The sequence below is a fragment of the Cyprinodon tularosa genome, unplaced genomic scaffold (assembly GCF_016077235.1).
Source record: "Cyprinodon tularosa strain WSP-4 unplaced genomic scaffold, ASM1607723v1 ctg1299, whole genome shotgun sequence".
Taxonomy (NCBI): domain Eukaryota; kingdom Metazoa; phylum Chordata; class Actinopteri; order Cyprinodontiformes; family Cyprinodontidae; genus Cyprinodon; species Cyprinodon tularosa.
Window position 1 is genome coordinate 2,558 of NW_024038113.1, and position 72,089 is coordinate 74,646.

At 37.3% G+C, this 72,089-nt stretch overlaps 2 protein-coding genes and 1 long non-coding RNA gene across 3 annotated transcripts; 2 read left to right on the forward strand and 1 right to left on the reverse strand.

Moving 5' to 3' along the window:
• The first annotated feature begins 7,582 nt into the window (after positions 1 to 7,582).
• On the forward strand, positions 7,583 to 14,337 carry LOC119777988. Its single transcript, XR_005280011.1, has 3 exons — positions 7,583 to 8,031; positions 13,927 to 14,171; positions 14,253 to 14,337. It is a non-coding gene; the product is annotated as an uncharacterized LOC119777988 (long non-coding RNA).
• Positions 14,338 to 15,542: 1,205 nt separating this feature from the next.
• Positions 15,543 to 16,436, forward strand: LOC119777990 (cystatin-B-like). The gene is made up of 3 exons (XM_038276995.1): positions 15,543 to 15,704; positions 15,795 to 15,896; positions 16,165 to 16,436. Exons 1-3 carry the CDS (start codon positions 15,570 to 15,572, stop codon positions 16,294 to 16,296), a joined length of 369 nt encoding a protein of 122 aa, XP_038132923.1. The 5' UTR covers positions 15,543 to 15,569; the 3' UTR covers positions 16,297 to 16,436.
• A 1,978-nt stretch (positions 16,437 to 18,414) lies between these two features.
• On the reverse strand, positions 18,415 to 54,020 carry cpa6 (carboxypeptidase A6). Its single transcript, XM_038276994.1, has 11 exons — positions 53,740 to 54,020; positions 48,980 to 49,055; positions 30,168 to 30,292; positions 26,388 to 26,502; positions 26,218 to 26,319; positions 26,032 to 26,136; positions 23,494 to 23,604; positions 22,513 to 22,603; positions 20,536 to 20,738; positions 19,028 to 19,112; positions 18,415 to 18,859 (listed from the first exon to the last, which is right to left on the reverse strand). Exons 1-11 carry the CDS (start codon positions 53,853 to 53,855, stop codon positions 18,645 to 18,647), a joined length of 1,344 nt encoding a protein of 447 aa, XP_038132922.1. The 5' UTR covers positions 53,856 to 54,020; the 3' UTR covers positions 18,415 to 18,644.
• Between the last annotated feature and the right edge of the window lie 18,069 nt (positions 54,021 to 72,089).

Genomic DNA, 72,089 nt, shown 5'->3' on the forward strand with positions numbered 1-72,089 from the left:
CATTTTTACTGCATTTTTGAACATTCAGACTCCACTCAAACTTCACTTGTAGATTAACTGTGAAGGTAAACAGTGACCTCTAGTGGTGGATCAGTGTTAAAACAGCTCTTTCTTAGATATAAAGAAAGAAAACTACTCAATATGTCCTAAAATGGGATGTACAGTGGAATAGTGGGTAGCACTGCTGCATTGCAGAGAAGGTTCCAGGTTCAAATCTGTCTACATGGTCCTTCCGCAACCTAACATCCCTGTGCATGCGTGGTTTCTCTCCGGGTACTCCGGCTTCCTCCCACAGTCCAAAAACATGACTGTTAATTGGCTTCTCTAAATTTTCCTTAGGTGTGAGTGTGCGCATGAATGGTTGTTTTTCTCTGTGTTGCCCTGCGATGAACTGGCGACCTGTCCAGGGTGTACCCCGCCTCTCGCCCATTGACAGCTGGAGATAGGCACCAGCACCCCTCGCGAACCCAGCAGGTGTTGGAAAAAGGATGGATGGATGTCCTAAAACCTACTGTTCAGGAACCATACTAAATAAATAAAAATGTTTTTATTGCAGCCTTATTTTTACTCCAAATGAGTGGCCACATAGGTGACTAATAGATTTTATGGGATTCAGAGATGTTGTGGAGAAGAAGGTCAAAAACAGAAGTTTTTCATATCTTATGTGTGACTGAGTAAAATTTAGCTGTTCTTTCAAAATGCTCCGTAAATCCTGCAATAATGTGTTTAAATTGGCCAAAAAAGCTGAAGTAAAACAAAATCTGAGTTGTCTAAGTTAAAGATGAACAGAAATAATAATCACTATCCGAATCAGCTTTCATCATCAAGTGAGTGCTTGAACAAGAAATTTGATTTTGCTCCCAGTGAACTCATGTGAACACATTTATGCAGGGAAAATAAGAAATATACAAACATAAAAAAGAAAAATCTTGACCTGTAGGAACAGGCATGTTAGTTCCAGCCTAGGTCTGTTGTTTTAACAGGCACTAATGATGGTGTAATGGTGTTGCAGATTTTAAGAGATACTGCTTTATTTGAATATTTTTGTGCAATAGTTGCAAAACCGCACTAATTTTGTAATACAGTATGTCTGTGGGTGCTTAAATTGGGTCAGAAAGTCAAATGAATAAGCGCTCAGAAGTTTCCCAATACTAAACAGTGGTGTTTATATTTCAAGATATTCTCTAACCAGTAAATGAGATAAACAAAAGGCCTCCTTTAGTTGCCAATGCATTCTGAAACCCTTCCTATATTCTGTTTAAGGTTTCTACCCTTTCTTTACGACTTTCTTTTCCTGTAAGTCACCCCTCTCACTCATATGGCTCAGTCCAAGAAGTGGCTGCTTTCTCATAGGCAGCTGATTTGGTTTTAAGGTGAAGTTCTCTGTGTAGAAGAGTTACTGGTAACAGTAAAACGGGGAGTGAATGGATATTTGGAACAAACATGAGTCATGGAGTAAAAACAAATCCCTCCTTCACTTCTCCATCCTGTTTATCCACCATTAGAAATTTGAAGACCTTTTCTGCACCATCCTTGTTTTTATTTTGTACAACATTTTCAGTTAAATTTGGTCTTAACACTGATTGTGCTATTATATGAGATAACAATGCTTTACAATGCTGTCTACCTCAGCTCAACTCTTTAATTGGTATCCTTTAGGTCTTGTATGTTTTCCTTCTCTGACACAGATGTTTAAAATTGTTCAGTTTTATCCTAAGCATGTCTTGAATTTCTGCAGTGGCCTGCTAATGACTCATGTTTCGTTCAGGAATGTTAAACCGGGATAACATTGCAAAAATCCAGGAATCCAGGCTTTGAGAACTTGCTTCAAACACTGCTTATCTAAACAATGTTATTGTAGCATTGGCCGTATATTCATTTTATACAATACAAAAAAAAATTAAATATGGAAGGGTTTCAAATGCAACCCATCTTCTCATCATGAGCTTCTGCTTCAGTCTGTTGCTAAAGCTTCACACCTATGTATAAACCAATCCCTGTTCAGGGCATCTTAACTTCCTGCTCAACAGCATCCCTCTTCCTCCCATTTTCCACTTTCATCTAATTCTCCAGCCTCCATTTCATCACCAGTGTAAAACTCCAGGGGGATAGTCGTCTCTAACCTGGACCTACCTGCTTACATAGAACCACATTTAGCATCGACATCTTCTGCCGGGGGCTGAGCACCAAAAACATATTTCTTCTTTTCAGTAAAACTGTCTAATTGTTGCTTATTCTCCATGTGAGTCTCTCCAGGTTCAAATAAACCTGGCATAAATACACTCACCAGCCACTTTATTAGGTACCCCATGCTAGTAACGGATTGGACCCCCTTTTGCCTTCAGAACTGCCTCAATTCTTCGTGGCATAGATTCAACAAGGTGCTGGAAGCATTCCTCAGGGAGTTTGGTCCATATTGACATGATGGCATCACACAGTTGCCGCAGATTTGTCGGCTGCACATCCATGATGCGAATCTCCCGTTCCACCACATCCCAAAGATGCTCTATTGGATTGAGATCTGGTGACTGTGGAGGCCATTTGAGGACAGTGAACTCATTGTCATGTTCAAGAAACGAGTCTGAGATGATTCCAGCTTTATGACATGGCGCATTATCCTGCTGAAAGTAGCCATTAGAAGTTGCGTACATTGTGGTCATAAAGGGATGGACATGGTCAGCAACAATACTCAGGTAGGCTGTGGCGTTGCAACGATGCTCAATTGGTACCAAGGGGCCCAAAGAGTGCCAAGAAAATATTCCCCACACCATGACACCACCACCACCAGCCTGAACCGTTGATACAAGGCAGAATGGATCCATGCTTTCATGTTGTAGACGCCAAATTCTGACCCTACCATCCGAATGTCGCAGCAGAAATCGAGACTCATCAGACCAGGCAACGTTTTTCCAATCTTCTATTGTCCAATTTCGATGAGCTTGTGCAAATTGTAGCCTCAGTTTCCTGTTCTTAGCTGAGAGGAGTGGCACCCGGTGTGGTCTTCTGCTGCTGTAGCCCATCTGCCTCAAAGTTCAACGTACTGTGCGTTCAGAGATGCTCTTCTGCCCACCTTGGTTGTAACGGCTGGTTATTTGAGTCACTGTTGCCCTTCTATCAGCTCGAACCAGTCTGGCCATTCTCCTCTGACCTCTGTCATCAACAAGGCATTTTGGCATTTCAATACATTTATACATGTAGTTTGAAGGCTTAACAGGCTTTGGTTTGTTTTGTGTGTTATGTTTGAAGATAAGATAACATATAAGGAGTTTTCACCTCTGGTTTTATGTTTGAACATTTTTAGTCGACACTAGACTGGTTTTGTGCAAAGCATTAAAAGGTCTGATTCAAAATCTCTGAGAAAGATATTTGTAGGTCATTTCAGGAAGTTTCTTTCATTTTTTAAAAATGAGTTTATTTTTAAGTCACTGCAACACATTTGCTGCACAAAGACCATTCTGATACAGTAATGAGAAAAAGTTATCAAGATTACCAACAGCTCTTGACTTTAAACAACCTCACTCAGATGTTTTCTGACATCCTGTTTAGTGCAGTCGTCATATGAACTTGTGTATTAATGTTGTTAACGATGGTATTGCTACATAATAGATAAAATAATAAGTAATGATATTTATTAGTGGTATTTTAACAAAGGCTGACAAAAAAAGACTGAAAAAAGCACATAATAAAGTAAAATTACTAAATGTGATTGATTGCGCAATTTACAGATAAGGCACGAAGCCGTGTCAATTAAGCAAAAAAAAAAAAAACTCAACTTATTTTGTTATTGCTTTTGTGAAACTAAATCGAGGCATAATTAGGCCAGGGTGGCAATTCAAGCCCCAAGCACAGTAAATTGTAGAAATAAGAAAAATCTGGATGCACTGTGAGTAAAAAGGTAAACGTACAGTAGTTCTCAAAACACCATCATTTCATGATTTGTACGTATTCACAGCAGGCCAGATCTTTACTGGTTAACCAGACTGACCGTAAGTCAATCTGGTTGGCCAGGACTAATGCATCATGTCGCAAAAATCAGAAAACTCACATTCACATAGAGGTTAGTAACATACAATAAAAGTAAAATTACTTTATCAAACATAAAATAAAAAAAGAAAGATGTTTATCATGAAAAAAATAGTATGTGCATAGCATTTTGTCCTCTAGCACGGCCGTAGAACCTCATCAACTTCACAGGCCACATTCTCCCAGGCCAAATAGAGAAGGAAAAAGCCCCAATGGTTGCTTTACAAAACACAACTTTTGTTTAACTGTACACAACAAAATCTCTTGTAATTAAACCGTTCTGACGAGGCTGATTCGTCAGCCTCCCTCTAGGGCCTTTTGTAAGGTACTGTAATATACATCAGCTTTACAGTATGTAATAAATGGCTTTTTGGGAACATAATTGATAGAAAAATTTTTGTTTTTTTTCCTTGCACTGAAGAACTTCAGCAAATTACAGCATGCAATATATCCTTGACTATGAAATGTATGAAGATATTTTATTTAACTTTTCTGATATAGTCATTTCAAGTCCACATTAGGGTAGATTATTATATTCACCTTAGTATTTGGAGGGGGAAAATCCTGTTATGGAGAGGAACTTGAGCTGATGACTGTGTATATTTTAAAAGCACACAGTACAGGCACATTTCCAGTAGGTGGCAGTAAAGACATCATAAGCAAAATACAGCCATCCCCTTTTCAGTAAATTGTTTACTCCTTTTAGCTATTAAATGTAACAGAGGAAATCTTTGACTTAACTCCTATACATAAATTATGGTTTTAGATTGTTTTTTCTCTATTTAATGATAAAAATATGAGTTTGTAAGCTGTTTGTCAGTCCTTCACTTCTACCATGTGACACATCTAAAGTAATACCCCCTTTCCTACTGGCTTTAAAAATGACCAGACATTTCAGAAGCCCTGGAGTTTTGTAAGCTAGAAATAAATTAGAAATAAAATTTCAATTCAACTGTCCTGAAGCCCTGCTTTTTCAAATACACTATATTGCCAAAAGTATTTGCTCACCTGCCTTGACTCACATATGAGCTTAAGTGACATCCCGTTCCTAATCCATAGGGTTCAATATGACGTCGGTCCACCCTTTGCAGCTAGAACAGCTTCAACTCTTCTGGGAAGGCTGTCCACAAGGTTTAGGAGTGTGTTTATGGGAATTTTTGACCATTCTTCCAGAAGCGCATTTGTGAGGTCGCACACTGATGTTGGACGAGAAGGCCTGGCTCTCAGTCTCCGCTCTAATTCATCCCAAAGGTGTTCTATCGGGTTGAGGTCAGGACTCTGTGCAGGCCAGTCAAGTTCATCCACACCAGACTCTGTCATCCATGTCTTTATGGACCTTGCTTTGTGCACTGGTGCACAGTCATGTTGGAAGAGGAAGGGGCCAGCTCCAAACTGTTCCCACAAAGTTGGGAGCATGGAATTGTCCAAAATGTCTTGGTATGCTGAAGCATTCAGAGTTCCTTTCACTGGAACTAAGGGGCCAAGCCCAGCTCCTGAAAAACAACCTCACACCATAATCCCCCCTCCACCAAACTTTACACTTGGCACAATGCAGTCAGACAAGTACCGTTCTCCTGGCAACCGCCAAACCCAGACCCGTCCATCAGATTGCCAGATGGAGAAGCGCGATTCGTCACTCCAGAGAACGCGTCTCCACTGCTCTAGAGTCCGGTGGCGGCGTGCTTTACACCACCGCATCCGACGCTTTGCATTGCACTTGGTGATGTATGGCTTGGATGCAGCTGCTCGACCATGGAAACCCATTCCATGAAGCTCTCTGCGCACTGTTCTTGAGCTAATCTGAAGGCCACATGAAGTTTGGAGGTCTGTAGTGATTGACTCTGCAGAAAGTTGGCGACCTCTTCGCACTATGCGCGTCAGCATCCGCTGACCCCGCTCCGTCAGTTTACGTGGCCTACCACTTCGTGGCTGAGTTGCTGTCGTTCCCAAACACTTCCATTTTCTTATAATACAGCTGACAGTTGACTGTGGAATATTTAGGAGCGAGGAAATTTCACGACTGGATTTGTTGCACAGGTGGCATCCTATCACAGTTCCACGCTGGAATTCACTGAGCTCCTGAGAGCGACCCATTCTTTCACAAATGTTTGTAAAAACAGTCTGCATGCCTAGGTGCTTGAATTTATACACCTGTGGCCATGGAAGTGATTGGAACACCTGATTCCAATAATTTGGATGGGTGAGCAAATACTTTTGGCAATATAGTGTACTTGGTGTTGGTATTGGGATGTTTTTTTGTTGTTGTTTTTTTTTAAGGTTAATCCTGCGATTGTTGAAGGGGAGTTGAGTGCAGCAAGATATATCCTGAAATGCATTGTGCTCCCAGCAGCAGTAAAGTGGATGTACAAATATAAGCTTTTTATCCCCTCCAATGAGTAATGTTCAATTCAATTCAGTTTATTTATATAGTGCCAATTTAAAACACATGTCATCTCAAGGCACTTTACAGTTCAACCAGATAATACAGTCAAATTGATTCAACGTTTTCTATCCAAGGAAAACCAGTTGATTGCATCGACTCCTTGACTTGAGGGCAATCCTTCACACTAAGTCAAACCTCAAGCAGAACCAGACTCAGTGTGAGCAGCCATCTGCTGAGGTGGACTTGGGTTCAAGGAGACAGAAGCAGACATACAGAAAGAAGCAGAGATACAAAAGGCAATTGTAAACCAGCTTCACAGGTGTCCGCATCTAGGAAACACACAGCCAGGGAGACCAGCTCTGAGCCAGCTCCCATGTCAGAGGATAAAGAGAGCAAATCCAGCCATTCACAGTCAGAGAAACAGGACCACACTGAAAAACAGGCCTGAGCCACTCTAATAATAAGCTTTATTGAAAATGAAAGTTTTAAACCTACCCTTAAAAGTAGACAGGGTGTCTGCCTCACGGACTGAAACTGGTAGTTGGTTGGAGCGAAGAGAAGCCTGATAACTATCCATCCATCCATTTTCCATCACACTTATCCCAAGCGGGATCGCGAGGGGTGCTGGTGCTTATCTCCAGCTGCCTGATAACTAAAATATCTTACATTAATTCTTATATTAATTGATTCAAATTTTTTATTGGACTTCAATGATGTGGAGAGCCTCATTCATAGCTTTAACAGCCACTGTGAGCTCATTTTGGAACAGGTTGCACTATTAGATCAGATTAGATTAGATTCAACTTTATTGTCATTACACAGGTACAGGTACAAGGCAATGAAATGCAGTTTAGGTCTAACCAGAAGTGCAATTGCAGCAAGTGCAGGATAATATTGGTTCCATAAATACAGGACATGGGTTTCTACTGAATGAGTATAGAGATGAATACTATTATAATTAATGAATATAATATATAGATAACTAGTGTTATGAACTAAATTTATAGCTGGATATGTACCGAATATAATATACAGGTGGATATTACTATAAAAAAAAGGTTTTTACAGTTATGTACAATAGCATATATACAGATGGATTTTACTATAAAATGAATAAATAAAGTTTGGACAGAAGCTATCTGAATTAAAGTGCAGTGGAAGGTAATTGCATATTACAGTTAAAGTACGTTATTGCAAATGTATATGTAAACAATTGGTACTGTGAATAAGCAGTCGGCAGTGCAAATCAATAATCAGTCAAGGTGAGTAGTGCAAGATGCATGTAAACAGTTGTTACAATAGTAACAGTCAGGAGCGAAGGTGAACATTACAGTCTTGTAATAAACAGAATAGCAAAATGGTGGTAGGTGTGAGGAAGGAGAGTAGAGTCTATCAGTGAGGGTCAGAGTTCAGTAAAGAGACAGCTCTGGGGAAAAAGCTGTTCTTTTATCTGCTGGTTCTGGTCCGGAGGCACCTGAAACGCCTGCCGGAGGGCAGGAGAGAAACAGTCTGTGGTCTGGGTGGGATGAGTCCTTAAGAATGCTGCAGGCTCGATGTAGGCAGCGTCTCTCTTGGATGTGCTTCTGTTTCTCACCAGATTAGACTCACCATTTACAACTGATCTGGTGAGTTGTAAAACAATGTGTCATTGATTTAATGATGGTGTTCGTGGTATGAAGAGACTTTGTCGAAGAACCGAGCGTCTGTGGAAATTGACCAAACTTGAGGTCTTTAGGTTGCACCTAAGGGAACTTACAGTATGTCTTCTCTAAATGAAATTATAAAAAACAAAAGCTAGATCTGACTACTTCTGCAAGCTGATAACCACGAATAGGAAAAAAACCTCAAGTATTATTTGATACCATCAACCCTCTTGTATGTCCTGCGGCTCCCCTTAAAGCTGTTTTTTGTAAAGGTGACAGCAATGATTTTCTAAAGTTTTTTATTGATAAAATCCAGGAAATTAAAGATCAACTTCCAATTTTCTCGTTGTGCGCTCCTGGTGCTGTTGAGAATGTACCCCACGAATGGTCCTCTTTTAATCCTGTAACACAGGCCGATGTCTTAGCTCTGTTAACCAGGATGAAGGCTCCTTTCTGCGCATCTGATGTTCTGCCCTGTAAGCTTTTTATAAAAAATATTTGATGTCAGTGGTCCCTCGGTTATCAATCTGATCAACCTTTCACTTTCCACTGGTGTTTTTCCCAGTTCTCTTAAACACGCCATTGTGGAACGAAGTCTAAAAAAAAAAACTAATCTGGACCCTACTGATTTAAAAAAATTCAGCCCTGATTGAAAACTTCCATTTTTATCTAAACATGTGGAGAAGGTGGTATCTGATCAGTTAGTACCCTTCCTGGAAAAATACAACATTTTTGACAGTTATCAGTTTGGCTTCTTCAAGCATCACTCCACAGAAACGCCCTGCTTAAAGTGTCCAGTGATAATATGATGTCTGCAGACTCTGGAAAAGGCACTGTTCTTGTGTTATTAGATCTCTCATCAGCATTTGACAAGGTCAACCATTACATTTTGTTGACAAGATTATGCAACTTGGTCGTAATGTCGGGACTGATCTTAGTGTGTCTGCAAACCAGATCCTGTCTGACTCTTCCAAATTCTTGTGTGGGCTTCCTCAGGTCTCCGTTTTGGGCCCAATTTGGTTTTTACTGTATGTCCTTCCATTAGGAAAAATCATTCAGAGATTTGATGATGTTTCCTGTCATCTGTTTGCTGATGATATCCAGCTTTACTGCTCTTTTAAGTCCCCTTTAAACTCTCTGATGAATTGTCTTGCGTACGTTAAACAATGGGTCGGTGCAAATTCCCCGCAACTAAACTCAGATAAAACAGAGGTGCTGGTGATTGCCTCTGATGACGCTATTCCAGGTATCCACCAGAATCTGGGCGATTTGAGTAAACCAAGCCTTAGAAACCTAGGTGTTATTTTTGACAAAGCATTGTCCTTAGAGCAGCACTCAAAACTGCTGACAAGGAACTGTTTTTACTAACTGATCTCTCTTAAACTGTACATAAAAAACAAAAACTGATTATTTTATTATATTTTGTAATATTTTAACCACCGTTGGTATTTCATATTATGCTATAAGGCAGACCAAAATCTAAATTTGTGTGCAAATTTGGGCAAGTTAAACACTATAATAAAATAATTTAAACAAATAATTAGTAACTGATAATAATTCATAGCAAAGCCAGGCAAACAAACTCTTTTTCAAATCAAATTTTTTTTTCCACATAAAACTTATTAAACTAGTCCCTGTAGTAGGTGATGTATACATCTTAGAATAGCATAAAAATAGCCCCAGTGACAGTATCTATTCCATATTGTATATCAACCTGACTTCCAGGTATTAAGTAAGCTTGGATTAAAAAGTGCACTCATTAAAACAACAACAACAACAACAACATTGTATGTGTCTTTGTCTGAAACCCTTTCGTTTAACAAGCTAGTTCATTATTCAGTGAAGTTACCCACAGTGGGTAGTCAAACATTTTATCCAAGTAAGATTGGTAATAACATTTGAGATATTTTATCAAGATATAACGCCAATTGATTCAAATTCTGGGCAAAAGCTACAATGTATTAGATCAATGCTGTCTAAGGCCAATTTTACACCTGGAATAAATGAATGTATCATTAACAGGCTTGTACAGAACAACTAACTAAGAGTTGACTTGAGTTCACACTACCTTTATTATATAAGAAAAGTGGAAAGTTTTCATCGGAATTCAAAGTTTGGGGCCTTTACTGAAAAAGGCAAGTACTCCACTGTAAGGGCAACCAGTTAGTCTAAAGATAAATTATTGCTTAGTTTGCTGTTGAGCTGACAAAGAAGATATTTTGTCACATTTGCAGCAACAATTACTTTAATAAGAATATATCAATTGTTTAAAAATGTGAAGTTTAAAAATCAAACACACTTACCTCCCTTGATGGGAGAATAATTCTGAGATTTCATTATAAGTAATCTTTGTGACCAATGACCCTGAGTATACCATGATAGGAGTGGAAGGTTTTTTATTCATTTTGATTTATACTCCAATTATGGAATAGAGAAACAAACAGACATTGCTTTATTAATACTTTTTTAAACAATAATAATAATATTCAGTTTATTTATGCTTTCAAACCTTTTTTAAAGTGACAGAATTTCTACCTGTCAGGTTTTACCTCTGTCACTCATGCAGGTAAGTTTAAGTATTAGTTGCTTTACTAACAGACAGCTAATTGGCTCTTAGGGCACAGTTCCTCTGCTCAGAAATCTTCCTGTTAACAGTGGAATGGAAAGTTTAGGAAACAAATATGAGCTATGGATAAGCGAAAGACCAGTAAAATTCTAGAAAAAAAAGTACTAGCATATGAAAATAGCAACGTTTTATGATCAACATAGAAGCCTGTTCAAAGTACAGTTTAGAAAAGTAAACGTTAAGGTCATCAGGAAAGAATATTTGCTCTGTTCAGTTTGTCCTGGCCAAGCAGACGAGTGTATGTGACCTCGTGGTATCCATCTAAACAAAAATTTTTTGGGAAGTATGAGGTTTGAGCCAAGAGATTACCACAAATCACAAGATGAGTGTGGAGTTGTATCGATACACACATAGCAAATCAATGATATGACTTTTTATGTATATGCGTCCTCTTTAGGATTTAAACTTTAGAAAATTTGGGATTTTTATGTTGCTTTAACTGTGCACAGGGTTGTATAAATAGTGTTTTGCAAGTTTACCAGAAGATTGTGAATATACAGGTGCTGGTCATAAAATTAGAATATCATGAAAAAGTAGATTGATTTCAGTAATTCCATTTAAAAAGTGAAACTTGTATATTATATTCATACATTACATACAAACTCATATATTTCAGATGTTTATTTGGTTTAATTTTGATGATTACAAATGACAACAAATGAAAATCTCAAATTCATCATATCAGAAAATTAGAATATTACTGAAGACCAATAAAAACAAAGGATTTATAGAAATGTTGGCCAACTGAAAAGTATGAACATGAAAAGTATGAGCATGTACAGCACTCAGTATTTAGTTGGGCCTCCTTTGGCCTGTATTACTGCAGCAATGCGGCGTGGCATGGAGTCGATCAGTCTGTGGCACTGCTCAGGTGTTATGATAGCCCAGGTTGCTCTAATAGTGGCTTTTAGCTCTTCTGAATTGTTGGGTCTGGTGTATTGCATCTTCTTCTTCACAATACCCCATAGATTTTCTATGGGGTTAAGGTCAGGAGAGTTTGCTGGCCAATTAAGAACAGGGATACCATGGTCCTTCAACCAGGTACTGGTAGCTTTGGCACTGTGTGCAGGTGCCAAGTCCTGTTGGAAAATGAAATCTGCATCTCCAAAAAGTTGGTCAGCTGCAGGAAGCATGAAGTGCTCTAAAACTTCCTGGTATGTGGCTGCGTTGACCCTTGACCTCAGAAAACACAATGGACCAACACCAGCAGATGACATGGCACCCCAAACCATCACTGACTGTGGAAACTTTACACTGGACTTCAAGCAACGTGGATGAAGTGCCTCTCTTCTTTTCCTCCAGACTCTGGGACCTTGATTTCCAAAGGAAATGCAAAATTTACTTTCATCAGAGAACATGACTTTGGACCACTCACCAGCAGTCCAGTCCTGTTTCTCTTTAGCCCAGGCAAGACGCTTCTGACGCTGTCTGTGGTTCAAGAGTGGCTTGACACAAGGAATGCGACAGCAGAAACCCATGTCTTTCATACGTCTGTGTGTGGTGGTTCTTGAAGCACTCACTCCAGCTGCAGTCCACTCTTTGTGAATCTCCCCCACATTTTTGAATGGGTTTTGTTTCACAATCCTCTCCAGGGTGCGGTTATCTCTCTTGCTTGTACACTTTTTTCGACCACATCTTTTCCTTCCCTTCGCCTCTCTATTAATGTGCTTGGACACTGAGCTCTGTGAACAGCCAGCCTCTTTAGCGATGACCTTTTGTGTCTTGCCCTCCTTGTGCAAGGTGTCGATGGTCGTCTTTTGGACAACTGTCAAGTCAGCAGTCTTCCCCATGATTGTGTAGCCTATAGAACTAGACTGAAAGACCATTTAAAGGCTTTTGCAGGTGGTTTGAGTTAATTAGCTGATTAGAGTGTGGCACCAGGGGCCATCAATTTTGAACCTTTTCACAATATTCTAATTTTCTGATATGATGAATTTGAGATTTTCATTTGTTGTCATTTGTAATCATCAAAATTAAACAAAATAAACATCTGAAATATATGAGTTTGTATGTAATGTATGAATATAATATACAAGTTTCACTTTTTAAATGGAATTACTGAAATCAATCTACTTTTTCATGATATTCTAATTTTATGACCAGCACCTGTATAAAATAACTAGAACGGCAAATTTTAGTTAATTAACATGTCATTCAAATCAAGGGTAAACCTAATTAATCATTATCAGTTGAATGATTATAACCGTCATTTGCTTACTGTTATAAGCAAATTCAGTTTAAATTCAGTTGTCTTTCACCAGTTTAGTAATTTAGACTATGGCTATCAGCAAAATTAAAAATCACCAACCAAATATATCTGACTCTGTTCATTCAAATTCTTCTGAAAGAAGAGTGAATCCAGCCTGAGCGATAAACTATTCATGGCGTAAAATAAACACAAGACCACGGGTTAAAATACAATGGTGCCTTTATTTACTAATAATCATAAACTATCATTATAGCTAATAACTACTCATGCAGTAAACACTACTGAAAAAAAGCACAAATAAATAAATGAAAGGGGAAGAGGGGTTTAAGAGTCTGTGCAAAAGTCCCTGAGGAATGTTTACATTGCAAGATTCCTTTAAAATAGCACCATATAAGTGTGAAGAAACTCTGAGGCAGAGATGTTAAAAGCAGTCAAAACAGTGCAGTTTCATTTGGTTTCATGGTGAAAAATTAATAATGACTCAGGAATGCATTAAACTGTGATGAGGCTGAAAGATAAATGGGTTAGCTTAGCTGGTTCCAACAATGGCATGATGAATAAATGTCCCCATGAATGGCTCCGAAGAGAAAACTGTGTCTGCTTTTGGCTTTATTTGAACCTATTTATATAGTTCACATCCTGTATAAAAAATATACCTCCTTCTCTCATGCTTTCATGCTATTTTTTTTTACCCTATTATCTGAAGAACACTACTGATAGGCAATTCTAAAAGCCTTGACACAGCAACAGTGTCAGGAATCCAGTTTGTGTGGTATGTTTTGTATCTGTCTCTCCCTCCACCACCAGGTGGGGCCCTGTCCTTGTTGGTCCTCCTTGCACACCTGCAGCTCTTTGGATCATTATCTGGAGGAGTACTTAAGCAGTGGACTGTCACTACCTCGACACCAGAGTGTTTGCCAGTTTTGGGTACTCTAGCCATGCATAGAATAGCAGAGTCTAACCTGAGTCTTTGTTTCACTGAGTCAAACTGGGTCTTTGTCTCTCTGAGTCTAACCTTGTTTTTTGTTTTGGCCTGTGGTAGGAAGTCCTCCTGCATACTGGATGTTTGGCCTTCTTCCCCTGGAAGGATTGTTTGCTGAGTTCACACTGAGCAGGGGAGAAATCTCCACATGTGCCGTTCAAGTCCCTAACGTAAATCCAAGTGACAGTCTGCTCCAGTGCTCCTCCGGGTCGAGAGAATGTCTACCTGTCCACTCTTCAACATGTTCCCTCCTCTCTGATCAACCCACACAGGCTGGATGCTTGTGAGAGAAGAACCCCCCTAATGTGAGTCCCTCACTAGCATTTTCCCTACTGCATTCAAGATTCCCACGGTTCCTGAACTAACCGTTGTGATATCCCCTCCAGACATCCAAGTTCCTGTTCACCAGCTACCTGAGTTCCAGATCACACTTCCCCTCTACCCTCATCCCAATAAACCTGTTAAACCTTTTTCCTGGTTCTCTGAGTGGTTCTCTGCATCTTTGGGTCAGACCTTTAAAACACATCATGACAAACAGATTACGTTTCAGTGTATTTTGAATCTACGAATACAATTTGGACACTAGTTAAACACCAATTGGTTTCAAAATATGGAAAGAAACCAGACATAAGCAAGACATTTTGATGAAAACTTGCAAATTTTATTAATTAGTGAAGTTCAAGTCTTAACTTTGACTGGTTTATTCTAAAAAGTGAATATGCTTGATCCAATCCAGGAGTGTAGAACTAAGGTCAGCTCTTTTGGAGGTGTTGGATGTTTTTTTTTTTTTTGCTTTACACAGATGCTTAAAAAGTTCAATTAACTTTTCAACATGTCATCAACCTTTGAACCACCCTGTGATTGATCCATTTGTTTAAGTCAGATATGTTCCAGCATATGAGATTTAGCTTCAAGCAACAACTTTATAGCAGCTCTATTGAATTAAGCTTATGTTGAAGATTGTTGACCAGAATTTTGATCAGCTTTCGTGTCCCTAGTCAAGTTAAGAACTACAACAGAATATCACTGCCTTCTCATGTGTATAACAATGAGGTAATAATATGAAAATATGTTGATAATACATGTAGTATTCTTGTAAATACAAATACATTTTAGTATTTGAGGTTCTCGCAGGATCTTCTTTTTATTTACAGTCACTTGCCTTCAGCTCAGGTCCTGCAGCAGTTGCAATGCAGAAAACAGCCATAGTGGTCATATTATTTTGGCACAAGGTGGAAGTTTGATGCAGGGAATAGTTTCAACATGTTTTTTACCTATTGATAGTTTAATAAGGGCCTCTTTGCACATCAATGAGTTCCGAAAAAACCCTTTTCTGTTAATTGTGCAATGCTTAAATATTGATACCTTTTCCAGTGATATCTGCTGGACGCTAACCTTTACAATGGTAAACAGTTAAAAAAAAAACCTGGTGTAGATCAGTCATTTGAACTCCGCACATGTAAAGCACACGTGATTAAAAAGGGAAAATAGTGACTTTTGGATAAATAAAGTTATTGACATCATGTGCATGAAAATGTAAAGATAAATTATTATTTTTTTGTTATTTAAATAGAGTTGTTTTATTAAGAAAGCTTAAAAAAATAACATGACTCTCCACCCCTTTCTGTTGAAGTAAATGGTACAGTCCATAAAAAGGGAATAAAAGTCAGTGGTCCAGCTGAATTCCTCTCCAGATCACAAACATGAAGTGGTTTACTGCACATCTGTTGCTTTTTTTCTGCCTCTACGCCACGAGGGCTGTCCACGGAGAATGCTGTGGTCGAACATCAGAGGAGACATATCCTGCTGATGAAAAGGTTCAGCAGATTGTTGACAAAGTAAGTATTTATATATGATTAGTGCCACACCAATTTGGGCATGAGAACCTGAAATGTCTTACATTTATGTGGTTCTCCATTATTCCTCAGCTGAAGCCTAGTGTTGAATTGAAAACAGGGGCGAACTATGAGGTTTTTAACGCCACAAGTTACAAGACTCAGCTGGTTGCTGGGACAAACTACTTCATTAAGGTAATATTATCTTTATAAGGGGTTAAAAAAGTTTAACCTCTATATCTGAATTGAATAACTTTGCTTCCTATTAACACCTTCCCTTTCTTTGATTTTTATTTTATGATTAAGGAGTTGATGATGAAGTAGTCGGACCCTGAAAAATACTTTTCACCATTTTTATGTTTAAAGCTTATTCTATTTTGGTGTTGTTTTTAACATTTTAAAGCACAGCAAAGTAGCACAAATGAAAATATGCTATTTATCCTGGCCTTTGGTGTCCTTTCAGGTCCATGTTGGTGGAGATGATTATATTCATCTTCGTGTTTATAAAAAACTCCCAGCTTATGGAGGAGACATTGAGCTGAGCTCCCTGCAGCTCTCCAAGTCCCACAACGACACCATTGAGTACTTCTATTAAGTACTTCTTAAAGCCTAACAGAAAAAGCAAGGATCCAGCAACTGATAGAAGTCAAGACATCAAATGCCAGCATCTACTGATTACAGTTTAAAGTGCACCTCATGTATAAGTATCAATAAAGACATGTGCTTGTGTCAAAACTGTTTGCTCTTGTGTATCTATTAAATACGCCAAATTAAATATTTTAATTAAATCCTGCAAATAATTTTTCACATAAAAAAATAAATAATATTAAGTAATATAACATGCAGTTTATAGTTTACTGCTCATACTGCACCCTACCTTAAAGTGCCTCAAACATTGGAGGGGCTGTGGCCAGAAAGGAGACTACAAACATATATTCTGGGATTGTCCCAAAATTAAAGAATATTGGAACGATGTAAGGAAAAAGACTGAAACTATTTGCAAAGAAAAATTTTACCTGGATTTACAAACATTCCTGCTGAGCATTTTAGCCAATAAATTGTTAAATAGAAAAAGAAAATTATTCAAATACTGATTATGATAGCAAAGAAAATAACAATCTACTGGCTAAAGCCACAACCCCCGAGCACCGACCTTTGGTGGGAAAGAGTTAAGGAAGTGATGGGAATGGAAAAAAATAACAGCAAAATTACAGTTTCGAGATAAATTGTTTCAAGAGACATGGGCACCTGTAGTTATGGAGATAGAAAAACCTTAACTGCTCTGGAACTTTTTCATCTTTGGAATGGATAGGAATACAGAACGTGTATTGATTGACATATTCAAGTGTTCTCTCCAAACTTTTGAATTTTTTTTTTTCTTAATTATGTACTTGTATTTGTTTTGCTTGTATTTATAAATCAACACCTTTGGGAAAGGAAAATATAAACAATTTATGAAATTCTGTAAAGAAATGGTGTATGCCTTTACCAAATAAAAATAAATAATAAAAAAATAAAAAAAGTGCCTCAAACAAAAATAAATAAAGCTAAACTTAAATCTAAGAGATGAAATGTAAAACATGGGAAAATCTTTCTCGTTGTCTTGCATTGCACCAATGGGTTAATCTGAATGTTTTATGCACAAATTTCAGGCTTATGAAAAGTATGTCAATTTTGACACATTCAATCCTTGGTTGGGCCTCCTCTTGCATGAATGAGCTGTGGATTAGAGGTGATCAGACTGTGGTATTAGGTCAATGTATTTGCAATATTGGGTCTGGTGTCTCTTATCTTGCTTTTAATAAAAGGCCAATACATTTACTATGGGTTTCAGGTCAGAGGAAGTGTGCTGATCAGCCAAGATCAGGAACACCAATGGTCACTGAACTAGATCTTGGTACTTTTGGCAGTTTGTACAGGTGTCAAGTATTGCTGGAAAATCAGCATCTTCTCCATAAAGGTAATCAACAGAGAGAAGAATGAAGTATATAGCATTTCCTGGTAGGTGGCTGCTTTTCAAACTCACCTAAAACCTTCACTGGTTTAAGGTGAAATGCATATTATGTTTTCATAAAAATCTAAATAAAAGCAAAGGCTTAGAACATATTACTCTGTGTAACGATTCTGCATATGACTTTCACCTTATGGTAAGAAGTATGGCACTTTTATGCAATATTCCAATGTTTTTGGCTGTACCTTTTTTATCTAATAACCTTGTGAAGGCTGACAGGTCTAACGAAGGCTAAAGTCCACCCTAAATGTGGTGGATCGTCATTTTTTAAGAAGTGATAAGCATTAACTAATTATTTCAGAAAGATAGAACCAAAGAAACACTAAAGTTGTCTTTTTAGTTGGAGTATGTTATGGCATCACACGCCATCTCTCTGCATCGTTATCTAGTCTCTTGTTTATAAGCTGGGCCAGCCATGCAGTCTAATGAAACACTTTGTTAACAGCATAATTAATCAGTTATTGACAAACAATTTAGAAAAGTTGCAAAAATGCTTTTGCAAAAGCTAAGCTTTATAAGATTTAGCTTATAGTACATTTATGGTTAATGGTTAGGTTTAGAGGCATGAATTACATGGAAGTTAAAGTCAGGGTTAGGAATATGCTAGTAATGGCTTAAATAAATGGCAGTCACATCAAAGTCCTCATATGGTTTCAAAAAGTGGTATATTACATGCATAGTCAAATATAATTATCAGACTGGTTAATTGCTTGAATATAAAATTGTTGTCTTTATTTTATGTTTAAAGTGCTAACATAGCCCATCAAGTGCTTCCATCCTTACTGTTTGCAGAAAATAATTTTATGCTGGCAAAAGGAGGCTGCTCCTTCAAAGAAAAATCAAATTCTAATCATTGATATTATTTGGTTGAATGTCATTTTGAGTTCTTCACCTAAAAACTGGTAGGAAGGATCTAAAATTCAAAAAAGTCTTCATATATCTGGAAATCTGGTCTTCTCTGTCTTGCAATTCTTAAGCAGACCCGACGCAATGGTTTTCACGGCTCTTAAGGTCTCAGTGCAGGTGGGCTTGATCAATGATTCGGGCAGGAGGAAACCGAAATGTCCTGTATCCCTTAGTTCAAATGCAAAGGCATAGGGAATCCCGTTTTTGTAGGCCCAGTCAATAGAGCTGCCAGAGCTAACATCTGCAAGTCAGGAAAATGAAGCCAATTACTAAAACAACAATAACTGCGTGGTTGTAAAAATGATGAATAGAATCAGACATTTCTTTTATTGTTGTAATCCACTGATACTACTTCTTAAAGAGAAAAAACATTAAATTAATGGTGGGAAAAAAAGGGGGGGGGACTCACACAAAGTTGTGGAGGCAGGTCCATATCTGTACCTAACCCCATAAGCAGAATATAATGCTGTCACTGCATTCTGAGCTGCTGACTCCTGGAAAAAAGAAAAAGTCATGAAGTGATGTCACCTCTGGTCTGTATTTATAGATTCAGAAACATGTAGTTTCTTGTAAATGTGAGGTGGAAGAACGATTATTGATGGTTTTCCAGGTTTCTTATCAAATATTGAGTAAAGATTTTTTGGACATAAATAGTAAGGTGCAAAATACTGCCTTTAGAAGTCATATAATCAGTAAACACAGTCTACTTACATGAAATTAATTTGGGTTGAGCTTTTTTTTTTTTAGCCTTATGCTACTTTCCCACCGCAAGCTGCAAGAGCAGCAAAAACGACTTGCTGCTTCATTTTTGATGCTTGTACAAGTTTATTTCTGACGCGCAGCTGAAGCATCTTTGCTGCTCCAGCTGTGCGGTGAAAAAGTGGGTCTGATGCGCGTTGGACGGAGCTACTCTATCCTTTCTTTGTCTGTAACAATGGCAGCTATATTTGCTATGATCAGTGGGTAAAAAGAAGTTTTAATATTATTTAATTTTAGTTTTTCAAGTGAGAAAGTCCACCTGAAAACTTAATCTGTGCAGTCAGTTCATCAGGATTACCATCCTGCCTTCCAATATTATTTCTGTTGGAGCCGCTCAGACCCCCACATACTGTCGGTGCGCTGTCACTGGGAATCCCATTCAACAGCAGCCTCTGGCCAGGTCGCCTCTTTGTGGTTTGCAGCGGTGGCTGGAAGGCGGTTTTCATGTACATAATCCAAACTGCAGGCACCAGGATATTAAAAGCGAACATGCTTTGCCAGCAGATTTCAGCATTTTAACTTAATTTAGACTTTAATAAACTGCTTCAGTTGAGTGATCATAGTGGTCTGTATCATCAGCAGTTCCGTGTCTCTCTCCCTGCCAGCTCTAGATCACCTTCTCTGATTGGTTGATGTGGCGCGTCGAGCAGCAAATGCTAAATTTTTCCAACTCCAGCAGCAGCTGTGTTTGCAGCGCGTCAGACAAAGCACTGCTTCCGCTGCGCAAAACGCGCTGCAGGATCATTTGATGTGTCTCAACCATTGACTTTGCATGCAAAATAGCTGCTCTTGCTGCCTTTTTTTTGCTTGCGGTCTGAACGTAGCATGAGATATTTTTTAGAGATCGTTAGAGAGAAACCACCATGAATGTCAGAGAAAACAGCAAACAGCTTATGGGGAAACTTCTACAGACACACCAAGTGACAGCTGCCTCTACAATAAATTCTGTTTGCAGTTTTCTCTAAGTCATGCAGGGAATACGGTAAGGGTGTGGAAGAAACTGCTCAGGTCAGCTAAGACCAATCATTAACTGGTTTTGCCCTCAATTTGAATGACTTATCAATTAGCTATAACTTAAGGTTCCATTTATTTAATATATTAATAATCCTCTGCTAAAACTTCACAACATGTTGTAAGATGGGGGGTAGGGGTTCTTACCACACAGTTAAAGTTGGGGATCCTAGCATACTTGTAGGAGTACGGGTAAAGCAGCATCTGTGCATAGGCATGGATGGATATGTACACCTTCATGTGCTTCTTGTGTTTGCGCAGAAACTTGGCGACAGCTTTGACTTCAGGTTCCGATTCAGGAAAGGGCCCGCAGTAGGTGTCGTCACAGGGATGAAAGGAAGCTCCCTCCTCTGAAAGAAGAAGATAAAAAGTTTTACTTTTATGAATTTCATGTGGATCACATGTCCTGTAAACAATCAGACAACCCCCACCAAAGACAACAGAAACCCCCTTTCTATTGCCACTTCAATGCATATGCTTACCTGAGCTGAAGCCGCTAGGCTTCTGGGTTCTCGTAAAACAAAGAATGCAGTTCTCGTAAAAGAAAGAATGTTCTTCCTAATTAGCTTTAAGAAAAAGAATGACTGAAAACTACTCCTATTATAGTTCTGGTTCTGTTATGTTTTCTTTTGTGTATTCTGTTTTACTTTGTTCCATGTTTTCTAGTTTTAGTTGTTTTATTCTTATTTTATTGTGTTTTCTGGTTGTTTTCAGGTTTTTAATGTTGCCCTCTGCTGCCCTCTTGTGTTCCTTTTTTCCCTACCTCCTTTCCTGTTCTCTTCACACCTGCTCCCTATCTGCTCGTTAGCCCTCTCTTTGTTTCAGTCTCCCATAAATACTCACTCTGTGTAGTTCTTCAGTGCTGGTTCCTCGTCAAACTTCCTCCATTTCTCTGAGCTTTCCTCCTTGTGATTGTGATCCCCCTGATGTCTCCACTGTTTCTGGTTCGTTTGACTTGTTTTCATGTTTTGATTATTGGATTTTTGGACTCCTGGTTTCCTGTCTGTTTGGACTTTGTTTTCGTATTTGGATTTTGGATTACCTGCCTCTGTTTTCAGTAAACTCATCATTAAATCCACAAGAAATTCAACTCTGCCTCCCTGCATCTGCTTCTGAGTCAATTAACCATAACCAAATTGTGACAGTTCTAAAGCTCACAGACCTACATGTGAGCTTGAAAGACCCTGCGGAAGGAGGCTCTGAGTCTCAGATTTATCCACCACCTGAGGGAGAGATGGGCAAAGAACAGCTTGCACAGGTGGATGCTTTGCTCTATGAAGGGGAGCAGCAGGCAGGAGGATAGGGAGCAAAAGGAAATGCAAAGTTTGACCCTCTTAATAATGTCTAGGGTTTGCGGGGAAATACTTTTGACAGATTCATGCTTATTGGGCATAATATTTAGTGAAAAATGAACTTAGTGACCTCATTAAGAAATAAGTCTTTCATGATTTATATTTTAAGGAAATCGTCATGGCTTTTTATGTAGAAGAAAAGAAAACTCTTCTAAAAGATAAGAGTGAAATATTTATTGATTTCCTATTCCATCTTCAGGTTTTTAGAAGATTAGTTGTGCAATAATGTTAAATAAGTGTGAATTTACTTAGACTTTTAATTAGAGCAGGGGTGTTAAACTGATGAACAAATGGAGAACACCATCTAATGGTGGAGATTGTAGAAGAGAGGTTATTTCTGTTCAAAGTGAAATAACCTCTAAAAATATAACCTCTATAATAACTATATAAATGGTTTTCCCTATAAACCTAAGTCACCTCATTTATCAATGTCATAAGGAACATGTTGGCTTAATGTTAATGTCAGAGATAACTTTGATAGAAAAAAGTGTATTAAACAATACGGTAGGTTTTCACACATTCCTCCCTGTGGTATCTAGGAGGCACAACGACAGATAAAAAAATTCTAAACTATAAAATTAGGCTAATCTTACAAAAATGTTGGTAAATATTGTTACTTGAACCCATAGCCCCAGGTCCTACTAACAGTTTAAGTAGGCCCTGCCCATTTCCACTTGAGATGCTCACACACACTATGCACTGAGTGTTTGAGTCAACTTATTTAACTATATCTTGAAAAAAATATATATAAGCATACAAAAAAACAACTCACCGCACCATTTAACCTTCCAGTTTCTGTTTGGGTCCACTCCTCTGCAGTGGAACTTACGGTTTTTGGAGCGTGTTTTCCTCCAAAAACGATCCTGCAGAAAAAAGTTAAAGTTTAACCTCACCAATACATCCAGTGAGGAGTCTGTCTATTCATTCAGTTGACCTATAACCAGAGCTGCAGTAGAGCTAGGTGTTGTTTTCATTTTGTGAATCCATAATGATGTATATCAATGTTGATAAACTGTCTTTAAAACCATAATAAAAGTTCTAAAATATCTTTTTGCCCCCACTTTTTTCATAGAGCATGGTTTCGCTCCACGTTGGGTCATTTTTTTTTTTTATTTGTTTAAAGTTTTATACCCTCATTTTGCAACAGAAGGCTATGAATGAACTATAATGCATGTACTTTCAAGCCTTGGCAGTCAAAGAGGCTATGAAATTTCCCCAAGGTAGCTATGAATCGATGCATGCTCAGAATGAAACATCTGTAGTAGACGGCTTTTTAAGGCATGAAAGACCCCAAACTGAATAAAAGTAAGAGATGACAGCACCCAAGAAATCACAACTAAAGTCAAATCAGGCCAACTAAGCAAATAAAACATGTTTTAACTAATAAAGCATGTATGGATTATATCTGAAAACATAATAAGCAGATTGCACTCCACTCCATGGATAAATAAAGGTTACATTCAAACAGGACATTCCCATCAAACTGTTGCATCAGATAGATCTGGGGTCTGTCTTGGTTGGAAACTTACCAACAGATCTGAACATTAACTTCAACAAGAATTAAGTGTTAAAACTTCAAAAATCTGTTTTTCCATAATACCAGACATGAAATTTGGTACAGTATGTCTCAGCCTTTAGAATGCAATTGACCAAACAGTTAGTACAAACTACTCTCATTTAACAGGTAATAAAAAAAAACAGAAAAATGAAGCTCTGGAAAAATAGGACAAGCCAATTGTAGAACACTCTGTACCGTGTTCCAGCTGAAGCGATATCCATCCACATTGAAGACGGGCATGACAAAGAAGTCAAGATGGTTCAGTAGTCGTGTCATTACGGAGTCATGCTTGTATGAGCTGAGTGCCTGCAACCATGCAAATAAATCAAAATTAGAGTAATCTGTGAGTTAGGAAAGCAGAGAAACAATACTAACAAAATCCTTCAAAAACAAAGATTATCCTTATCAGATATTACATTTTTGCTTCTTGTACCAGTATTGCCATTCTGTTATAAATGGTCTATAAAAAAAAAAAGACAACAAAAAAGGAACTATAAAAACAAATCCATTTCTTGTCTGTGATTTTAAGCCAACAAGTAGGGCCCAAGCAGTCAAAGGGTTCTAGCCAAGGCTTAAGTCTTTAGCCCTGTAATGCCAAATGTATCATATTTGATACATACGGTTTCTGAAATGTTTTGCGTCTGACACCTTTTGCATAATTTAATGGTAAAAACTTTGCTCAAAATCCTATTGGGCACAATCAGATATACCTGATAACAGAGGGCAGAAGATTACACAAAAAATAATTTTGAATTATCGCATAGTAATAAATTATTAATATAAAAAATTTATTTCTGTTTTTTCTTTTTACATATTTTGTTAAAAGGCCAAATAAGGACTTCAAACCAAAAAAAAAAAAATTTTCTGTTTTGTTTTATTCTTGGATCGGGCTTTAAAGAGTTAAGATAAAAATAAAAAAAAAGAAGTCACACTGACCTCCAGTGGTTTATCCTCGTCACTACACCATGCCTTAACATGTAATCTTGACCATGTTTTACCCTCATGTCTGGACTCCAAGTTTGTTTAGGTTTCCTTTGCTTGATTTTCTAAATTAATTTCATCTCCTATTGTCTTTTCATTTTGCTGTCACTCTATAATGCAACTCCCAAGGTTAATATTAGTTTATGGTTTAGTTTCATACAGTTGGTCATGTGTTTATGCCTCTTGAGTTGGTTTCTTGTTTTGCTCCTTTGTATTAAAAGTGATGTAGCTGTTTTGTGTATTTTTCTGTGCTAGATTCACAAATCTAGTTACTTATTCTATAACCTGTAATATGTCAGTCAATGAGAACATTGTTTATTCATTAAAGCAAATTTTTGGGTTTAGCGAATCAGTGATAAAAAAGATGCAGGTGGATCTAATACCCTTTGAAGTAAACATCAATCATAGCTCCCCTTACCAAGGTTTCCTCATTTATGTCTCTTTTGGGATTGGACCAAGACATTTGGTGTTAAGAGAGATTGCTGTCTTTTAAGTATCAAATTAAACCAAAAACTTTAATGTAGTTCAATGCCTAAAAGTTATTCTGATATCAAGTGGAACGATGTCTTACAAACATTCTTCCCACCTGTTTTTTTTTTTTTTTTTGGCTTTTACAGTGTTTCTAATCCTATTCATCTGGGGTAAAAATGGTCTATAAAAAAAAAAAAAAAAAACAGTGATAAAAAACATGCATGCAGTGTCTGGTGAGGGTCTGGCTTTCATTTCAGAGACTAATGGTCTGTTTTTACTTTAGTTTTAACTTTTTCAGGCAAACAGAATCATGATCAAACTTCTCTGTTTTTATTTACTACAGCAATATGAGATAGAATAATAAATATATATTATCTCTTTACTACTTTCCTAATGATACATTTTTTGATCAGATTTGCAAAGAATAATAATAACTGAACTTTATTGCTCTCACACAGGAGAAATTCACCTCTGCATTTGACCCATCCCCATGGGAAGCAGAGGGCTGCCATGGTATGGCGCCCGGTGAGCAGTTTGGGGTTAAATGGTCTTGCTTAGGGACCCAGAGTGCAGGGTGTGGCAATAGAATCGGGTACTTGCAACCTTCTCAGAGCACAAGCGCAAAGCTCTAAATCAGGCATCCCCAAAGTCGGTCCTCGAGGGCCGCTGTCCTGCAGGTTTTAGAGGTTTCTCTGCTTTAGCACAGCTGATTCTGATGATTGCAGTTCAGCAAAAGCTTGTTACTTAACTATCAATGTAAATCAGCTGTGCTGGAGCAGGGAAACCTCTAAAACCTGCAGGACAGCGGCCCTCGAGGACCGACTTTGGGGATGCCTGCTCTAAATAATCGGCCAACCCTCCCATTCCCCAGGACAAAAGAATGCAGCAGCAGTGGGGTTACTTTGTTGGGCTAACATATAGACTAAAGAATAAAGTGACATTGCATCTGTGTATTTGCCCTGAGTTGGTGATTTACCTGCATGCCAGAAACTAAAACTATAGAATAATTTACTGCACACATCAGGTCAGTTTGTTCACTTTGAGTTAAGTTTTTTTTTAAACTGCTTTAGTCCCAATTAAGAGATACAAGTTATCAGCCCTACCCTCCAACAAGGAGGCTTAGTTTTCAAAGGTAATTAAATGTGATTCAAATAAAAACATATTAGGACAGCTTTGCATGAGAAGAACGTTTTAAAGAACGTTTATATCACAGAGGACTTGACAGTATATAAAAAGAAAAGGCTTAAAAAATACTCCAAGTCTGCAGACAGATAGAAGTACCTCTCTGACAAACCACTGGCAAAAAGCAGGTCCAATCCACTCCCTGGCATGAACGCCGCAGTCAATCCACACGGATTTCTTTTGAGGACGGCTTCTCTTTCCTAGCTGACAGAAGAGAAATCATTGTGAAAAACCTATAGTGTTTGAATGATCTTTTTTCCTTAACATTAATGTGATTGTTGTTACCTGAAGCACATAAAGTGGTCTTCCTTCGTATGACTTTCCAACAGAAAACATAGTAACCAGCTCAGGGTGACTCCTGTTCATCTCAAACATCCAGTCTTGAATCTGTAATGAATAGTCATTTGTAGATTTGGAAACTGCTAAAGAAATGAGCACAGGACTGTAACACTTACCTCTTCCAGTGAGTGGTAAACCTCGTAGTCATACTGAAACTCTGACCTTCGCTTGCGAGTGAACCGATGTGCCATCTGCTTTTCAATTTCTCTCTGCAGATTGGAAATAACCACTCTGTGGAAGGTGCAAACGGAGACAAATATAATTTATGTGACAGAAAGCCATTGTAATGTTTTAACTAGTGAGGCCTTCATCAGTACATGCAGCTATTGGTTTACGATTTATATACAAACATCAGCTGTAGGATGGCAATAATTGGTCAGACTTCAGTTTTCATTTAAACTTTACTTTCTCCATGGTGGAACATAGACCTTACAAATTCCAAAAACAATTCAGCTTCTTTTGTTGCACCTTAAGCACACTTGTAGCTTCCTCATTCTCGTTCTGCAGAACCTCATTCTGGTTCTGCTTGACTAAATAGATAGAGCTCATGTTTTGCTGTTAAAGTTGAGAGTCATTTGGAAAGATCCCCCAGTAACTCTGCCAAGAGCAGTTTTGAAGTGTGTTTATGATGTTAGAAAAACTTCTACAAAATTTCTGACCAAAACAGTTATCCTCAGATGAAAAAATACCCAGGAAACGTGTTTAAGTGTGCAAAGAGCCGGGAATGACTGGAGCAGCAAAAAAACAAAACCAAGAACTTTTATTTTATTGATTACAGCTCTTCCAAAGAGTGTGAATCCAAGGCCCAACCTCTTTTTTAACCCTCTTCACACCCACATTCAGCCATAAATTCCGTGCAAAGCATCAAATAATTGCCATTGTGTATTTAAGTGAGCCATCAGATCATGTCGTTTAATGATTACCATGGCAACTGCAGCCAAGAGGGCACTAGAAAATGCAGTTCAATCAAGAAATATTTTGTTCCTAAATGTGGCTTTAAGCAGAAACTCAATAAGTTGTTGATAATATTCGACACCTGTCAGTTAATTTTCTATGGTAAATGCCAACAGGAATAGTAGACTGGTTAACAGCTAAATTAATTTATAAAACAAAAACAAACTAAAAAAAATATTAGAGGGAAGCAGCACATCTATCTATAAAATTTCTATATATGGACAAAATAATATTGTTTAGGCAACATAATCTTATTATATTTACAGGTTTCCTAACCTTTTATGGAGTATTTTGGATATTTACTAATAATAATAATAATAGTGATGATACATTTTATTTCAAAGGTGCCTTTCTGGACAGACATACTGTACTTTCTGGACACTCAAGGTCACCGTACAAAAGATAAAAACAATAAAAACAAGAGCTAAACAGACTGTTTGCCCATTCAATTAAATTATATTCAGTTTATTTATATAGCGCCAATTCACGACACATGTCAAGTCAAATTGATTCAAAGTTTGAACATATTGAACATTATTTAAATCTGCAATACCTGAATATATTTTTATTTCTATATTTACTATGAATTGTTTTTTTCATGTTTAATTCCATTTGTCTAATCCATGTAACTTTATGTGCACTGACCTTCTCCTTTTTAACACCTATGATGAATGGGGATCACATAATTTTATTGTGATAAAGATAAAAGTTGAAATAAAAAGCAATTGAAACTTCTCAGACATTTTTAGGCAACTGCATGGCTTTAATTGTACCTCATGGTCATCAAACCCCCATACAAATACTTGTTTTTAAAAATACCACGTTTGGAAAAGGCTTTCTCTAACCATTAGCGACATCTGATACATCTCAGATACACACATACATACTCATTACACACAAACTGCACATAATCATTTATTAATTGATTTATTGATATTTATTGATGTCCTATTGGAAACAGGAGAAAGGAAATAGGAAGGTCAGCACTCCTGAAAACTCAGTCAGTGTTTGGACCGAGATCTCTAACACAAGTCAGTTCTCAAATTATGCAGCTAGGGCATCAAAGGCTGGAATCTCTGTAGAGGGAAAACTCTGGTTTGTGACCACGTAAATCTGACAGAGGATGATAACAAGCGTGTGAGTCACTAACCTGGTCTATGCCAAGAAGAAAGGAGTGGAATCCAGCCGGATGGCTACCAACAGCACGCTGCAGAGAGTTCCAGAAGCCGAAGCCTTGAAGAAGGCTGAACCAGCTGACGCGAAAATAAAGGAAGTCAGGATTTTCCAGAAGACAAAGCCAAAGCCAGTGTAGAAGAGGTTCACATGAGTCCAGTCCAGAAGTGCAAAGATCCAAAGATGTACCAGGGGGAAATCCAAGTTGTAGTTAAAAGACAGATCCAGGTTCAGCACACAAGCAGAAACCAACAAGAGTCCAAAGAAAGGTCAGGCAAACATATCCAAAACGGGAACAGACGGGCTCAAAGATCCAAAGACTACACGGGTCAGGATAAGGCAATCAAAAACACAAACATGTATGCCAAAGAACTCTTACCGAAGGCTTGAATAATCTGGCACTGATGAATGGGAGTAAGCAGTTTAAATAAGAGACCAGAGCAGGTGACACAGATGAACAGTGATGAGAAATTGGGCAGAGCTAGACAGGTGAATGGAATAAACCATTAAGCCAGTCTTCCGTGCCAAGCTCATGACAGTTTGAGGTTTTTAGAAATCCTTAACTGTAATTTACTGCTGTCATGATCAATCAATACTTTGTATTCAGAAAATAGATTATCTACAATAACAATAAACAATACCAACAATGTCCATATAATGACTGTAAATGAAATTGTACCCTTTACTGTGAATGTTGGCTCAGTGTTTCTTCTTCACCTTTTTTAGTGTGGCTGTGTTGACAAGAAGGAAGGAGGTCTTTTTAGAAAAAGGGTGAACTTTTGCTTTGCTTTGGTCCCTTTACATTGTGTCTCTCTGCCATTGTTTTGTGGTCATTGAAATACTTGTACAAGCTTGATATATTCTGAGAAATATATATATATATTTATCCTCTTCCCCACCCTTCTTTTCTCAAAGAGTTCTGTTTGTTTTAAGTATGTCTCTGCTTTAACACATATAATGAAGTCATTAAAAGTGTTTACTGTAGGCTGTGGTGGCCATTCAACTAACCACTCTGATGATCTTGCTGAGGAAACTGTTTCGCACCCTGGTTTAGCATTTATCTAAAATTACATTCAATCTTTGTAATTGTTTTAGAGCTCTAACTAGTGCAATTGTTTTTTATTGATATAATACCTTAGATTTCCCTATTTACAGGGATTAGATGGTATCAGTGTGAAGTGGTGGATTAGGTAGGTTTATGTGTGGGTTCTTTCATAACACTAATTATACATCATAAGTCAAAGTGTCTGACAGCCTAATTAGGCCATACTCTATTATCACCATCTGTTAAAGGATTCTTACAGTTTGAAGTTTTTCTTCACTTGCCCCCCAAACAGGCATAGATAAAGTGATCTTTTATCGTCACATCCCTGATGGGAATCTCCATTGAAGTATAAAACATCATCAAAGCCGAGTAACTACAGCACAAACCTTGTTGGAAAGATTCCCAGTACAAAGAACAGATCTCATGCTCAGAGCGGAAATGTCTCCCAAAGGACTGCGATGACAATCAAAGCCTTTTAGCAGCGGTTACTTTTAACCGGTTTCAGGCCATGTAAAAGATTTTTGATGCAAGTCATGGCCATATGCAAATCATATGAAACTCATATTTCATGTCTGCAGGAAAGCCGGGTAATTCCAAAAACTTCTGGACAACAGATGTGTGTCTATCAGGATGTGAAGGAATTAGTTTTTTTGTCATTGAGAAACAGAGCATCAAGTTTTAGGGGGGTCTTATAAAACTAAAAGAATCCGTGCAGTGAGCTCACCGATATTTGATCCTTTCCAGCTTTAATTGAGTACGCAGGTCTAGTGTGTCATTTTGTTTCACATGAACATCCACCGTGGCATTTTGATGGATTAGAGAAGCACTGTTGGGCTGCCAGAAGTCCACCTAAAGCAAGAAATTAAGCATAAGACCATTTTAGTTATTGAATGATGGAAATAATAAAAATGAAAAATACTGATGCAGGAAGATGCTTGTAAAAAAAAACCTTCAGAGACATTTATCACATTTAGAGTTTAAGTAATCCATGTTTTACTGTTCTGTAATGACTACAATGTTTTGTATCTAATCACACTTATCCTTGAAAAAAATCAGTTATACCCCTTCACATTTTCAGTCATAACCATCCATTAATTTTATTCCATCAGTATCACGGTGGGCCAGTGCCTTTCTCCGGCAGTCTATGGGCAAGAAGCGGTGTACAACCTGGATAGGTCACCAGCCTCTTGCAGGGCAAAGCAGACTCACACAATGACATACAATCATGCACACTTACTCACACAATTTTAAAGTTGCCGATTAACCCAACAGTCATGCTGGAGTACCCAGAGAGAACCCACACATGCATAGGTAGAACATGCAAACACCATGCAAAAAGACAGCAAGCTGGGAATCTAACCCGGAACCTTTTTGCAACAAGGCAACAGCGCTACCTACTGCCCCACCAGCATACCCATTTCATAACTCATGACTCATTTGTCCTTGCAAATACAAATACTTCTTCAATTGCTTGCTCAGTAACATCAAGAAATGTGTTTTTATTAATAAACTGCACACATTAACAATATTTAGTTATGCTTCTCATATGTACTGATATCCATTGACGGAAGAGGAGAAAATAGCATAAGTAGTAATCCCAATAATACAGCCATCACTAAGTGGAATGTATTTTGCTGTCTCAAATAATCAATGCAGAAATTCCATGGAAGCAATCCTAAATCAATAATGTGTAGAAATTAACTAAACCTGAGTCCTATACATAATTTATTCAGCCTACCTGCATTTAGTTGCATGCACCATCCTATTAACTCTGATCACCTTTACTGTCTCCTCTTAGGAAAAGCACTTCCACATCATGATGTTGCTACTGTTAAGTTTCTGGCCTGTCAACTAGTGTTTGTGATTTTATTCCCCTCTCCCTTCTGCTCTGACTGTTCATTTGGCCCTCCTGTGCTGCTTCTGCTCAGCCTATTTATCACTGATTCCTCTCACCTGTTTGCCAGCCTTCTTAAGCAGGCCTCTGACTAGTTGACAGTGCCAGATTGCCTGAAAGCCTTGGTTAGTAAGCATCCAGCATTTTTCTCTGTCTCTTTACCTGGTCCTGACCTGTTTCTGCCTCCCGATTTTTGAGCCTGACTAGACCCTGTTGGACCTGTTTTTATGTGCCACTTGGATCCCAGACCTGTTTCTGTGCCCTGACTTTGTTCCTGGATTCTGTCTTGGATTCTCTGAATTTCTGATCACCCGGCTTTGACTCTGGATCCTCAGTCTGAATCTTAACAGCTACCACCCAAGAACTTTAATTTTGGGTCTAATTTTGCCATACCCCATTATTTTATGCTTGGTGCTTCCTAACACACACTGCTTATTAAGCTAACAGCCAACTGCACTGAACGTTACCCTTGGTCAAAAGGAGGATAAATAAGTAGACCACTGTTTTTCAATCCTGGTTCTTAAAACACTGCCCTACCTGTCTTGGATGTTGCTTTTACTCTAGATATCAATTGATAGCATATCATCAGGCTTCGCTGAATTGCATTTAGCTGAGTCAGGTGTGAGTCAGGTGTGTTAAAGCTTAGATAAATGTGAAACATTTGGGGCAGTGTGCCTTGAGGATTAGGGCTTAAAAATTACTGACAATCTTCAGTTTTTAATTTATTTTCTCTAAGTACTTATAAAGCCTTTCAAAACCAGATGTAATCTTCCTTGGACTTTTAATTACAATCTAGCACATGATTGCTGAAGTTGCTGAGATGCTCAACTTGGGGTCATGGATCAAAAGGCATATTTTCAGATAGAAAACATTATGCTAAACAATAAAAAATAAATTGTCATGGTTTTGGTTCTGTAAGTTTCTTTATGAGTTTTCATTAGCTTAATTTCCATGTTTTTCTATTCTAGTTGTTTTTGGTTGTATTTAAGTTCCAATGTATATATTGTTTACCCTCTGTTCTCCCCTTGTGTCGGTCTCATTCCCCTAGCGCCCTTCTAGATGCTTCCATCCACACCTGCTCCTCGTCCGCTGATTTGCCCAGTCTCCCATTTTTACTCCTCTTGTTCAGTTACTCTTTGCTGGTTTCTGGTCGTTCCTTGCTCCTCTAGTGTGTTTTCCCTGGTGTCTCCTGTTTTTTGGTTTTGCTGTATTTTCTTTTTAAGACTGGGCCGGATCTATCAAAGGTTTGCGTGTATAAAAACGTGAGCTATTTCACTGCGCAAGCTAAAAAAATGTACAAACTGATCTATCAACAGCGTGCTAAAAGGATTTGGTCTTTAAAACGTGCTAAATAGTGCCTCTTATCCATTTAGTACTTTTTCTGCAATGAATATGCAATATGGGGCGTTTACACGCAAAAGTGCGTCTTGTGGGAGGAGAACATGTAAATATATTAATTTAGCACTCGCAAAGTGATTTATCAAACCTGAAAGCAATTTTGCTAACGGTATCTGACTCTATATTTAACACGTTTCAAAAGAAGGTGCAAATGGTCTGTATGCGTAATTGCGCACACATGGCAGCGGTTATTGTCGCAAGAAGGAGACATCGAAATGAAGCAAGGAGACGCAGAGAACGCATTTTTTCACTCTGTGTGAATATTTTTGCAATGAACGAGGAAACGATCATCAAAACATATCGTTTATCCAGCATTGCCATTTTGGAGCTGTTGGGGGAACTCCAAATGGATTTGGAGCCAGCCACAAGGAGGACCCATGCAATACCAGCTATCACAAAACTCCTTGCAACATTGCACTTTTTTGCATCTGGGATCTCCCAATCTCGTTTTTCAGAAGTGCTGTCCGACGTTCTAAATGCCATGTCGCCCTGACGCCCTACCGGAGAACCCCGACCTCCCCCATGCGCCTGTGGAGCAACATGCCAATGCTGCGGGGATGCGTACGCGCAGTAATCTCATCCGCAGTCACATCTTGTGAGCCATTTGGTATGTGCATTTTTCTACAGGCCAATACAAAACACCTGTTTTTTTTTTTTTACTGCAGTGAAATAGAAATTCAGCCACATACCACCTTAGGGAATAAAGGTTGCCAAAGTTTATATATATATATATATATATATATATATATATATATATATCATTTTATTTTTTTTGGAGGGGGTGGGGGTGTCACTGTAAGATTAAAATTTCTTAATGCACTAGTTTGCACAAACTACAAACTACTTTGCCGCAAACCACAAAACGCGCAAAACCATCATTTAAATAGGGCGTCTCCAACAGTTTTGCACCTGCCACCAGTTACGCAATCGCTCTTGTTAAATCACCCGCAAACCATGGTTCAGCCCCTCGCGCAAAATTCCAGTTTGCGAGCGCAAGTTACTGCACGCAAAATTGGATCTTGATAAATCCGGCCCTTTACCTTCTGTTGCCTTGGGATCTACATTAAAGCAGCAGAAACTCATCTCAGCCTCCTTCCTTCTCTGCATTTGGGACCTCTTCAAACCTCCCCTCAACCTGACAGAAAAAAGGTATATTTTTCTGTTTAAAGCTATAAAAGTGTAACTCAGAAATTGGCTAAATCAAATACACTGGTTGTGAACGCTGGTATTACTACTATTGTACCTATGGTTAATAGTGATGGGTTAATGAGACATCTTGAAGCATTTCGACACATTGCCAAACTATATCTATGCTGTTATCATACTCTCACAGAATACTGAAACCTGCTGGACCTTTAAATACACTACAGGAAGCTAATTTGACAGACTAAACTGAATTGATTTGATGAGCTAGTACATATATAATTTAAGTTATTTTAGGTTAATCAAATTAAAATGTACTTTAATTAATTTAAGTTGAGTGATAACTGAGGGGAAAAGTATAACCTATGAGAAAATTAAAATAAAGACGCAACGGCTGAAACATTCCTATTCCTTTTTAGGCTACTCCAAATTTTGGATAATTTAAGTGATATACACCAAAATATTAGAAATTTTTTAAGCAGATGCATCATGTTGACAGACACATTTTTAAACACAGTTCAGTGTGTCAGTCAGAAACAACTCCTGTATCGGTCACATGACTTTCTTGAAATGACACGCGCACCGATACAGTATTAATAGATTTTGATTGTTTTAACTGTTTTTATTACAACTAATACATTGGGTCACTAGTTTATTCTAATTCTACTTGTGTGTCAGAAGCTAAAAAGTTTGAGGTTTTCTTCTAATGCATACAATCTGAGCAAATACATACAGGTTTGAGGTTTTAATGTGGAAAATATTTGGGTTGCAGGTACGTTATCATAAAAGAACTTTATGAATCTCTAACCAGCGTCAAATTTGAACCTAACTTTAACCAAACCCATGAAAAACATGCCTTCTCTCTTGACAAATAAAAAAATACAAATATTGGAGATTTGGTTTGACATATTTATTGAGCAGAAAAAAACAAAACTTGTTTTCCCAGCAGTTGAAATGGCACTAAGTGGTCAGAGTTGATGAAGAGATAATGGCTGAACCTGTTACAGTTACGACATTGTCTGCAACACTGTTGAATCAAAGTCTATGTAATAGTGAGGAGAACATAAAAAAGAGACTTCATGTCAGCTTCCTTTCTTTTCTCCTGTGAAACTTCACATTACGTGTTTTGGCACATTATCAGGGTGAGGCTGAGCTAACGCAGGCAGCAGAGAACAAAGCTTAGCCGCTAAGCAAATAAACATATATTGACCCAAAGCTCTGCTAAATCAACACACAGAGAGGGAGAAAAACCAAAGAGGGAAAAAGTGACCAAGAGAGAACCTTAAACCAAACAGGAAGACAGAAATCTATAAATGACAGATAAAAGTTAAATAAAAGATCCAGTCAATCATAACACTTCGCTGGGTACATCTGTGATTATCCTCAGCGGGCTCTCATTTGCTGCTCACAGGCTTGTTAATGTGTCAACTGGTTTAAGAGTTTACAGAAAGCATACCAGATTATCTTAACTGCTGGGGCTGAAACCCATCAACAAGAATGCTTGGTGTCCTGGAGTATAAACCCAATTTATATTGTGCTGCTTATAATGGTGATTCCCAAATATTTTAGACCTGCTTGTTTTTTAGAAAAACAAACCCGAAACCCATACACTATGCCAAAAGAGCCAAATAAAGATCCTTGATTAAATTAACAGATTATGGCTCCTTTTATGAGCCATAAAAACATGTTATTTGTCTGTTTTTCAGATCTTTAATGTTCTTAATGTTTACATCCCTTTGTATAGGACAACTATAAATAATTGAATTAGTATTGTTTTGTTTTATGTGGTAATAGAATGACATAATAGAATGAGCAGGAGAAAAAAGTTACTGCTGAATTAAAAAAACTGGTTTTCTTAGGAGGGTTAGGAAGTGATGCTGCATGTCAGTTTTTTGTAATGGGGTTTAAAACAATATGACTTATTAAACTAAAAAAAAAAGCGTTCTCATTTGTAAACTGAAGCAAATTCACTCATCTGTCTGAAAACCTGACTTCAGATAGTCAATTTGGAAGTGATTGTCTGAAAAAAAAACATTCACCATATGTGAGCAGAAAGAGGTCTTGCTAAGTTAAATTAGAGTCACACTGTCTGCCTCTTTTAGAGCCTTGCAGTGGTCACTTCTGGTGCAAGGAGAAAAGTAAAAAAAAAACAGTTCTTTAACTTGATTTTGCTGGGACTTCAGGTTTATTACATTAGCATCCTGACTGTCATGCTGTTGGCCTGTTCCTGTCACAAAGATTCTGGGGACATTTTTGGGAGTGAGAAACAGGAAATACTCTTTAATGGGACTTTTGAGAAAGAAGAAAATTAGCTATAACATAGAGTCAGTTCATGCAAACTGAACAAAAAGTGAGGGCCTTGTCATGAATTATGACATTACACCTGCAGCTTACTCTGGTTGCATACCAAGGATCTTTCAATAAAATCATCAAGCTCTGTTGGCTCATTTTATTTAGCCTCTATGTTTTACACTATATTTATAAAAAAAAAAAATTTGTTAAAAAAAATGTTTGTGTATGTTGACAAGTCCACAGGATAGGAAGAATTATATTGAGCATATGGCCAATGATTTAAACAAAGATTAACACTTCAATGCAATTTGTCATTCGCCCATATATTTCTGACCTCCTCTCTCAGATCATATTCCTCCACACCTCACTCTGTTCCCCCCTGCCAGCCTTGTTACCATGGGGAGCAGAGCCTTTAGCTGCTGTGCCCCCTGGGTCCTGAACTCTCACCCACCTGACCTCCATAACACCAATTCACTACCACTTTTTAAATCTAAGTTCAAACCCACCTTTTAAACTTGGTTACTCACAGTAATTAACTTGTATTGTTTGTTTCATTTTAATTGTGTTTGTAATTATCCTACAGTTTTTGCTATGCGCTTGTTTTTCTATAGTTTTATGCTTGAAATATAAGGTGACATTGAGTTCCCAGAAAGGTGCCTATAAATAAAATATATTATTATTATTATGAACATGTATCGTCTATAATAAAAGCACTGAAGCCGAGGTTGACTGCAGGGTCCAGGTGCAAAAGAAAAGGACAAATATCAAGAGTGGAAAAAGTGCATAAGAAATTAGTTGCAATCTTAATACAATAATGATGTTGGTGTTCACTGATGGTGTTCATCCCTGAATTGAAATGTGGTGGATAGTTTTGAGAAAAGCTTACTAAGACAGAGAGAAAAAATAAAAAATGGATATGACAGGTATTGAATGTGATGCGGACGTGATATTTGCTCTCCTTCTTCTCCCTTATAAATCCTTAAAAACGTTTTCTAATGTGTTGTTGTGTTGTCTTCCCAGATGTAACACGCAGATTAGGACCCCCTGCAGTTTGCTTATTGCCATGTTGCTGGAGTTGAAGAGTCCATCATACACCTGCTTTAACAAATCCCCTGTCATTTAGACAAGGCAGGCAGCACTATGAGGATCATGTTCTTTGATTTCTCCAGTGTATTTTTCAATTTCAATTCAGTTTCAATTCAGTTTATTTATATGGCGCCCATTCACAACACATGTCATCTCAAGGCACTTTACAGTTCAACCAGATCATGCACTAAAATTATTTAACACATTTCCGCCCTGACTTATTTTGTCAGAATCTCTAGAAGAATCAGCTAGAGGCACCAACAATCACCTCAACAACAGTATCTCCGGTCAAAAACTTCTCTAGATCCGGTGCAAGTCAACCGCTACAGAAGATCCTCCCTCTGTACAGCTATCAACTCCTACAACAACTGTTGAAATAAAAAGCTGAGTTACTAAAACATTAAATTTTCCTTTGTGTAACAGATGGGCTAGGCAGCTAACTGCGATATCAGAAAAACAGTTGGTTAAGGAGCCTGAGGTGTGAATGAAAACACAAGGAAACTCTTTTAGTTTTTTGTACAAGTGTATTATTGTTTTTCCTTGTAAACAGGGAAAAATAAAAAAAGCAGGAAAAAAAAAAAAAAACAATTATAAATACACAAATAAATCAATTCAAGAGTCCTAGGGGTCTTGTCCTTTTTTTAGCTCGCCATCAGTTGTTCAGGATCTGAGGATCTGATCCATCATATATTTAAAAAAAAACCCGACCTAAAAGGCCAGAAAACCCATTAAGTGTTTTAACAAACACAAATGCAACAAATAAAGTCAATACAACTATCAAATAATTAAATATTTCAATCAGGTTAAATTAACCATAATTTAAATAAACAAGAATAATCATTTCAAACTAATCAATTAAGGTTAAACTTGAAAAGTTGAAATCAAAGTTAACTTTCAAAATATCAAATAAAATAAATTAACTCAAATACTCAAGCAGTGTGAGGAAAAGAAATTAAATAAATATACTGCGCAATATCAATTTAAATGTAGCTACATGATCCTATTTTAACACATTTTATTTCACAAAGTGCCCAAACACACACACCATACCAGCAGTTTAGTTATCTTAAAGCAGGGAGTGGGGCACACCCAACAGCGATCAGCTGTGACAGCCCAGGCACAACAGCAACTGTTCTAATAAAACAATGCTCCAATGAGCAATCAAGCAGCAATTGCATACCAATCTAAGACTGCTATGCTAGGAACAAACTCACCAAGAGAGCAAATCAGTAGTTTCAGAGATTTGGATTATTTCCAGGGTAGAGATGTCCCGATCCAGGTTTTTGCACTTCCGATCCGATACCGATATTGTTTTTGGACTTCCGATCCGATATCGATACTGGCCGATACCAGCCTATCCGAGCATGTATTTAAGTTTAAGTTAAAGTATTTAGCCTTAGTTGTAAGACTCATGATGAAAAGGGTTTTAGTACTCTTGATAACATCTAGCCAGCTGAATTAGGTGAGATTGAATAAAACACAATGCTTGGTAACAACAAACTTACCTGTTTATTAAGAGATAAACACAAACTGGACAAAATTATGAATAGCAATCTGAAATTGCACAGTGAACAGTAAAACCGTAAACAGTTAAAGGTGCAAGTATTACTGTAAGTTTTAATAAAATGCAAAACAGGGAAACACTGTCGCAAAATAGTGGAATGGATCGTTTCAATCGGCGAAACTGGAAAATACAGACCGGATTTTTTTTTAAAAACTGGATCGGCAGTCTGGATCGGCATTTTACATGCTTTGCCGATCCGCATTTTTTTGCCAATATCGCCGTCCCGATCCGATATGTGGATCGGATCGGGACAAGCCTATTCCAGGGTGAGATGTTCAGCAGGACACCAACAGCCAGCCACAATCACAGTGGAACAGGTGATGTAGTTTAACCTGGCTGGAGGCGGGGCTTTAAATAAGTTGAGGAGTTTGGGCAAAACAGGAAGTGGGCCCGCAAAAATAAAAGTCTTGATTGACTAATTGCGGGTTATATTTGGGATTAAAAAAGTATTTCTTAATTGAATTCACAGTGGGCAGGACTATGTAAAAGGTGCCACAGTTGAGTTTCCCTAGAAACAGTCATCAGCTTAAACTAAGTTATTTTGCCAAGAGCATCATAGAGTTATGTTATTTCTTCAAAGAAAACATCGCTCTAATAGTTGATGCTTCTTTGCTGTTTTTTACGATTATTCGTTGCAAACATGTGTACACCAAACAACATATTCAAAACCCGGGGGGGTAGAGAGATGTCACACATCTTGTTATGGTGTACAGACATTGCTCAGAGTGGATACGTTTTGTTTATTCATCCTAAACAAGGGAATGATAAACAATTGAAGAATGAAAATATGATTACTTTTTCCAAAAATGTTAAAGTGATATTTCTAACCCTGTGATGGTCTGGCGACCTGTCCAGGGAGTACTCTGCCTCTTGCCCATAGAAAGCTGGAAATCCAGCACCCCTCGCGACCATAGGCGGATCTACTGGGGTGGCATAGGGTGGCAAATGCAACCCTAAATGACAGCCTTGCCACCCCAGCTGCCACCCCAGTTGGCGGTAGGGGTGGCGAAGCTTATAAATTATGGATCATTTGAGAATTACGACCGCTAATTTCCAATGTCGGACTGCAGTGAATGCAGCACGAGATGACGCGAGAGCGACTGAGACTGATTGTTTTGAAAACAGAATGGGGCAAAGGGAGGGAGCCAGGGGTCATGGGGAGAGGAAAAACGGAATGAAACAGGTAAAAACTAATTAACTATCTATCGAGAAAATAAATCATAATGAAAGCACAATGTTGCTAGCATAGCTGCAATGTTGATTTTGAGATGATAAAAATCAGGTTGCAGAACGTTTTTTCTCTAACTATGATGTTAGTTAGGCCTGACGTCTCAGGCTCATAAAGACATATTTGCGATCAACTATAACAGAAAAGAGACTATCAAGTTTGGTTGTACTCATATCAAAACGCACAAAGGCATTGGATCTAAATAAATTTGTGAAGCATCTTTCTGAGCAACATGGAAATCACCGCATTCAGCTGTTATAGTCATGTTAACTTTATGTTATGCTCTCTGGTGAACCTTTACAGAGCAGCTACATTTTGTTTTGGCACCTGAGAAAATCTGATATTTCCTTTAATAAAACCAAAAGTGTTAAAAGTTAAAAATGTGATACTGGTGTAAATCCTGCTTAATATGAAGCAGTGTTGTTGTTTCTTTTTTGTATATATAGTATGAAATTATCCAGAAATTACCTGTATGAACCTACTCACAAGCAAAATGTATTTTTATGTTGCTTCTTTTCAGATTTGTGGAGATTTTGATGTAACATACAGAACCCGCCTTTTTGTTGATTTGTTGATACAGCAGTATGGAGGACCAACTCTGCCATATTTAAAAATAAATAAACAGTCATAAAGGTATATAACTGTTTTTATTTCTTTGCCTTTTTAATATTTACCTTATTTATTTTTTTGTCATTTATTATCTTCAACTTCATTTTTTAATTATATTTTTAAGTATTTATTTATGTGCATGTTATAATATTTTTGTCTGTTTTATTCTTCCTTTGTATTTTTTTTACCCTAGTTATTTCTTTGCCGCTATTTCTTTCTGCCTGCCCTTTTAACATTTCTGCCTGCCATTATAATTAAGCATTTATTTATTTCTGTATTTATTTTTAAATATGGCAGAGTCCTCCATATACTGCTCTATCTACAGCATATTTACATGCATGAAATGTCCCTTTCATGTTGCCGTAACTGCTGTATGTCAAGTTACTGAGGAAAAAATGGGGTAAATGTGTGTTTAGAGTAAACATTACATAGATAATAATAATAATAATAATACATTTCATTTAAAAAGGCGCCTTTCTGGACACTCAAGGTCACCGTAAAAAAACATAAAAAGTGTCAGAAAAAATAAAAATTATAATTATAAAGACATTTAAAAACATTTAAAAAATACAGAGGCTGTGACAGTGAAATTTATATTTTTAAAGAGAATAAGCAATCTTGAACAGATGGGTTTTGAGTTGTATTTTAAAATGGAGAATTGAGTCCGTATTTCGAAGTTGGGGTGGTAGAGAGTTCCAGAGGCGGGGGGCAGAGCGGCTGAATGCTCTGCTCCCCATGGTGGTGAGACGGGCGGAGGGGACAGACAGGTGCAAAGCAGATGAGGATCTAAGAGCACGGGAGGGGGTGGGAACATGCAGGAGGTCTGACAGATATGGGGGGCAAGATGGTGAAGTGCCTTGAAAGTCATCATGATAATTTTATATTGAATGCGGAACTGTATGGGGAGCCAGTGGAGCTGTCGGATGTCCAGTACCTTGTTCGGGTGCCTTGACCCATTTATTTCTACTGTGTAGTTCTGCTCACTTTAGTGCAGCTCAGTCCATTGATCTCTGATGGGTAACTTTTTCTTTCTATAGTTTCTTCTTGTGCAAATGCTGCAAAGCTGCCTCTCTGACAGTCAGTCTCGCACATCTGAGACTCAGCACCTGTGTCTTACCTTAATACCTTTCCTGTCATAATGCCCCTCTAGAAGTAGTGTTATCATTCTTCTATCTCCTATTAAGTGAGATCACATTGTACGATGTATTATTAATATGAACTGTTTCACATGAAACACTAGTACTGTACAATCTATTCTCACCAAACTGTGATAACTGTGATTAAATTTAGTGTAAACAAATGCCATATGTTGCCACCCCTAAAAAATTCCTGCCCCCCTCTTGCCACCCCATAAATATTTTTCTAGATCTGCCCCTGCTCGCGACCCCGCTTGGGACAAGCATGTCAGAAAATGGATGGATATTTCTAACACAGCTGAGAAAGATTCATAATTTTGTAATTCATTAAAACTATCTGTCACACATGTGAGTGAAACTATGATAATTTTTGTTTTCAAATCAAATTCTAACTAACAAAATATTTCAAAGATTAAAAACAAATATTCCTGGAAATTCCCTTCCAAAAAAAAAGTAAAGTAAGCACAGTGCAGATGTGTCAAAACTGGGGAACAAGAGCTGAGGGTTGAAGCCCAAAAACACAGATGGTGAAAAATGTCAGCCATGTTAAGAGTTCAGTTAAAGTTGAAGTCAAACAAAGAGGCTTTTATATAAATAGTAACATATCGTTACACAAGCTGCATGGCCGTTAGCTTTGTTCCCTCCTAGCAAAAAATAAATATATAAATAAAGGTCCTGTATCCAATTCAGGTTGTGCCTTGCTGTTTAAGTTTTCATGTTCCCTCTTTGGATGCTTTGGTTCTCTCTGGGTTCTTCAGTTTTCTTTAAAAATAACTGCACAGGTCCAACAGAATTAATTGGATCAATTTAAAGCTTTCATTACTGATTTCTTAGAAAAAATATATATTAATTAATTAAGTCAAATTGAAATTTTATCCTACTTTCCTTGAGCTATGACAAGAATTACTGAAATAATTTTTATCTAATTGTAGTCACAAAAAAAATTAATGTCAATGCTTAGGCTTCTTATGCGCCAAAGTACTTGCATGCAGTTTATATACTTTAGAGTATTGTTTTGATTGTAGCTTTTTAATGAATGATAAGCATTGACTAGCCACTAACTTAAGCCTCCAGCTGATCCAAAACGTACCAGCCACAGATTTTCTCAAAACTAGAAAGAGAGATTGTCAGAGAACGGTGTTGGCTTGAAAGACCCAAATGCAGAAACAAGTAGGCAGCGGTAAATTTAAGTGGGTTTAATTAGGTTCACAGAAACTGAGGCAGGAATCAAGAAGTCCAACAAAATAACAAATGAACCAGAACCAAGGGGACATCAGGCGTAAACCAAAACTCAAGGAGCCAGGGAGAGACGAGGTAGGCAGACAGACGTTAGACGAGATGTAAGACGAGGATCCAGCAAACAGGAACTGAAGAGGAGGGGCTTTTAAAGGGGACAGAGACAGGGAGAGGGCTAACGAGGGAATTGAAAACAGGTGAGGGCTGAACAGAAAACAGAGCAAGAGAAAGAGGACACAAGAGGGCAGCAGAGGACAACAAACGGAAAACCTGGAAGACAGAAACTAATAAGAAAACAACAACAAAATAATAATCAAATAACTAGGATAAAGAAACATGGTGAAAAGAAAACTAGACACTAGAAATCAAGGAGCAAAAGAAAAACATAACAGAAACAGAAACCTAATAGAGATCATATCTCTCCTATCCTGGCTTCTCTTCATTGGCTTCCTGTTAAATCCAGAATAGAATTTAAAATCCTCCTTCTAACATATAAAGCCTTAAATGGCCACGCTCCATTTTATGTGAGAGATATGATTGTTCTTTATGTTCCTAACAGAGCACTTTGCTCTCAATCTACAGGTTTACTAGTAGTTCCTAGAATTTCTAAAAGTAGTTAGCCAGTGTTAGAGTGGCTCAGGCTATCCTAACCTCTATTTATAGTTATGCTACTATAGGCTTAGACTGCTGGAGGACATAGTGTCCCCTTTTCATTATTCTACTTTATTCTATCTCCATTCTCCCATTCTGCAGTATTTTTTATGTCAGTCTCTAACGTTATACTCTCTCAGTTTTTCTCTTTTATAGCAGCTTCATCTGGTCTGTTCCTGTTTCGTTGTCACACCATCCCGGAGAGAGATATCAGCTGTGCTACTGTGACTAACTGTATGTGCTCTCTTTCATCTTCTGACATGGGATCGGGCTTATGTGACTGGCTGTGTCTTTCCTGGACAGGGCCACCTGTGGAGCTGGTTGACCGTAGCCTTTTGCATCTATGCTTCTTTCTGTATGTCTGCTTCCGTTTCCTTGAACCCCAGTCGGCGTCGGCAGATGACCGTCCAATGAATGTAATCAACTGGTTTTTCTTTGATAGAAAACTTTGAACAAATCTGACAGCATGACCTGGTTGAATTATCTCTGTAAAGTAGCTTGAGATTAAATGTGTTATGAATTGGCACTATATAAATAAAATGAGTTGAACTGAATTTAAGTTTGTTATGGTTTAAAAAAATGCTTTATACATATGTTGTATAAAATACACCTCCTTTTTGTTTTTGAAAGTTGAAAAGGGAAACCAAGATATACTAGCTAACGTAATTGTATGCCTCTGCATATTGCAAAATGTGTTTCAGTCAATTCCATCCTGGTCTAAATATTGATAAAGAGAAGAAAGAGACCCTACAAAGCTTTCCTCAACACAACCTTTTCATAATGGCTAATGACTCATTTCTGTCATACGCAATACAGTAATTTGCAATGAAATATTTAGATGCACAATAAAACAAAAGTTCAATTAAAAAGCTTGCAAGTCAGATTTGTAAGTTTGGATTCACTTGAGATATAAACAGTTAACTATACAGGTGCTGGTCATAAAATTAGAATATCATGAAAAAGTAGATTGATTTCAGTAATTCCATTTAAAAAGTGAAACTTGTATATTATATTCATACATTACATACAAACTCATATATTTCAGATGTTTATTTTGTTTAATTTTGATGATTACAAATGACAACAAATGAAAATCTCAAATTCATCATATCAGAAAATTAGAATATTGTGAAAAGGTTCAAAATTAATGGCCCCTGGTGCCACACTCTAATCAGCTAATTAACTCAAACCACCTGCAAAAGCCTTTAAATGGTCTTTCAGTCTAGTTCTATAGGCTACACAATCATGGGGAAGACTGCTGACTTGACAGTTGTCCAAAAGACGACCATCGACACCTTGCACAAGGAGGGCAAGACACAAAAGGTCATCGCTAAAGAGGCTGGCTGTTCACAGAGCTCAGTGTCCAAGCACATTAATAGAGAGGCGAAGGGAAGGAAAAGATGTGGTCGAAAAAAGTGTACAAGCAAGAGAGATAACCGCACCCTGGAGAGGATTGTGAAACAAAACCCATTCAAAAATGTGGGGGAGATTCACAAAGAGTGGACTGCAGCTGGAGTGAGTGCTTCAAGAACCGGCACACACAGACGTATGAAAGACATGGGTTTCTGCTGTCGCATTCCTTGTGTCAAGCCACTCTTGAACCACAGACAGCGTCAGAAGCGTCTTGCCTGGGCTAAAGAGAAACAGGACTGGACTGCTGGTGAGTGGTCCAAAGTCATGTTCTCTGATGAAAGTAAATTTTGCATTTCCTTTGGAAATCAAGGTCCCAGAGTCTGGAGGAAAAGAAGAGAGGCACTTCATCCACGTTGCTTGAAGTCCAGTGTAAAGTTTCCACAGTCAGTGATGGTTTGGGGTGCCATGTCATCTGCTGGTGTTGGTCCATTGTGTTTTCTGAGGTCCAGGGTCAACGCAGCCACATACCAGGAAGTTTTAGAGCACTTGCACTTGCTTCCTGCAGCTGACCAACTTTTTGGAGATGCAGATTTCATTTTCCAACAGGACTTGGCACCTGCACACAGTGCCAAAGCTACCAGTACCTGGTTGAAGGACCATGGTATCCCTGTTCTTAATTGGCCAGCAAACTCTCCTGACCTTAACCCCATAGAAAATCTATGGGGTATTGTGAAGAAGAAGATGCAATACACCAGACCCAACAATTCAGAAGAGCTAAAAGCCACTATTAGAGCAACCTGGGCTATCATAACACCTGAGCAGTGCCACAGACTGATCGACTCCATGCCACGCCGCATTGCTGCAGTAATACAGGCCAAAGGAGGCCCAACTAAATACTGAGTGCTGTACATGCTCATACTTTTCATGTTCATACTTTTCAGTTGGCCAACATTTCTATAAATCCTTTGTTTTTATTGGTCTTCAGTAATATTCTAATTTTCTGATATGATGAATTTGAGATTTTCATTTGTTGTCATTTGTAATCATCAAAATTAAACAAAATAAACATCTGAAATATATGAGTTTGTATGTAATGTATGAATATAATATACAAGTTTCACTTTTTAAATGGAATTACTGAAATCAATCTACTTTTTCATGATATTCTAATTTTATGACCAGCACCTGTATTTTGTTTCTGTTTCTCATCATCTATTCTTTCACAACAGCTTTTTGCTGTAGTTACATATACTAAGTCAACCCCAAATGTCAAGCTTTACATGCCCACATTGTAGATAAATTCACAAAAGATAAATTCTTGTATAAAACACTTGCAAAATAAATGATTCTGGAGGGTCAGTGTATGCATCTGAAACTATTTTAGGAAAAGCTGCTTAGGAACACTTAACCAAAGACATTAGCAGAGTCAAGGCTGGGTTCTTTTTAATTTACTATTTTTTGAGTAAATAAATAGCTAAGCAAAGATTAAACATGATTACAATTTAAATATGTCTTGTTCAGTTACTGATGGGTTGAATCCAGAGGATCCTGCATTCAGTAGCACACAGCCTCTGATCTGGTGTGCAGCCTGAAGCTGACAACATAAAGTCTAGGACACTGGAAGCACAGCAGTGTGCCTAATCTCTTAAGAACACACGTCCACAGCTGTACAAACAGTAGCTGCTGCTGGTGTTGTTCTTGTAGGAGCTTCAGCCAGTTCCATGCTCACAGCTCTTCCAAATATAATAGCTCGGTTCTGACCAGCGGCTTCCCTTCGAAACCCTTCCCTGCTTATTAGAAGCATTTAGCGAGTCCTGTTTGTTCTTAGTTTGTGCTGTAGTGCTTCCTGTTTGGATTTCTACTCACTCAGAGTAGATGAAAAATAAAAGGTTTATACAGCCCTTTTAGAATAGCTTTTCTTTAGGATTTAGAATAAAAAAAAAACAAGTTCAATCAAAAATTGTTAACATCTAACCTAGGAAAAGTAAAAAAAAAAAAAAAAAAAAACTTTTTAGGAGGAAAATAAACATTAATTTATTAAGATAATTTCATTGTATATGTATGTTTCGGTTTTTCCACCCCTTTAAAGGAAAAAGAAAAAAATTATTTAGGTTTCCACAGAATTTATTCCAATCAAGTATGACAGAATGTTTGACAATGAGCAAATCATAAAGAGAAACAACTCCTGTAACTCAAGCTTGGTCCTCCTCCATGAAAGAGAGCCCCTAACTAAGATCTCTTTGATGCTTTCTGAGCTCTATGTGGATTATGTATTTTATGTGTTATGCAAATACACTGCAAAATATATATTTTTTAAGAAAGTAGATACATTTCTTAATGGAAATGTATTCCCTTTTTTTGTCTTACATTACATATTATTTTAAGTTTTGCCAAAAAATTAAGCTCACTGCCGGAAAATATGTCTAATCATTTCTCAATAAGGCGCTTCAGCTAATCTTGAGATTTATTTACCATCTACATTGTATGACGATGCTTTGTTTAAAATTCCAGAATAAAAATAAAATACTTTTTTTTTCCATTTTAAAAATAAGAATGAACAACTTTAGTTTAGAAAAATGTATAATGAGCCTTAAGTACTATAGCTGAGCAACTTATTCCCATTTACTCCAGTTTTTGCTCAAAACAAGAAAATTTTCTAATATTTAGGAGTTTATTACTTATTTTAAGTAGCACGTTTTTGCAGTGTGAGAAAATGCTATTAGTTCAATTTTTGTTTTTGGTTGAATATAAGAGCAATAAATGACAGAAAATCCATAGACTTTAATTAATCATCAGCTTGAATGTGGTACTTTATTCTATAGACAATACAAGGATCTGTTTTACCCCAAAATTAGTTTTTATTGAGTTTTGCTTATTTCTGCTTACATCAGCAGTAAAAGTTATAAAACTGTATTTCTTTTTAACATTGCAAAAAACCTGATCAATTAACGGAGCAACTTAGACATTTATATATTAGAGGTAGGATAAATATTGGAAGTGATGATTGTCTTTTTCATTCAGTTTAATTACATTTAGGCGTACTTAACACAAACCTTTGCTTAGTATCTGCTTTCTTAGATTTCTGGAAATCAGTGCAAATCTACCTTATTTGAACAACATGTGGTCTTGGCTTTCACAATTCTTCAAATAAAATGGGATGATCTATTTTCTGATCGATGTCATACAAATTCCAATTAAAGTTTAAACTACATTCACATGAATATAGAGAAGTAAAATAAAAAAATTAAATACCATTCATTTTAGAGGAAATTAGCCTTTAGGCCACTACTCAGGTTAACCTAAATGTTTTAAAAAGATATGTTTACCATAAGCAAGACTTTTTCTTCCATCATATTAAGTTGATGGTTTGATTTAAATACATTAATAAACCTCAGTGTTTTCATGCAACTACAACAAAAATATCTAGACAATAACTTAAAAAATACAAAAAAATCAGCATTTGTAAATTATAATTTAAACCATCAATCATAGTATTAGTTATTTTTTTTGAATGAGCACCTCTCTATCCTCCTCATACCCTCTACGCCAAAGTATGTTTTCCAACTGAGACATTGGGGGAAAAAGGGTCGCGGTTGCTGACTTGGATGGATAATTGCTTCCAAATGAGCTCTGGAGAAGAGGGGAGGCCTTTGTCTCCTGTGTAGGTTCCCGCCTAATTTCAGTGTCTTTGAAACACATGTTCACAGAGTTTAAACATCTAAGCAGTCATCCACTTAAAAAAAAAAAATGAAAACCCACCCCTTTATTTCTGTCTGAGCTTCTTACTGAAAGGAATACTGACTGCCTCTTTCCACTATTTGAGGAGATTTTTCGCAGAATGTCATGCTCCTCTGAATTTATCGACATAATTTAATACCTGCTAACACAGTGGGAGAAAAGGATGTATGTTTAAGGTTTTTAGGGAAATGCATTAAACAAAACCAACCTTAATCTGTCCCAGGATTTTCTTTAGGGCTCGTACCTCTGCGTTGTTACTTGGGGTAATCCTGAAGACTTGGTCGCTGTGGAAACAACACAAGCCCCCTACGGTTCAGGTTACAGAGGCAATCAGCACACTCTGAAAGGTGTTTTTACAACATTTCCTTCCATTTCCACACGTTCACATAGTGGATGTTGTAAAAACACCAGGGCTACAGAGTCGAGTCATGAATTCACTTTTCTTGTCGGTTGAAGGTGACACTAATGATAAAGAAGTCAGACGGTGAAACAGGAGCTTTCCCCTTTCAGAGTCCTATGGAAAAGGGCAAAACTCCCTCAGCTAAATAACCTGTTTCAGGCATCATTATAGGATTATGTTACCAGTCTGTATAGGTAGCGCCTGCAGCCAGCAGATACAGTAGCAGCAGCTTCATTCATACACTTTCCTGAGAAAAAAAATGAGTAACTAAATGAGACAAAATATGTATTTATTTTGTCTATTTTTAGATTATCACTAATCACAAACGTTAGTTACATGTCATGTTACATGTTGTCTTTGATATGTCTATTTAAAAAGAAAATAAAAACTCTATTTCTCGGATGTTTCTGTCTTTTTTATGAGATTTTGCACATTTGATTACAAAGCAATCACCTGCTCAGATTTTTATCCGTTTCTTTTTTGCGATTCATGAACCACTGCAATGCTGTAGCTGCTTTCTGATTTGGTAATTGTGATAAATAATCTGGGGTTTTCTAACTACCCTACAAACTACCCATCCCTTTGTGGGGTGGGGTAGTTAGAAAACCCCAGATTATTTAATATCTACAAAAGAGAAATCTGGTTTAGATGACTCATTTAAATCTATTAAATTGAGGATTGCAATCAGTAACAACTTCCACTCACAAAAATGTAAGAGAAATTTAAATGCTAAACTGAACCAAGCTGAATATCCAGAATCATTTATTTTAAAACTCACATTAAAAAAAATTATAGAGAACAAAAATGCTGTAAAATAGATTTTTTTTTAGAAGATTATTATTTGTCTGTCAGTAACTGGAAGATTTAAATGATAAATATAATAAAAATAAAATAAACAAAGCTTTTTGATTTGATTGATATATAAAATCTGGAAACTCAAATTCTATGCTATCTTTTTATTCCTGAAATTTACGGGACTTAGATTATAAAAAATATGTTTTACTGAAATAGATGTAATATTTGTACATTTTTACTCCTCCTTTTTTTATACATCACAAAGCATTCCCATGTAAAATCTGCCTATTCACCAATTCAATAAAGCAGAGGATTATAGGTGAAATGATTAATCAGATAATTATGATTAATCAATTAGTAAAATAATACCCAATGTGTGTGTTTCGATTTTAACTATATTGAAATTGCATTGTTTCTTTAAACTGTTAACTTACTTAAATGATTTTTTTTTTAACATTGATCGAGTAATAAACAAATAATCAATAGATCAATCAATCACCACAGCAATCAATTGCTGCGGCGTTACAGAGGATCTCTGTAATTTAAGTAAATTGGTGTCACTAGAGTTTTCTGTTACTTGTTAGTATTATTGTCCCGGACAGCAGGCTTATAAAAGCTGGTGACAGAAGGTGGCCCAACTCCAGACTGGGCTGTCTTGCCATTAGGATACAGGATCTGGGCCACAACTTGACCTGGGGTGGTGGAGGGACCTGGAAGCTCATTTGATGTTAAAACAGTTATACTAAAATATAGCAACTAAAGTTACGAACATTTATTTTTGTTCATGAAACAAATGGTACATACTTTTAAACTTAAAAAAAGAAAGATTGCATGAAAATGTATGTCTAAAATATCAACCACTTCTAATATTTTTTCAAACAAATGATCATAACTGTAGACTTTAAGAACTCTAAAGATAAGTTCAGAATTATTTCATGTCGGCTTACTATCCTGAAGCAATGCCTGCAGTAACTCATTCAGGTTGTGAATGTGTTCCCTGTCTTTTGGAGCATCTTCTTTTCATGGGTTCAGCTTCTTTAAAGAACTTTTTTTTTAACAGTCTGTCACACAGGAAGTTGGGCCTCATGAAACAAAGATGGGAACAGGCCATTTATGAGGTCTGAGGGACAAAAGGGTCCAGGTGTCCCACAGAAGTCCACCACCCCCCCTTTCCACCCACTGAAGGAATAACTTATTTGAAAGTGAGCAGCTCTGTCCCAAACCAAGCAAAGAAACGTATTGGAGGAAACAAACCGCTATAGAACTGGTTTCTGTGGTGCCTCTCAAAATGAATACATCTCAAAATAAAATGTTCTCGAGTTAAAAAAAAGTTTGTTAACAAACCAACAAAAAAATGATAATGTAAAGTTGAAGAGTTAGTTTTGGGTTTCTTTTTTTATACAAATTGAAAGTATTCCATTTATTCTAGCCTGCTCTTTTTTCCTAATACCTCTAAATGTTTTGTGACTTTAGATAAATGTAATGTAGCAGAGAGATTCAAGATGAGTCATTGTAATGGTTACTGAGGCATCTTCTAGGACATAAAAACCAAAACATTAAAATACACCAGGTTTTCTAACTTTAGCTTGATGAAGTGTAGAGCAGTACTTTTGCTGGGTACTAAAACGCATTCCTACTTTGATGTCTTAAATCATTAGATTGCCACTTTGTTTGTGTTGTCACTTTCCTCCATTTTCTGAAGTAAGACAGCTGGTTGTGTTTGCGACTGCGTGGGCCTGTCTGGCAAAGACCTTTTCTTTTACAACAAACAGCTACAGGGATCTCTCAGATAAATCTGTCGTCATGTTGTCAATCTGTTGAAGCTCTCAGCAGAATGCCCCGTGGGATCCTTTAACACATTCGGGCTTACCTCTGATGTTTATTCTGAAATAGCAACTTTAAACTTCACCGTTTGCAAATGTCAGGATGCTTTTTTATATTTAATTATTATTAATTTGAAAACAGAACACCCTGTTTTGGAAACACTAAATATGCTGCATCTGACAGTGAAAATGAGGGAGTTTTCAGGCTGTGATACATTCCCTCTGCTCTGTTAAAGCACATCAAAGGCTCCTCTGAAAACAGACCATAAATATCTTCTGCCCTGCTTTCTTTAAGTTTTTCCCAGATTACTCCATAATCTGCAGCTGAAGATCTCTTATCCTAAGGATTTTACACACCCAAAAAACTTTGTTTTGCTTTATTCTCTATGTTGAGTAGTTTCCCTTTCATTGAGACCATAGACTAGGGCTTTTATAGAGTGTTATTGTTTGGTAATTAAAATAACACATGGCCTCAAAAATAGAGCCTATTGTTTCTGACTTTAATTTTGGAAATTTTGAGACCACAAGCAACCCCCTCAACTGCTCCGTGTTTCATCATCATGAGTGATCTGAGGGGCTCTATGATGCAACACGTGGTGGTGAGCATCTTATCCTACTGCAATCAGTCTAGACGGCTAAATTGCTGGAAGAATACAACAATTAGCCTGCAGATGCCATGCTGCTGCTTTGGCCACAATATACAATAAAATAATATAGTCCAGTCTCAAGAGGCGGGAAATCCTGAAAAGTAGCCAATCGCAGGAGGTTTTCTTTCTTAAGTGGTTACCAACCTCAAAGTGACTAAATGTTATCACAAATAAGCAAAAACAGGTCCAATAGGAAAGAGCCAACGGCTGCATAGACAGCAGGCCACCAGAACGTGGATAGGCGTCATGCACTGAGGCCTCGTAGTTTTGAATTTGCAAGTAAAACATTTAAAACGTACCATAAAATGAGTTTATATGTGTGTTAATTATGTAAAACTGCACATATTTATTGTGTTGTTTGCCCCTTTGGAAGAATTGTGACTTCACAAAGAATTCAAACTCAAACAGATTATTAACAGCCTCTTCGGACGTTCATTTCAAGTTTTTCCACAAATTATATGATCTTATTGTGACATCATGCTTTCTTATAAACCATTCCAATTGCAGTTCTGGTTGTATGATGTGGATTGTTGTACCGTACATAAATAGACATCTGATTCAGCCTAAAGTCTCTCTCATCTAGGATTCTACTGTATTCAGGAACATCAACTCTATCCAACTTCCAGGGCCCTGCTAAAGAGCCATCACCAAAGCATGATGCTGCCAACATTGTACATCACCATGGAGATGGGGTTCAGGTTGATGTTAAGTCTTAGTTATCCACATTGTATAGACGATGTTTGGTTTAGGTCTCTTCCTACAGATGATCATCTTCTGTGTTTCCTATATATATCTTCTCACCACTCTTCTAATAAAGTCTTCTTAAATTAATAGTTCTATTAACAGATTATCAAACCTGATGCTCCTGGTCTGTCTTAGTTAGTTCATTGTTGCCCAGTATTTCATTATTTTATATTATTATATTTACTAAGACTGAGTTCATATTTTTTCATCTATAAAAAAATTATCTTACTTTAAATTAGAACAGTCTTTATGAGGTTTTTTTTTACAAAGGGTTTTTTCCCCCTGAATTTAAGTTATGGTTTTTAAGGGAGAAAAGACTGAATAGAAATGAATAAAACACTTTACCAATATTTATTTACAAGAATAAAGGTGAAAAAAATAAATTCTGCTACCTTGGGTTGGATAACAAAACATAAAAAATGGAAAGAAGCCTCTAAATATTTTAAATCCACTTACGCGTTAGTATTGCTGAATTTGAACCAAAGGAGCATTAATAAAGAGATGAAATAATAAATAATATATCAACAAGGTAAAGAGGTGTTTTTTTTATTACACTCACCCTGCGTAGCGGTTGTTGTACTGAGACGCGCCGATGATAATCTGCACATTACTGCAGATTATCACACAGGTCAGTAACAGATAGGCGCCAAATGTCCTCCTATGGTCCAGATCCATTCCTGATCAACAGGTCAGAGACTCGGGGACAGTTTGCAGGATGCAGGTCAGCCTCACAGAGACGCTTCCAGAACTCGCAGGTTGAGCGCGCGGCGCCTTAAAGCTGCAGAAGTCTGAATGTGCGCACTGAGCCGCTCAGATGACGCCTCCCAGCTCCGCAGAGGATCTGACTGCATCAGGGGTAATTCTGATTTATGTCGCTGGGGGCACCTCATAAGAAAGCGCTTCTTTTTAAAACAAGGAGGAACCAAGTCACGTGGTCCGCAGGGACGGTGAAAGAAGTGGGCGCAAATTTCAGGGTCTTAGATGTTTCTGCTCCTTATAGGTCAGTGGTCTCCAACCCTGGTCCTCAAGATCTACTGTCCTTCAGATTTTAGATGCATCCCTGCTTCAACACAGCTGAATCAAATGAATGGCTTGAAAAGGTAATCAATCATTTGATTCAGCTGTGTTGAAGCAGGGATGCATCTAAAATCTGTAGGATAGTAGATCTTGAGGACCAGGGTTGGAGACCACTGTTATAGGTGATCCCAATAGGTTTGATCTCGACTTTGGTAAGGACACTATTGGTCTTAAGTTGAATTGGTCTGATGTCATTGATCACTGATCATTATGCATGATCCTATTTTTTAGTTTTTGACGTGTTTTTTTAGCATAATTTATACAAATTTTATAAGCACTACACACACAATATGCTGTTGATCAATGTTTGAAGCATCAGTGGCTCAGTATAATGTAAAATCTGGACAACCTTACAGTTTGAAAGGGGTTACATTTGAACTTACCAGTTAAGACACAAGGCAAGGCAAGGCTAATTTATTTGTATAGAACAATTCAGTACAAAGACACTGCAAAGCGCTTTACATGATTAAAATATGGGAAAATAAAACAGAATCAAAGCAAGTAGGAAAAAATAAATAATAAATAAAAAATGCAGAAACAAAAAAAAAAAAAATTAAAAACAGTTGGACTAAAGAAAATAAAAAAAAGTTGAACTAATGATGTTTCAGTTGAACTGTTCAACTAGAACAGTCGAAGGCAATCCTAAACAAATGTGTTTTTAGTCTTGATTTAAAGGAACTCTGGCTTTCTAACAGTTTTCTGGAAGTTTGTTCCAGATAAGTGGAGCATAGGAACTAAATGCTGCGTCTCCATGTTTAGTTCTGGTTCTAGGTATGTACAGTAGAGCAGGCTGGAGCCAGATGACCTGAGTGGTCTGGAGGGTTGATACACTGATAGCAAGTCTGTGATGTATTTAGGTGCTAAGCCATACAGGGATTTATAGACTAACAGAAGTATTTTTAGTCAATTCTCTGAGATACAGGGAGCCAACGTAAGGACTTCAGAATTGGGGTGATGTGCTCTACTTTCTTAGTCTTAGCGAGGACACGGGCAGCAGCGTTCTGGATCAGCTGCAGCTGTCTGATCCACTTTTTAGGCAGACCTATGAAAACACCGTTCCAGTAATTGATTCGACTAAAAATAAACGCATGGATTAGTTTTTCCAGATCATGCTGAGACATTAGTCCTTTAATCCTGGAAATGTTCTTCAGGTGATAGAAAGCTGACCTTGTAATTGTCTTTAAATGCTTTTGAAGGTTCAAGTCTGTATCCAGCACTACACCTAGATTTCGGGGCTGATCAGTGGTTACTAGCTGAAGCGACTGAAGCTGTGTGCTAACTTTAGATCTCTCCTCTATTGGTCCAAAGATTATTACTTCAGGAAGATATATACATGCCCTTTTAACCAAATATAGTCTAAATATGTCTGTGTAATCAGGAGTTTTCTTTTGAAGAAATAGAATTGTGCAGAGGTAAACAGAGGTAAAACCCACTCTTATTTTTTTTATCTGATATGCTGATATTCTTTGTATCGTAAAACAAAGCAAAATAACATACATAAGAGGAACTGACAGTGAGCATTTAAAATATTAACTTCAATGTACAAGTTGTGAGAAAAGAAGCAGCTGCTGCAACAACAACACTGTTTTGTAAACTATAAACATGTTATTCACATAGGTGGGGACAAGTAGGTTGGGCCAAATTTTGGTAGGGACATGTCCCTATGGTCCCTACAACATCCATGGGTGATCCAAAATGCTTGCATTAACCTTTGCAACAACATGCTGTATGCATGCATTCAGATTAAATAGCATCACTTGTCTGGCTTTGCTTTGTGTCATAACAGGCTGTAATATGTGGCATGTGGCTTTTATTTTAACATCAGACAGTCTTTGTTTACTAATGTGGTTCTGAGTTCTGTCAGACCCATTACCAAACCCAAATAAAGAAACAACTTCAACACCATGTAGGAGTGATTTAAATGAAATCTTGGAAAATATGAACATGGTTTTAAAAGCTGAGTCAAACTCCTGGTCAGTTTCTTGTTAAACAAAGAATGAATACATGAAAAACAACTCATGACCATTGGTATGGTGGTGGAAGAATGATACTGCGGACCTGTCTGTTTATCTAAAGCACTGAGGACCTTTTAGGCTACTTTCACACTGCAGCCTGGAGTGACCCAGATCTGATTTTTTGGCCTATATGCGACCTGGATCTTATCTTTTCATGACAGTCTGAAAAACACAGATTAAATTTTTTCGAATGCGACCCAGGCCACTTGGGTTTGTGGTCCTGAATCCGATACAAATCGGATCTTTTCAAATACGACCTGTGTGTGGACGGTCAGGTCACATTCATCCAACCTGAGCGCTATTAATATCCGACAAAGGTCACTATTCTGGGTCTTGCTATGAAGAAGTTGCATGAAAAACAACAACCATGGCGGACGATGATGCAGAGTGTAGTGTTTATATTTAACAATCCTGAAAAGGTTGTGTTTTTATGGTTGGGAAAGATCGCTCGATGCGCGCCGGCACTACCATCCATATTTACTTCCATAAACACAGAGCATGCTGGCCTGTGATATCATTGCATACTCTTCTGCGCATAGGGGACATCAAGCATCAAGGCCTGCAGTGTGAACGTAGCCTTAGTCTTAAGGGAAATCAGAAGGTTTCCATTTACAGATGTTGCTCTGGCTGTTTAAACTAACATTGTTATGGGAACATTTTTATTTATTCAAAGCTGTCAAAGATCTTTGTATTGAACCTTTACAAACTAAAATAAAACACTGATTATTTTAATAGATATTACTTTTATTTAATTTAACAGCATTAAGATTTTGAAAAAAAATTATATCCATACATCTTAAGTATTATATAAATTGGTAAAGGGTTTTATTTGCATAATGATAATGAAAAAAAAAAAAAACATAAGTCCAAACATAAAGAAAAGAAAGAATGATGGGAATGTAAAAACAGATTTGTTTGAACCTACTTACACACATTTTTGGGATATCATTTCGACAGATGTTGGCTTTTGATTGCATTTTAACAGACTCTTATATTTATTTTCTTTTTCGGTGTTGTCTAATTCTGTTTCTGTGCTTGTCTCTCAGCAGTAATATTAAAGTACATAAGTATAAAAAAGTATAAATTATAAAATATATTACTCTGGCTAGGAAAAAAATGGATCAGCCATATGTTTATATAACTGTGAAGTGTGCTGTGAGCTTCTGAAAGGTTGAAGTTCTCCCTTTCGGCCATCAGCTCTGTCACCACCTTGGCACAGATCCACCATAAATTCCTCTGCCGAGCTGTAGATGTTGCTTCCTTTTATTCAAAACGATCCTCTGCTTCATCCAACTCTATGAACTCTATAAACCTCTAAATCAACCGTCAGCCTTGCCTTTTTTGACAGCACATTTTTCCCATACTTCTGTCCAGTGTAAACAGTGTGCCACCTGTTTTATACCAGTAAAACATTGAAGGGAACGCAAAAGCACCTAGACTTCCAAATTTTATTATCCTGCTAATAAGATACATTGAGTGAGGAATTTAAAATAAAGCATGTTTAGCTACTTCAAATCAGGCGTATAAATAAGCAAATTTGAATGATTTTGTTTAGAGCTATGAGTTATTGATTCATATATATATATATATATACAGTGTTGTGCCTGAACGCGTTCATTGAACGAAAGTTCATGAACTCGTTCATATTTTGGGCGAACGTGAACTGAACGTACTGCATTATTGCCTGATGAACGTTATTGTGAACTCGTTCATTCTGGTGTCTGTGAACGGCACGCTCTCTCAGTTCAGTTCCTTTCAATCGGTTGCCAGATTTCTATAAAGCCCTCCAGGCGAAACCCCGGCTAAATCACACCGTAAACAGGCCTTAATATGTAGAGGGAAAAACACCCAATCTGGCAACACCAGCTACCAGTGTCTTAGCCTATAGCCGCGTGCGTCATCAAAACAAAATGCAGCGTTGAAGCTACAGCAGCGTGGAGGCGACTTAAAACAGGTTTATGACCAGGTGGTCGGTGAGGATGATGGCAACAAGTTTGCCCGCCGGCTTTCAGTAAATAAATCCGCACTTCAGTAACCTTAAATTCCTACCTCAGCCTGGTCCCTCAGTTTGTGTTACTAAAATCTTCTTGAGCGGAGGTCTTCAACAGGGGATCCGCGACCCCTAGGGGGTCTACGGAGGTACTGCATGAGGGTCTGCATGGTTAGTTGATATTTTTATATTCCCCCCCCCGCATTTTTTCCCCCACTAATTGAAATGTCTTTAAATACTCATTAACATGAAATCAACACACTGTAGTAAACAGATAAATGGAGACAAAAGATGTCTTTCAGTCATCAATGCTCACATTCAGCGACACACAGGAGCTCTTTCAAGCTGGGCACCGTTTCCTTCACAACACCTGTCCCATCAACCAGGAATCAGAATCAGAAAAACTTTAATAATCCCAGGGAGAAATTAATTTCTTTACATTACTCCATCTGTAATAGAGTGACTATAGGACACAATTTCATACAATATATATAGTTAGGGGGTCCCCGCTCCATCTCGCCATCAGTTTGGGGGTTCTTGGTCTGGAAAAGAAGACCCCTGTTCTTGAGGGTTTTACTATCCATGTAACTTGTTTGTTAAACCTGCCTGGTATAATTTTCCAGGATTCCTTTTTAGTATGTATTGAAATGGAATTTCAAATGGAAAAAAATATTAAAATAAAAAAAAAACATTTGCACCTTAAAGACTACTTTCCTATTTTTCTTTTAATAATTACTCATAAAAAAGACCATTCAAGCAGCACATTTTTCCTGATGTTTTTGAGAATATACTGTAGGGGTGAAAGCTGCAGCTGCTACTAGTGTGAAGTGAATGGAAATGCTGTCCCCTCAATGCTAATGTAAACCCTGGTTGGATAAGGATTCAAAACTGGATATGAAGATGAAATCTGACGCACAGTTTCAGAGTTACAACTGATAAAATAATTGCTGTCTGTGGTTCTACAGTAGGCTATGGTGTAATTGAGCAATATATGAAAAAAAATGAAAAAAAAAAGAACTATGAACTAGTTCATTTTTTGGAATTGTGAACTATGAACTGAACTAGTTCATTTTAAAATGTGTGAACTGAACTTTGAACTAGTTCACGTAGAAAGAGAACTTTCCCAACACTGTATATATATATATATATATATATATATATATATATACACTTTTGTTTATTGTCGGGGCAGCTTTACTTTTTGTTTTTCTGTTCCCAGTGTTTCTCTTTAATAATCAGTCACAACTTCTATTATTGCATCCTGTGCAAGTCAGCAAATGCTGCCTCCAGTTTGTTCTCAGATAATCATCAATGATCATTTGCCTCCTGATTCCAAGTAAAGTCCACTTTTATAGACCTGTAGTAATGTTCTCATATCTTGTTTTCTTTTCCTTCTTTCCCTATATAGCCTCTTTCTTTAACCATTAAATGTCTACATCTCATTTTTTTCTGTCTGCATGCTGTGTTATTGGTCCTGCACAGCTGCAGTGTTTGTATAAAACCCCTCATATTCACCCCTCTCTGACTTCTTTATGCCTTTAAGTTGAATTTCCACTGTTAAATTGTTTTTTTTAAAGAAGTCATTTTACAGAACTAACATAAAACCCCAGCAAAATGATGTGGATCTGAACAGCAGCTGCACACAGAAGCGTATTCATGAAATTCTCTCCTTCCCTCCTGTGTATATGATGTTCTAAGGGCTCATATTGAGGTAAATTGCTGGGTATGGTGATGTACAGCACTGCCCAGAGTTTGCTTCATAGTGCTTTTAGTGTGCAGGACTAGTCTAGGTATGTGTAACACTGTGGGTTTTGGGTTGTGGTCTGTGGCAATGTCAAATGTTTTATTTTTTTCTACTTTCAGGATTAAATCTAAATCAAATTCAAAAGTCTTTGAATGGCACTCAAGGCTAGTAAATCACCATGTTCTTTCCTGAGTGTGCACAGGAGACTGTGAAAGGCCTCTTTGATAACCTTCCAGTTGGACAACAGAGTTGTAGTAGGGCTGTGTGAGGGTCTAGTTAAAACACAGAGTCTTTGCAAGATCTGACGGATCAAAGCTGACCCTGTGCAGAGTAATAAGTGCACCTCAAACAACTCTGAGAGAAGAGATGGAGCAGGGAGTGTTTCACAGTTGGATGCATTGCTGGAAAAAAATTATTTACACAGAACCTCTTTGTTTTTTTTTAACTTATACTTTCTTTTAAACTTCTCAGATTGTTAAACTAAGTTTAAATTTAGAACGTTAATGGTTAGACTTTCTTCTTTGTTTTCAACAACCACTTCAATTCTATTCAGTTTAAAATGCATTAATGTTCACTCTAGTATCTAAAAATTTCAAAACGTTTAGGTTTTGCAAAACATAAAAAAAGTAGCAATCTGCACAAACCTATATGCTTTGTTAAAGTACTGAATTGTTAGAGTCACATTTAGTATGTCTGTTCTGCTCAGCTCTGTTTTATGTCCCACTTTTAAAGGTCAAACGAACCAAAAATCAAGAACTGCATGAAAGATTAAAGTCATTTAACAGAACTTGTAAACACAAGAGGAATGCAAGGAATGACCAAACTGCTGTAGGATGCTGATAAATAACCACAGGAAACAGTGAAAAGCTTTCTCTGTCATTAAAAAAGTTTAGCAGTTGAATGTCTGAGGAGGATGCTGGAAATGTGGTTATTTCATTTGTTTTTATTTCAATTCATGTAACCTCCTTAGCTTAGTAATTAGGAACAGGGGACTAATGTTTCTTGGTTTATATTTTGAAAGTATTTGTTTTGTTTTTTTCCTTTAATGTCATATAAATTACCTCTGTTCATAATTGTGCTCTGCAGAGATTTTTTTAGATAATACTACTAAAGAAAAAAAAAACCTAAAGGCAATCTTGTATTTTTTATCAACACCACTGAACAAGAAAATCCAAAGACCCTTTATATTTGCAGACAAACAGGTCGGTATTTGCGACATACCAGAACTTTATTACTCCACTTATCTTGACCTCTTGTTGCGGACCACTGCTCCATGAATAAGTGAAAACTAACCACAATACAGTGATTGTAAAGTGGTATAACCCAGAAGCTGAGAATAACTTCTTTATTGTAGAAATGCATTCAATAGGAGTAATTTTTTTCCATCCTGTAGAAAGGAAATAGCTTGTTCCTTTACTCCAGGCTTTCACCTTGTGAGTGGATGTAAATGCTGCCAAGAAAAAAAGGCTGAATTTACTGAATGGTGTGACTGATAATCCTACTGTATATCCTGGTATGCAATAAATGTATAAATGTTTGTAATAACGTATAATGTTTGTATAAATGTAAATATTCTGCCTTAAAAAAAGGCAGAATATTTACTGAACAGTGTGAGTGTTAATCCTATATCCTGTTATGCAATGAATGTATAAATGTTTGATCTGAATTGATAAGTAAAAGTGGCTTTTAGAGAAAGTGTAAATGTCTTTCTACAACTCATGCTCAGACCAGAATGACAATATTTGTCCAGAAGGAAGAAAGAAGGAATTCCTGCAAATGTTCACACTCTGAAGCTGTGTGTTTCCTTGGGAGCTCCAACTTTCCTCAATTGGTTGTTGCAGGCTAATCAGTGGGTTAAACCATTTGTAATTGGAAGGGAAATTTGTTTATAATTTCTTTAAATATTCTTAGTTTGGGTAATTTTGTTAAATAGTTACATTTAAAAAGTATTCAGTGTCAATGTCTGATTTGCACAAACCAGCAGTTTTCTGGCTGGTTTGTGCAAATCCCTCACAGTTTGCATGTTACTGTTAGCACAGAATAATGCTGCATTTTACTCCAAATATATCAAATAATGGAAATTTAATTATTGTAATGCATAAATTATCCATGTTTTATTTAAGCATTTTGTTTTGCTGCATATAATTCTATCCATACTCAGTCATAATAAGTTAATTTAAATAGTTTAATTTAATACATCACTGCCCTCTAGTGGCAGTTAGGACGCATCACTACAAACGCTTCACACAGGAACTTCCCAAAAGTCTGCACTACTACATCTGGCCACATGAGTACACCACAGATCAGTATGTATGCCATGATCAGTGCGTCCTCATCTAACCTAAAATAAGATCTACAACAGCTTTGTGGAATAAATACCTAATGAAGTTGGTTTTATCTGAATTTATTTCAAAGTAGAGGATTCGGCTGATATTGAATTATTAAAATGCTATTCCCTGCCTCATTGTTATGGCTTAAATCCTCTCTCAGAATATAAAGCTGGGTTTAGTCCTGGTGATATTTATATTTATCCGGGCGCAAAATGACTTCTGCTGCATCTAATTCAATAAACAGACACTAAGCTGATGTCTCGACAGGCCGACTCGGTCCTGCAGTGTTAGTGAAAAAGCACTAAGGGAGTTTTCAGCTCCTATAAATTGAGGTTCTGTCCTAATTGCACACAGGGTGTTTAATTAAAAATCACTGTTTTGATCAGTGCAGCTTGTTGCCTGTTAAATTTCTTTTATTTCAGTTTTAGATCATTTCAGTTTATTACATCAAGATTTACTAGATTGTGAAGCTTTGGTGCTGGCCAGTTTTTTTTAACTTGAAAAGTAGAAACAGACAAAACAAAACAAAGAAAGACAGCTTTTTACAGGTCAGGACAGATTTGCAAACTATTATATTTGCCAAACTCTCTGGAAGATTCATCAGAGTTTAATCTGGGAAATTGGTTAATCTTCTTGCAAAAATGCAATATGCATCTAGATGTACACAATGTTGTTTAACAATACTTTTTTTTCTAGTCTCACTGATTTTTTTTCTATGTAGAATGGGCAGAAAAGGACTTCTTAAACATGCAAAACCCAAAAGGTTTATAGGTTCCAAACACTTCATAATACACATAAAAATGAAAAGCATTTACTATTAAAGTTCCGCTAACCATGGCATGACTCAACGTGGAAAAGCTCGAAGGGTATTCATCATTCTTTATTGATTTGTAAAAGTAGCCTTACTGTCCACATCTAGTTATACGGTCGAAACAATGACAAGCATTTCCTCTTTGAAAAAAAAAAAGCTCCAGACACATCACAGCATGTCTGTAAGCACATTCTCTTCCTATTCTCTGGCCACCTGCACCCTGTTTCCTCTGAAAATAAGAGGTTTGCCTTCTTTACTCACGTTCTCAGCAAGGAAACTCGAGTCAGGCAATGAGAGGCAGTCATAAGGAGACAATGAAGACTCTTATAGTGCAGATAATTCTGCGACTGATTCATGCATGACATTATATCTCGGTTGTCTCTTGGCCAATCTTCACATGAGATATACCAAATTGAATAAGCTTTATCAGTTAATTAAGTCATTGCAAGCGATGAATCATTGAATTAATTTGTTTCTTTGTGTTTATAAAACAGGGATTCTCCTTCACCAAACTGAGCTGTTTTAGGAATGTAACTTTTGGTGTATCTCTTTGTATTTAGAATGCTGCTTGTAGATCAGGTGTAAATTTCACTTTTCTACACTTTTTTATGTTTAAATTGTTGCATTTATGTATCGTGACCTCGAGAGCTTAGATGCATCCGATTGTATCTCTGTACACAGAATGTTTCTTTGCATTCATCTTACTTTTTTATTAGAGGTTAATACCTCAGTAAAATCGATTGTGCATGCTTCACAGTTAGATACCTTCATGGGCCACAAGAGGGCTTGACCCATATAAGCTATCATGCATATTTTGTTTTGGGTTAAAGTTTTTCTCTCCAGAGGACTTTCATTTCTTAGGCTCCACTGGTGGATTTAGGCAGGCTGATCAATAACTCATGAATGTCTTGATTGCATTTTCAGCATCTCTGCTCTACAAATTGCATCTTAAACTCAGAGAACAAATTGCACTATTATCCTTTGTGAATGATGTTTTACCTTTAAAAAGGTGTAAAATGATGAAAAAAAATGACATCATGGGAATAAATATAAAAATATTATGTATTTCACATGTCATTCTTAATGTAATGTAGTTTAAGTCAGTCCACATTTATTTGTGTTTTTACCTAGGGAGCAGTCTTCCTGCTGCTCTGTTCTTCAGTAATCTTTCTTACACATTGTTTCTGTGTATATTTGGAAGTTTTTTTGTTTAATAAAAAAAAAAAACAATAAAAACAAAACAGTTTAACATGATGTTTTTGCACCTACAAGTTCCCACCATTTATCCATAGTTTTTTACTCAGAGACCCATGGTGTTATAGTCTTGGTTCTGTTCTGTTTTCTTTTGTGTATTCTGTTTTACTTTGTTCCATGTTTTCTAGTTTTAGTGGTTTCATTCTTATTTTGTTGTGTTTTCTGGTTATTTTCAGTTCTCAGGTTTTAATTTGCTGCCCTCTGCTGCCCTCTTGTGTTCTTCATTTTTCCCTTGCTCCCTTCCTGTCTCTCCTCTGTTCACACCTGCTCCCAATCTGCTCGTTAGCCCTCCCTTTGTTTCACTCTCCCATAAATACTCTCTCGGTGCAGTTCTTCAGTGCTGGTTCCTTGTCTAATTGGTTCCTTGTCCTCCTTGTGATAGTATCCCACCTGATAGTGATGGGCAAGTGAAGCCTCATGAAGCAATGAAGCTTTCCAACACAAAGTGTTGAAAAAAGTTCATTACTCGATGCTTCATTCATCTCTCACTAGTGACATCTGCTGGTGAAACTGTAACAGCCTTGTTACTCAGTTGGATCATACTTCCAAATATTAGGAAATGCAATATTGTCACAAAGTTTTCATCAAACTCATGTTTAGTAAGAGGAGAATCCTATTCAATTGTCATGTTTTAATGATTAAAATGATTTGTAGCCAGTCTAATCCTTGACCATCAGTGGTGGTGTTAGGTTTTCTTTTATATCATGGACTTATTAGACAATGAAGATATGTGTTACTTTAAAGTATTGAGAACTGAGTGACTGTTGCTGCAGACTCTGTATACTTTGAGCTAGGGCTGGGCGATAATTCAATAACGATATATATCGATCGATAGACGTGTGGCGCAATAGAAAAAAAGAGGGTCGATAAAAGTTCGATAAAAAAGAAACGCAGTTTTCCTTCCTTCTCATTGTAGCCTAGCATGTAGGTTTATGCTAGTCACTGCTTCCTCCCAACCAATCACAATCGCGGACCCAGGCATGCCGTCACCAAGCGCCGCCCTCTCAAACCACAACACAGAGCACATGAAGATGTGCAGCAAGGAGAGGCGGAGGAAATTGTTTTTGTAGTTCGGCAGTCTGGCACTATTTCGGTTATGGCAAGTCGGACCAAAAACAAACCGCAGTCATCTGGAAAATGTGTCAGGAACCAGTGAAAACCAGTCTGATAACGAAACCAACTTTTTTTTATCATCTCAGCCGCTCACAGCCGCAGGAGTACGAGCTGTGTAGGCCCCGGTGCGGCTCTCCTCAGAGGAATCTTTGGGAAATATATATATATATATTTTCAGTTCTGGGCAGTTTCCCACGTAGTTCTAACAATTGAGATAAAAATGCTGAGGGGCCAGAAACTGTAATAACTCAGGTTAAAGCAGGAAACGGGGGCGGCGGCGGCGGTGGGGGGGGCATTTATTTATTTGTTATATTTATTTTGGTCACTTTTCTGGTCACTTTAGTGAACATAGCTCAGGTCTCTTAAGTTATTTTTCTTTAAAACAATTCTGTTATGGTTAAAAAAGTTGGTTAAATAAAGATTTAATTCGAAATCTGTGTTTGTGTTTTTTATTAAAATTAAATCATTTAGCAATATTATAAAAAGTCCAGGCAGAGCTGCACATAAAATATGGTTTCAAATCTTTTCAATAATTATCGATATCGATCAATATGCATTTTTTTTATCGATAAGCTTTTTTTCTATATCGCCCAGCCCTACTTTGAGCTTGAAACTTGCTTCCTTAAAGACAGAATTTGTTTAAAATCATCTCTTCCTAGGAGTTCTAGTTCTGATTCTTAATATTATGTTACACATAGAGTTTGCCTCTTCTAATGGCTTTTAGTCTGGTTTTGATGTGTGATTCTGATGCATCTCCTGATTAAACAAAAGAAAAGATAGAAATTTCTGGATTTTAGGTTTAATTGTTTTTATTTAGGAATAGGACTTTTTTCCCTGTTTCAGGTTTCTTCGTCAGCTGAAGTGTGCTTATTTTCATGCATGGCCCTGTAATGCCTAATCATTGATGATGTGTTGTTGTTGTAGACCAACACCCTGTCACACAGCAAACATTTCACCTGAAATAAAAGGATGTGGAAGTTAACACAACATTGCTATTAATGAGGGAAATGTAGTCAGATCTTGGGTAAACACTATACAAACCTTATTGTGATTTGTCATCTCATAATACTCCCACATATGAGAGGTTTTTCTCTTTTTTGACGGCTCCATTTGCACCACTGCTGATGAAAACTGTTCTGCTGATACCAAACCACCTACTACAACCCACGAAGCAACAGGATTCATCGCGCTTTTATTTTGAAAACCAACACGCAAAATGAAGCAGTCACGTGAGCAATGCAATGTTTGTTGCCAGTCACCTGGTTTTCAACGAGACAACACAGGCCTCGAAGCGGGGCTTCATTGACACGCCCCCTTATTACTCGGTACATGCCTCGAAGCCTGGCTTCAGATAGCCCATCACTACCCCCTGATGTCTCCTTGGTTTCTGCTTAGTTTTGACTTTGTTTTCATGTTTTCATTTTGGATTTCCTGCCTCTGTGTTCACAAACCTTTCATTAAACCCACAAGAAAATCACCTCTGCCTCCTTGCCTCTGCATTTGGGTCGACAAACCACAACCAAATCCTGACACATGGATCCTTCCCCCTGCAACCCTCTCCCGCTCATTCTGGTCGATACAACAGGCCCACGATTGGGGAAGTTCAGAACCATTCTACCTTTTTTCCACAATAAATATTTGTTTTTAATCTGATTGTATCTGGTGTTCTTATCTAATAACCATAGATAAGGGCTGGCAGATTTGTGGAGCAGTAACTTTTGGTGTATCTCTATTACAGATGCAGAGCTTGGATTCCTGTAGATCTTCCATCCTACCATCTTGTATGAAGAAGCCAAAATACTTGAACTCCTTTTGAAGCAGAATATGAACTCCAGTCACATAGTCTTTAACTTAGAAGAACTGACTCTCACCCTCCCTGCTGTATCTTTGGAGCTTCAGAGAAAGCTTAAGTTCATGGTCTGGACACACCAATAAAACCACTTCATGTGCAAAGATGACACCCTCAGGTTCTCAGACCCTCTTTTACATATTAACTGATCATGAACACAGCTCACGTTGATAATCAGCATTTAAACTAAATAAAATATTGCATAAAAGTCTAAATCAATGCTGATTTTCTTTGGTTAATAAAAGTTTTTATCTGCTTAACTAGAACAGCTATTTGATTGGATGAAAATGGAAACTCATGTAACGCTGCAGTGAATAACTGATTGGCTTTGATTGTTTGAGGCTGTTAGATGTCCTTTTTATAGGATTTTAGTGCTATGATTAAAAAATAACATAAGGAAAAATATATAAAAAATGTAGTCCATATTAGAAATGTGAATACAGTTTTAAAGTCATCATTAGAAATATTAAATTGTTTTCCAATACAAACATATTCCAATTTTTTTCAAATACACAGTTCAGGACATTTTGGGGATTTTATTCAAAATTAAACAAAAAGAACATAATTTGACTATCCTTTGCTATTTTTAATTGAACTGATGAGCACAATTACAGTGACAACATTTTACTATTTATGTATAATCCACTATTTCCTTTTTTTCTCCAGCTTTTATTGTTGTTTTGTGGTTTTAATTATTCATTTCCTGCGCGCTTTGAATAAACTTATAATCAAAACTTTGACCTCTTGGTTCACAGGGCCCACCGATGGGCAATGAACAGTTAATAATTGAACTTCCTGTTGGGCCTTTATTTTGAAAAAGTCAATTGGAAGCTGTAGGCCACATAGCGTTTTACTTCACACTACTCCGCTACTTTTAAAGCTGTTGGGATCTTGGAGTAGGATGAAGGATTTCAAGAGTCACATGCACTCAACTTTTAATCAGTTCATCTTCTCTCCTCAGACACAAACACTGTTGGAATTTCTTTCTTCCTATTTAAAAATTTTCTTTTATTTTCCACTTTCCTAAACATCTAAATTCGGACATTTTTCCGGGACTTTTTAAGGGCTTTAAATCGCAGACACCGGTTGCTTCTGAACATGCTCTCCTCTGGCGCATCTGAACTCAACCTGCTGGCGTGAAACAGTGACCTACTGAAGAAGAAGCGACATTTTTATTATTTTTCTCCAACATCTACATAAGTTTTCCCCCAGGATGACAGAAGAGACCAGAAACGAGCACAGAGCTGAAAGCGGAAAGGATTTGGAGAAGCAGCTCCGGCTGCGCGTCTGCGTCCTAAATGAACTTCTGAAGACTGAACGGGATTATGTGGGAACCCTGGAGTTCCTCTCGGTGAGTGCTGCTGCAGATATGCATGCAAACAGCCCGCATTTTACTCCATCTGATCAATTATCCCACAAGTAATAAGCAATTTAAAGCAGGCGGCTTAATGTGCATGGTGCGCCACATGGATGGTTCTAGACAGGAGCCAACGGGGGCCAGGGCCCTGTTATGGCCCCTGTACTGAAGGCTTAATACTCAGAGAAATTATAATGATGATATGCGCTGGAACAGACATGGTTACTGGATCTATTTCATTGTTTTTCTTTAAAATTTCTGTTTTACTAATTATTTTTAAACAATAAGGTGATAGCTTCAGTGGTATTGAGATAGGAGCCCAATTTTCACCTGCTAAAAGTTTTTTTTTTTCAAATTAAAAAAAAGCTGAGTTTATCAGTTTTTAATCAGTTCTAATGTATCAGTTCTAATTAAAATTTTTATAGAAAACAGTCATTATTAACTTAAATTAAGTCAAAAATATGTAAAATTACTAAAATCTTAATGTATATTGACTAACAACACATAGAACTTTAATTAAACCTAATTGGATAGAAATTTCAATTCATTCAGCTATATTACTATATTTGAATCCCTTGCCCTGTTTTATATTTCATTCTTTTTATTCAACTGCCACTGGTGCACCAACATCCCTGCATGCTGGTTATCTTATCAGTTGTCTTGCAGGCCTTTGATGAACATCTCTTTCCTAGTGTGACATTAAAAATGTTGCTCCGCTTTGATCTATGGGATGTTTGAGGCTCATAATCTTTCAGCCAGGTCACACAGATATTGGTCTGACAAGGATGTAGCCAGAAGATTTTTATAAGGGTGGCGAGTCAGTAACCAATGAAGACTGAGGGATGGCCGAAAGTAGATAGGCACCAGACATCAGGCTCAATCTACACTGTTCCAGCAGGAAAATTAAAGAGCAAAACATCCATATTTTCTAAATAAAGACAAGCTATTCTTTCCTACAGCCTTTGCTAACAAATAGACAAATATTTAAGTTTTTCTATTTCAAACATCCCTGCCTCCTAGATAAAAGGTAAAGTGCATAAAATCCTTTAAATGTTGAGTTTTGGGTGAAAATCTTTTCCATTGGCATTACTTACCTACTTTTATCAGTAATCATTCTGCATAAAATTGATATTTACAATTACTAATATCTACATAAATTGATTATTTATTAAGTTTTTATTAATCTAGTTATTTACCTGTGATTTTACTGAAGACTCCTAGATGACTTGCAGAGATGCATCATTTTCTCTTTACCCCTTAAAACAAAAAATCTATTTCTGAAAAGAGCATGGATTCTCTTCTCTTTTTGAGGTTAATATTTTTATGTGCATAATTAACCAGTGTTTTTGTTGACAAGTAATTATTAATAAATGAAAAATTTAAATGTTTTGAATATTCCACCACAAAGTATTACTGTTGCCACCATCTGTATTAGAGGGAAATAAATGGTAGGGGTGGCCACAGGGGTGGCCAATAATTGGCTAAGGCGGGCCATGGCCACCCCTGGCCCCCCCATCTAGCTCTACCCCTGCACATTTAAATTCCACAAACTTGATGTTGTTTCAAATCCTTTTCTTCCCCGTGCTTGAGAAGCCGTCTGTAATCCAGAAGCTGCCAATTAAAGTAAAAAAGAACAACAACACAAACAAGCTATATTCAGCAGTCACCTAAAACAATTTGTGCAATAATAAAACTAGACACTGTGTTTAAGGCTCCTTTAATAATTGAACTTAAGTGATCTCACACTGGAGAAATTTACCTCCACATTTAACCCATCCCCTTGGGGAGCAGTGGGCTGCCATTGTGGGGCATCTGGGGAGCAGTGTGGGGTTAAGGGTCTTGTTCAGGGACCCAGAATGCAGGCTATGGGGATTGAACCGGGTGATTACAATCTTCTCAGAGCACAAGTGCACTGCTCTGACAACTAGGCCAACACTCCCTTCCTATAAGCCAGAAAAGAGACATATCATCACACTCTTAAAATAATGACCTAAGGCATTTTTTCAGGTGTTTCAATAGTCTCACACACACACACACACACACACACACACACACACACACACACACACACACACACACACACACACACACACACACACAAATAAATCATAAAAAATAAGTCACACTCTTGACTCAGGGGATAAATAAAGCAGGGGTGTAAATCAATAATTTACTCAACTGGTGATTTTGTCAATTTTTCAAAGCAGTAACCAGCATCATGAGGAGGTGATTTAGGCAGCAGTATAATTTGTTTAGAAAAAAATTCATCATTTTGCAAAGGCCATAATATTAAACATGTAGGAAAAGGTCAAATGTAGTCATCTGAGGCCTTAATTGAATTTTTTGGCCCACCTGTGCAAACGGCCTATACACGTTTTTTTTTGTCTTTTTGGCGCAAAATGTAGTCAAAAAAGCAGACCCTTTAAATCATCTCCAAAACACCATCCCTACCCAGAAACACAGTGGTGGGGGCATCATAATGTGGGGATGACTTTTTCAGCAAGAACAGAAAAAAGGATGAGAGCTTTTTGGAAGTTGGATTCATTTAAAAACAACCTAAAAACAATAAAAAAAAACCAGACTGTTTGGTTTCCCAAAGACTCGAGGCTGGGTCAGGTCGTTTAGACACTTCCCTAATCTGATCTTACTGAATTTCAGCTGTTTGGCAAAGGAAAAGGAGGTAGCAAAAAACTGAAGTTTCTTGATGCACAAAGTTGGAAGAGGTTTACCCTAAAAGACAGCATCTGGAGCAGAGTTTTTTTTTGCAAAGTATCAAAATAGATGCCTGAATACAAATGCACAATCCCCTCTACATTTAGAGACTAGTATTAAAATGCTTTAATATAAGATGCTGCAATGAATAAGTGAAAAGTTTTAAAGATGAACATACTTTGCATAGTATTTCTAGCTTAGTTGAATTTTAAAATAACACATTACTACTTCAACAACCATTTTCTGTCGATATAGTCTAAAAATTAAGGAAAGCTTCAATAAAGACATCTGCATCTCAACACAGTGTGATTATTATTATTTTTTCACACCAAAGTTGCTAATTCCTGTTTTCTGCAGGATTACAACTGCCTAACATAATTATACCTCTTGCAACACAGAAGAAAGCATTTCCCATCTCATCAGATCCATATGGTGCAAACTCTGCCAAGGACATCGCAGGTGGACTCGAATGGAAACCATTAGCACAAATGCAGTTAACACCTGGCTTGCCACTGCATTGTTTAAAAAAAAGCAATGTCCTCTTAATGGCTTCACACCCAAGCCAGGTGGCCTGGAAACATTTTAGAAGTAGAATGCTCAGTATTCAGGGCAGCATTTAAGAAATGAAGAAATATCTTCATTAAATCCTCTGCCACA

Bases quoted from the DNA above. Each gene is read 5' to 3' on its own strand.
- cpa6 (XM_038276994.1), bottom strand. From the start codon at position 53,855: ATGGATCTGGACCATAGGAGGACATTTGGCGCCTATCTGTTACTGACC. The intron at 20,739-22,512 runs GTGAGTTGTTTT...TTCTTCTTTCAG, and splicing joins CTGGAAGGTTAAATGGTGCG to AGGAGGGAGCTTCCTTTCAT. The intron at 19,113-20,535 runs GTAAGAACCCCT...TCTTTTTTCCAG, and splicing joins TCCCCAACTTTAACTGTGTG to GAGTCAGCAGCTCAGAATGC.
- LOC119777990 (XM_038276995.1), top strand. From the start codon at position 15,570: ATGAAGTGGTTTACTGCACATCTGTTGCTTTTTTTCTGCCTCTACGCC. The intron at 15,705-15,794 runs GTAAGTATTTAT...ATTATTCCTCAG, and splicing joins TTCAGCAGATTGTTGACAAA to CTGAAGCCTAGTGTTGAATT. The intron at 15,897-16,164 runs GTAATATTATCT...GTGTCCTTTCAG, and splicing joins GGACAAACTACTTCATTAAG to GTCCATGTTGGTGGAGATGA.